Source organism: Python bivittatus, unplaced genomic scaffold, assembly GCF_059951505.1.
Source record: "Python bivittatus isolate LINGU-HERP-01145 unplaced genomic scaffold, Pbiv_v1 ctg000570_np1212, whole genome shotgun sequence".
In the NCBI taxonomy this organism is placed as follows: domain Eukaryota; kingdom Metazoa; phylum Chordata; class Lepidosauria; order Squamata; family Pythonidae; genus Python; species Python bivittatus.
In genome coordinates this window covers 2,887,725-2,959,813 of record NW_028277097.1, presented here as the reverse complement: position 1 = coordinate 2,959,813, position 72,089 = coordinate 2,887,725, and the positions used below count along the sequence as shown (strand labels likewise).

The 72,089-nt window shown below is 39.1% G+C and overlaps 1 protein-coding gene across 2 annotated transcripts; it reads right to left on the bottom strand.

Moving 5' to 3' along the window:
* Positions 1-22,318: 22,318 nt before the first annotated feature.
* LOC103051547 (chondroitin sulfate proteoglycan 4-like) lies at positions 22,319-59,666 on the bottom strand. Of its 2 annotated transcripts, XM_025171322.2 has the most exons (10): positions 59,254-59,665; positions 52,707-52,870; positions 47,607-51,170; positions 46,334-46,804; positions 45,861-46,037; positions 37,834-38,032; positions 35,056-35,187; positions 31,541-31,713; positions 30,005-30,188; positions 22,319-27,023 (listed from the first exon to the last, which is right to left on the bottom strand). In XM_025171322.2, exons 1-10 carry the CDS (start codon positions 59,327-59,329, stop codon positions 25,000-25,002), a joined length of 7,164 nt encoding a protein of 2,387 aa, XP_025027090.2. In that variant the 5' UTR covers positions 59,330-59,665; the 3' UTR covers positions 22,319-24,999. The 2 variants fall into 2 exon arrangements, with proteins under 2 accessions (XP_025027090.2, XP_088008787.1); XM_088152661.1 differs by lacking the exon at positions 46,334-46,804 and having other exon boundaries at positions 59,254-59,666.
* Between the last annotated feature and the right edge of the window lie 12,423 nt (positions 59,667-72,089).

Here is a 72,089-nt window from a genome sequence, read left to right as displayed (position 1 = left end):
TCTTTTGATCATGACCAGACTTATTTCAACATGACATTCTAGCTCCTTTGTTCCTTATTTTTGTGTTCAGTTTTCCAGTGGTTTTAATTCATCAGAAGACATTTGAGTCAGTATTATTACCAGCAATCTTAAATGTATTATCTCATTAAAACATCTCATGACAGTGTTTATTAAAGAAAAATGGGAAGCAGCTGCTTAATAAAGTGGTTTGGTTTCAAGCTAAAGACACGTACAGATGGGCATAATAACACAGCATTATTAATCACATGTTTAACATTTCTCTTTTACAGCAGGGTTCCTCAATCTTGGCAACTTTAAGACGGGTGGACTTCAACTCCCAGAATTCCCAGCCAGCCTTCCAAGGCTGGCTGGGAATTCTGGGAGTTGAAGTCCACCCGTCTTAAAGTTGCCAAGGTTGAGGAACCCTGTTTTACAGAATGCATTGCAGTGATGGCAGGTTAATAAAATGCAAGCACATTTTGTAATCTCATTCTTTAACTAAACAGATAACGGAAAATTATTGACTTGTGCTTCAGGTCTTTTGCTCATCCAGTTCAGTCTAGTGCTGTTTTCAAACATCTTTTCTGTGTTAGGATTAGTTCCAGAGGGGGGTTACTTTGCTCTTACACCACCAGCTGGAAAAGGAATTAAATCAATAATTCTGCATTGTATTAAAGACAGTATAATGCTAGCGGTCCTACCCTGGGTGTGTCTATTTAAAGCCATCCTGCGAAAATGAATGTAAGCATGTTTGTGCACCGAATTTGGCAAATATGGTCTCATCCCCATTTGAAATCAGTCCTATTATTCATTGTGTAATTTTCCTGGTTAGCCACTCTCCTTTAAATATCAACTTACCTTTTCACAAGCAGAGCAAATTCCCCTCTTGACATCTCCCCTCTTTGAATTTTCTACAGTATTTCACGAATGTAGCGCTATTCTGCTTTTGTGAAGAAATCAACCTTTTAAAGCATTACTTGGTGTGTGTACTGGATGTAGGTTTTTTTTTTTTTTAAAGAAAAAGCACAAAGCTTCTGTGAAAGGCCACTGTGGCAGAACTTGGTAACGATGATGCAACCAGGAAATGGGAGCCAAGGGCTGCAGAAAAGCAGGCGATCACACAAAAACACATCGATACCATATGAGCCCCTTCGCTTGCCAGATGCATTGCTGACGTTTTGCCAGCCTTCCCTGGCCCCCTAATCACATTTAAAGTGAGGAGAAAAAAAAGAATTCACAAAATGGCTTTTAAAAGATGGCAGAGCAATATGGAATGAAATTGTTTGGCACCAGGTGCTGCCTGAATTCTCTATAATAATCAAGGGAACGAAACATGTGTGTTTTAAAGGCGAGAAGGAAGGAGAAAAAAAGGGGTCGCTGGGGGGAGTCTGCCAGCAAAGGACAGCAAATTGTTTATTAAAATACTTGCAATAAAAAATTTCAGAGAAAAAAATGACTTAATACTACCAGCCCAAGACACACTATTACAAGTAGTCCTTGTTTAGCGATTGCCTTGTACAGTGACCATTCGCAGTTGCAATGGTGACGAAAAGTAACTTTGCAACCAATTCTTGTTATTATGACCTTTGCAGGTCTGTAAAGCAAAGGAAAGCTGAAGTAACGTCATAAGCAAAGCTGTGGTTTCACTTAGTGCCAGTCCCAATTGTGGCCACTAAATGAGAACTACCTGCATAGCTATTGTATCTTTGGGATTATCCCTGGAACTCTAAAGGATGGGAGGAATGGTAAGACAAGAGACGTGAGCTACTATGGTGGGGGGGGAGATGATTTTTGGATCCATAGAACAAAGTTCTATGAATGAAGTAGAGTAGCTGCATGATAAAAGCCAGAAGCACCCAAAAAGTGAAGCAAAGTAAGAGTGAGATTCCTGAGACAAAATGATTTAATTTTACCATATGCAGTGGTTATATCTGGTACAAGACCAAATAATTACAGTTAGTCCTTGTTTAGTGACCACACCTGGGACTGGTAACTCGGTTGTTAAGCAGTGGTCACCAAGTGAAACCATGGCTGTGCTTATGATCTTACTTCAGCTTTCCCTTGCTTTCCCTGCAAAGGTCATAAATATGAGGACTGGTCACAAAGTTACTTTTTCATCACCATCGTCACTGTATGAAGCAGTCTCTAAATGAGGACTAACTGTACTAAGCCAAACAAAAAAATAAATGAATCCCCTATACTGAAAATTAATGTCTGTAACAGAGTTTTCTATAGAAATATCTATACTAGTTGGAAGCCCCAGATAGAAAGAACTGAGATAGAGATATGTATGTTTTCTGTAAACCTGGCATTAGCTGAGTGTTACATGCTTCTCTTGTATATGTGAAAGTGCAAAAATGTAGCATACTTAATCATGAGAAAATGTGTAACACCAGAAACTGAATCACAGGTCAGAGAGATTTGTACAGTGGGATGAACCAAGGGAAACGCATCATTTCTTCAGAGGAATACAGCATTCTTTGGTTTTAGAGGATGTGATTCTCATTAATCATCAAGATGTGGTGTCACAAGCTAATGAAATACTTGTAAAACATGTATTTTGCATGTTTTCATTTTGCAAACTGAAGAACTTCAGTACCGAAATGTTTAATCAGGTAATTGAAGAAAAGACTGAAAACGGTGGTAAACCAATCATTGGTAATTTATATAAAGGTAACAGGCCATAAAGCTATAAAGGTTTATACTGAATTCAGCCAAACACTTGTGGCTGAATTTGTGCAGTTCAGAATTATGTTGGCCCCACCCAATCTGAAGATTTTTTTAAACAAGACATCAAAACATTTTTTTAAAAAATCAAGATTTTTGGCAAAAGATTGAAATGGTCATGTTTTCAGGGAAATGCTTTTTTTTAAACATTGAACACAGTAGTAAATAAGAACCTAAAGTTTCAGCAAGAGTGTGCAGAGAAAAAACCAGTTTGGAAATGCTACCAGAAATAAGCCATTGTGAAATCAGTTACAAAAAGATTTGCCCTCTAGAATACAGAACAGACTTCCTTTAACAATCTCCTCCTGCGTTGTGTTATAAAGATTACAGAGACAAATGCTACAACACTCTAAACAGACTCAAGAAGTGAGCAACAGTTCCTGTGCATGCTAGTCTCAGTAAGAAAACTGTTCAGTCTCCGCTTGTACCTGTTATTTATTTATTTATTTAATTTATTAAATTTGTCCCCCCGCCCATCTCCCCCCAATGGGGGACTCTGGGCAGCTCACATCACATTAAAACAATAAATAAATATACAATTTAAAAAATAAATATACAATTAAAAAAAATTCATTGTTTTGCAGCCTGAATTTGGTATGTCAACTCTTTTGTTTAAAAAAAAAATCTGATTTTTGCCTGTCACGTGTCCTCCAATGCACTCAGACAAGGGCCACATTTCAATAAAGCCCTAATCTATCCTATTTGCACAAAATGGTTTCAAAATCACTTCTTTCCTTGTTCTTTCTTTCTCCTTCATCCTGGTGAGCTGCTTGGATTAGGGATGAAATGTGGCTAAGTAAACAGTCTCAAGATCATGCCAAAAGTGGCTAGCAAAATGCCATCTCACCACATTACATGAATTACAAACCAGGAAGGCAAATCGGCCCCAGTCCCAAAGGGTTATTCTGCATTTTAGCGAGATGCAGATGGCGAAGCAAAGAAAGCCAAAGATTAAAACCAGTTGGCAGGAAAATCTCCTCTTAATGGTGGGGCTGTGCTCATCGCAAACGCCTTAGTGCCGCGCTAGTCAAAACACAGCAGTTTGCCGAACAAATGAAAGGGCTGAGGCGTGATTATCTTTGTTGCAGAGGAAGAGACTATACAAATAGATGTATTAGTTAATATGAGTCATATTTGTTATTATTGGATTTCTCTGTCCCAAGTCAGGAACCTTTTCTGGCTCCTGGCACACCGTCATGGATGTAGCACGCACCATGCCTCATACTGCCTGCAGTACCCAAATTGGGAGGCTCCACCTGGGAATCTTGCAAGGTCGGTAGGCAAGAAGAGGGGTGGGTGGCAGCAACCATTCCTGCTGACTGAGGCAAGCACCATTTTGGCAAGCCAAGGCTGTACTTCATAAAAAAAAGAAAGGTGAAAAGAAAGCAAAAGGAGAAAAGCATGGCCTGAAGGCCACGGTTAATCACAGCCAGGCTGTCCTGAAAATCCACCAGGCTGGGATTTCTGCAGTGCCTGGGGAGGCTGGCAGAGAGGCTTGGAGGTCTTTGGCTTTTTTGTGGTGTTAATGGCTCATGCCTGTATTTTGCTTTGCTTTGTTGCCAACATCTTCTGGGAACTCTGTTTTGCAGGGGTTTGCTGAAGGCATTTGAGGACTGCTTATGGCCTGTGGCCTGCAGATGGCCTGGTCATGCTTTGCTGTATTTTTAATAAGGGCCCCAGGGGTGTGGAGTACTCAGCTTCTAAGCTCAGAATGGATCTGTTCACTGCTGACATTCAGCTGAATACAACAGCCACATTCAAACAATACACTTAACCTGGTGGCTGAACCATCCCATTTTCTGGGTTTGCACCATGCACGAGGTCATGAGTGTCTGCAGCCACCTCCTGTTTTCATCAAAATGATGAAAGCAGCATTGTGGTGTCATGCTATAAGCTCCGCCCCTTTGGGGCATGCAGGTGATGTTACAAAGAAAATACAAAAGGGGTGGGGCTTACACTGCGATAATGTGACATTGCTTTCATTAGGCTAACTGATTTGACCTTCTTGCAGATGGTGCTGCATTACCAAATGTAAATGGACTTGCACAAGCTTTTTTGCAAACAAAACAGCTATTGGAGATTTGGGACTGGCCACTCTGTCGCTAACCAATGTGGTCATTAAATGAAACGTCCCATGACTGGGCTGACTGATGACATCAGTTCCTGCTGAGGTCATTCAGTGAATCACGGCAGGTTGTTAAGCTCAACATCATGTGACCACAACTTGCAACCTCCTGCTGCAATGGCCTCCCCATTGACTTTGCTTGTGGAAAGCTGGTTGGTGATCACGTGACTGCGAGACACTGCAACCATCGTAAATGCGTGCCAGCTGCCAAGCACCCGAATCACGATCACGTGGCCGTGGGGACACTGCGACAGCTGTAACTTTGAGGACCAATCATAAATCTCTTTTTTCAGCTCTATCGAAACTTTGGTCGCTGAACGAGCAGTTGGTAAGCAAGGACTACCTGTACACAGTTTAGTATGTGACCTGAATGCATTTCCTCTTCTAATCTGGTAAAGTTTGGTGTATGAGTGCTGCCAACAACTGAGAATAATTTTTATTTGGGATTGAGTGGATGGAGCTCTAATTAACATGCAAACATACATAAGCAACAGGTCTGAGTACAGCACACGCATTTAGCCACACAGAATAACAGAAAAAAAGGTGCACATAGGGGTTCCCTTACTGTTCCTTAATAGTACATCACTAGACCACATTCTCATGTATTGGTGATGGTAGTGTGTCACATTACAACATATCCAGAATATCTGTGGGCTCAACATTAAGACCAGAGACATTCTGGGAAAATTTAAGATACCATTCTCTGATAAAATAAAGCAAAAGAAACAAACAATTTCAGCATCCAAGTGACTGCCAGTATTTATCCCACCATATTCTATTACATGTACGTAGGATAATATTCAACTAACATGGATTACGATTGCCCCTGCAAGGAAAATTGCTTCTAGATAAAATGAGAAAGAAACCAAATTATCTAATACAGCTAATTGTTCTAATGAATTGTCATTAAATTCATTATTAATCTTTCATCCCTTGGCTTATACTTGACAAAAAAATAAGAAATATTAGAAATACTGAATCTGAGATCATTTTGTATCATAATAATACTTGTCAGTTAATACTGGGAACTGATCAGGCAGTTTTATCCCATGTGATATAGGATAGGATGTCGTTTCAATATTTTCTTGAACCTCCACAACTTCATTCTGGTTCACAAAAATATAACTACAACAGGAGAATTGCTGTTTTTACCAAAATAACCTTGTGCAAAACAGAAGCGGTTGTTGAAAATATAAAATAAAACAGGTGGCTTTTCAGCTGCTTCTCCTGGCTCTACAGATTAAAGTATAAGCATTGATTCTCTTTCATCAACTGCTTCCACATCAGCAGCTGAAAATTGTTATCTCGACACAAACTGAAATCAAAGCTTGTAAGAAGAAACAAAGCATCTCGCTTCGCTTAGCCATTCATATATATGATCAGGGTGCTTGGATCTTTCCTGGAGCTCCTTTTTAACCTCTGAAAGCTGCCATTATGAATAAGTAGAAAGAAAAGCATGTGTGAATGTGGATGTAGCTGGGAGCCTGTGACAGCAGTTCTGTGTCTGTCAGTCCTAATAAAGGCAACTCTGAACAATAAGATATAAGGACGGCAGAATTGCAACTCTGAGAGAGAGGAAACCCAAGCCAATTTGCAACTCAGATATTTTACGGCTAATGTGGAGATACAGCCAATGCTGTTACCACCGTACTGGGAGGGGGAGGAAAAGGGGGAGGGGAATTTCAGTGAACTGGACCAGCACAAAGGCCTTTGAATAACAATAAACCAGGATAGAGATGGGATCTCCCCCCTCCATTCCCAGTAAGCACTTCCAGACCAGAATTGCTCATTGACCTCAACAAAAGGGGAGTCGATAGTTGAGTCTGCACAGCAGACTCCAGCTTCACACAGCAGAAACGCCACAGCACTTGGAGTTTTGCAGAAAGATCCCAAGGGAGATGGTACTGACTAGGGTGAAATAACCCTGCCCCTGCCCTCCCCCCAGGTTTCCTGTTCTTATTCTACATTATATATCAAGAACAGTTCACTAGAAGAGCAGAGATGTATTCGTCTCACAGGCCACTAGCCACATGTGTAAGTCATTATTTCTTGGCACACCGGCCAGCAATTCAAATATTTGCTGATGTGGGCTCACACAGGATATTTTTCAAAAGGAAGGCTGGTGTGTACATAGATTTCCTATGCTGAATTTGCACTGATGTGGGCTCAGCCAGAGAAACAAGTTCCCTTCAAACATTTCATATATCTAGTTTTACTGAAAATCCTTTTCCTTCCCGCTCTCCATAGAAGAAATCAGACGATGAACTAAAGGGATAATACTTTATTAGCTTACATCATACTAAACTGCAGACTTTCTCTTACAGACAATGCTTTTATCTCAATATATTTAGTTTTCCGTCAAGACTTTACGATGCAGCTGCACACAAACCCTTTGGAATGGATTAGTGCCAACGGGAATTGCTGAATGTGTCAACAGCTTCACAGGAAGGAGGAAGGAGAAAATCCATAAACTGACTTAGCCACCATTACATTCTCCGTCCATATCCAATTTTAAAACCATTAAATGTATTTATTAAAAATCAGTGATGGATGAAGAAGTGACTGGGGACTTGGACGGGCCAGAGGCAGTCTTGAGGCCTTGTATTGTTCATTCATGCATTAATCTATTTCCAGAAATATATAAAAGTCTCTTCATTAAAGTCCCTTCATTCTCATCTGTGAATGGGATAAGTTCAGGTAAGTAATTTTGGTAATTTCTAGTGAAGACAACTTATTTTTTTAAGGTCCGATTTTTCTTCCTTTGAAAAGGTTTAAAGAATTAAAAGATAAAAGCATACATTTAATTTTAAAATCAGTCCAAGAGGCTGTAAAGGATTTGTCCCCCATTATATTTTAGGGCATGGAGCAACCCTCCTCAACCTGATATCCTTCAGGACTTTGGTTTCCAGAATTCTCATGTAGAATGAATGCTGGGGAATTCTAGAAATTTTTGTTGTAACACATCTGGAAGCCATTATGTTAGGGAAGACTGCCTAGGGCAATTACACTTCAATAACTGTTTTCAAGGACAAAAAGTTGCTTCACCTAGCCTTGGGCAAGATTTTGAAGACTCATGGCTACATTTAACACTTTAGGTGAAACTGCAAGCCACAGGGCACTTACGGCCAGAGCAGGAGGTTGGAGGGCATTTAGCTTGCCTTTGATATGGCTAGTTTAGAGCTTAAAACAAAATATGTTTTAAGATTTCCCAGCTCAGAGTGGCAGAAAATTATGCCATCTGTTGCAGCGTTCATGTCAGAGGAGGCTTTGAAGTTCACAGAAAGGGAGCTCAGAGGCTATATGCAGTTTTGGAGCCAGAGGTTTTAGAGCTTAAAAATCATGGCCCTTAGGGTCCTGAAAATACTGTGGACAGCAAAGAAAAACCAATGGATCATCAAACAAATCGACCCAAAGTTCGCACCTGAGGCACAAATGACCAGGCTCAAATCGACACATTATGTGAAGACCCAGCTCTCAGGAAAAGGCTCTAATGCTGGGAAAGGTGGAACGAAAGAGGAGAGGACGACCAGCAGCAAGATGGATGGACTCAGTGACAGTGGTGAGGAGTGCACCAATGGAACACTTGAAAGAACAGGTTAGGGATAGATTGACATAGAGAAAATCTATCTATGTGGTCACTAGGAGTTAAACATGACTTGATGGCACAAAATCAATCAATCAATCAATAGAGTAGGGGTGAGCAGACTTTTCCTGCTGAGGACCACTGGAGGAAGCTACTGGGATTAGGCAAGTGATGATGGAGTAAGTCATTGTATGATGAGGACAGAACCAAGAGTTGGTGGGATGATCCATTCTCTTCAGTACTTCCTTTTCTTTCTGTGAATCTCTTTTTTCCCACAGCAACTGATAGGAAGGAACAGATTACTTTTACTAATGATCTGATCTGATCATTTACAAAGATATTTTGAAATTAGGCTGAGGGCGATAGGTTATTCACCCTTTCTTTGAATCCTTTAGTTGGTACCGGACTTGAGAAAACCCCATTTTCCGTCATCTAGTGGTTCTCTGGACTTCTGCAGACCCAGTACTCCTATGCTGAAGAACTTTGCCCTTTTCAGTGAGTTACATAGATAACCTTTTTACTCAAGGACAGAACCTGTGTTGCCATCTACTTACCATCAAGAAATCACAAGACGAACAAGCTTGCCTGAATCATAGCTTCCTGTCTGCTACTTCATAGAACAAAAGAGAATAGAAATTAAGGCTATGCATGCTCAGAAAATGATTCAGAACTGCTCAGACTACATGCAAGTGCAAGCACTTCCTCATTAAAGCATCTGCATCTTTTTTTAAGACTTACATGGGAGCCTGAAAACAGATGAGACTGCTTTTATTAGTAGCAGAGAGGTATTGTGCTTGCACGAGATCTAAAGCAGTTCTTCCAAATTATTTTTGGAGGAAATACAGAATACACTTTGGTAATCACCAGTCTGATCCCAAATACAAAAATTGTATATTCAGCCATATCTATAGTCTGGAAATATAAAACTAAATAATATGGATGCAATTAATTTGCTGACTTAAAAAACATTCAAAAGTGACATTTTATCACTTTATTCTTGAAGTTCATTGATCTAGGTATCAAGGGGTCTCTCTCCTCCCACCCATCCCCACCCAAATAACTAAATGCATGTTTTGGTATCCCATTTTAGCACTTAATACTGCTTGCTTCCTGCTTTCGGTTAATATTTATGACATGTAAAATTGCTTCTAGGAATGAGCAACTCTGAAACCAAATAAAAGGGAACAGACCTGTTGAGGATGCAACTTAATTATTCATGATGGTAAAAACATGCACCTGCTCAAAACCCACCTAAAATAGTATTTAAATGTTAGCCCCTTGTCCAGAATAAAAAACTTTTTTTTCCTGTTCAACAATCGTTCTTTAGCAAGCTATTTTCCATCCTAGTCATAAATTCAAAAATGGCAAAGTGGGAAGCCAGAGGATTTCAACTAATATTCTTTAAGGAGACAGCAGCTTTGGCATGGGAAACCCAAACAAAGAAAAACCTTAGACAAGTTCTCGGAAAACCCTCTGGATACTAAGACAAACAATATTGTGAGTTCATACTGGTGGATGAAGGGATCTAAGTGGTAAGAGTAGGGCCAAGCCAATTGTTTCCTTCAACACTGTTGCAATAATACTGTGCAATCTTAAAACTGAAACTTATTGAGAATTGTTCGTCTTATTTTTAAATTGGTAAAATGGGGAGGGAGTGCTGAATCTTTTCTGGAGAGCTGAAATGAAAGCGTTTCAAACTCCTTGAACATTTATTTAAACATTACTTGACATTTTTCACATGAATGAGTTATAGTAGCTCCAGGATTTCTCAAGAAAAAAATCTGCATGCCATTCCATCTGACCCAGCTCCTCAGCGTTGCCTAACCTATGATTATAGCTTCTCTGTTACATTTCTTCCCATACCTGACAAAAACTTATTGTTTTCCCCCAGTTACACAGTCAGTTTGCAGGGCATCCAAAGATCTGGGCATCCCCCAACACTTTGTCCTTCCTGGAAGGCAGCCCTTCTGGGACTTGAAGTCCACTGAAATTATGTTTTTTCCACCTCAAACTCTGAGAAGAGTGCCTTCCCCAGTTCTCTCCAGCTGTGCAATCCTTGGCTTTATTTCCATCCTGAACTGGGTTAATTCAGCCTTGTGCTATAAGGGCATAGTGCTCTTCCAAAAGAGCTATAACATTGCAATTATTTTTCCTGACCCTTCTTCCCTTTCAAAAATTCACTGTAAATCATTCAAGTTCCAAGCACTCCTTTCCTCTTCTCTCCTGCTCAGCCAGGTTGCTCTGATTAAGAACGACTTACGTTGTGTTTCTAGCGGCGTAGGGGTGTGAGGGAAAGGAAATCACTAGCTTTATTTTTCTTCCATGGAAGTAACCTATATTATAGGCACATATCACCTCCTCATTTGCTTTCCAAGCCTATTTAAAAATGCTCTCTTTCAAAGAACTCAGCAACCTGCAGGACAAGGCGGGGAATCAGCCTTAGACCAATCCAGATCTATACTGTATTGGAATCCTCCCACTTGTCCTAATAAAACTTGGCAAGACACAGGTCAGCATGTTAACAGTTGGACAGACTGATCATGCCAAAAGTGTTTGCTGTTTTAGATTGAAGAGCCCTAGGCAAAATACCTTTCCCAGTCCAAGTTTTTCTCTGTCCTTGTCCCCCTCCCTTGAGACTTTCTCTTGTTCTGCCTTCCCCTTCCCCCTTTTCGCCAGATTGTTTCACATGTACCTTTTCTTTTTCTCTCTCTTTCTGAAACACAGTTTGTGCTGCAAAGCAAAACTCCAGCTTTGTTATGTCTTCAGAGAACTTCTCATAGAGTGAGGACAATGGCAGACAGCATATCAGGACCAAGACAGGACTTCATTAGATTGAGAAAAGAAGAAGCTGCTGCTCCAACTGGGATTCTGAAAGCCTGGGCTCCCAGAGTGACAGCCAACCATAGGATTCTCCATGATCTGTGAAAAGTCCTGCCTCCTCACATCATCATAGAAAGGCTATTAGAAAGGGGGGGGGGGCGGGAATCTCTCTGCCCTAATGTTCCTAAGGCATTATTGGAAGTTCTTCCAGTTGCTGGATTTCTTGTAGTTTTGTCCCTTTAATAAATCTTGCTAAAGAGAACCCTGTGAGGAACATGCTTGGAAAAAATCACTTTCAGTTTAGGCAACTGCCAAAGAGCCTGAATGACATGCTATGGAGCATGGAAGCTCAGACTTTGAAGCTGGGGCATGTTTGGAATTTTGAAAACGTATTAGAGGTGCTCTCCCAAAATATTGCCATGTTGGGTATGGCTAATCATAAAACAACCATATATCAAAAGGCCAAAAAAAAAAAAAAAAAAGCATTGGGCTATAGCCTTCTACTATTTATTTGCTCTGAGATGTGTGCACGGCCCAGAAGCATTGTTGGAAGTACAGGTTATGCCTGAGGCTGGTGAGATGCTTTATACCATGCCAACTTCCCTAGAAGAATATAAAAGAAATAAAATTAAGGCAGGGAGTTTGCCAAGCATCAAGGAATACGTCAGCAAGCATATGACCACCTTGGGTGCCACATGGAAGATCAAGATCATGGAAGATCTTTCTGCAAAAATTATTCCAGACACACATAGCTTGCCTTTCCCTGCATTTACCACAAGGAGAGCAATTAAAGGATGAAAGCGATCTTAGCATCAATACTATGTGGAGTTTGCGGGGAGGAGACACCCAAAGCAAAGGATGTGTTTTCTGTTCTCTATGATCCTCTTTCTCAGTTGCCCAAAGAACTTTGGCCAAGGGAAAAGGAAGTGAGGCCCACTTCTTTAAATAGATTATTGAGATAAAGGCATGCTGAAACTATCTATAGTTATATGTCAGAAACTCTCATATTTTCCCTGAAACATTGTCTCCATTGTTCATCAGATCTTAGTTTATAGAGGCAAAAAGAAAAAAGTGGAGATGATTTTTTTTTTGTAAATGTATGATGATGGTTCATTAATATTTTGTTTTGCTCTTTGCATTAATTGACTGACTAAAATATGCACCAAACTGACTAAGATTTGCAGCCCTGACCATTTTAAATGAGGCATATGGTTCAGATTATTGGTGTTGGGCCATAAAGGGGAATCTTGCAGAAAATTTCCAAAGGAAAAGGCAACTTTCTGCTAGAAACATATTCAGTGAATTCCAGTCAATCATGCAACCCTTTGCAAGATACCTGGTATAAAATATGTTTTATTAATGTTCCAAAGTATATCATTCAAAAAGAAATAATGGGTGAAGGATGGTGTGAGCAATTTGGGGTCCCATATTCTTGCAATTTGTTGTCCAATATTCTGTCCTTGTGAAACTCTTTTTAGAAAGTGTAAGATATCTTTTATTCTGCAACAATGTTTTATGCTGTTTTCCCAAGCTGTTTAACTTAAATGTCAATGAAATGTGGGTGGCAAAAACTCACATATTTCCGCCTGGTTCTGCCAGCTTGAATGGGAAAAATCTGCAGCACGCTAGCTTGACGTGGCTTTTTGGCAGAGAGGACCCAAAAGTTCCTGCAGAAGAGGTGGAAGACTACAGAAAAGGGCCGGGTTGGATCCAGCAGACTAATGGTCCATCTTGTCCCGCTATCCCCACCTTGGGCCCTCCATATATTTTGGACTACAAGTCATATCAAACTCAGTCAGCAAGACTAGGGATCAGGGATGTCTGCAGAATATGGTCAAAAAGTCAAGATGGCCACAAAGCTGTGATCAAAGTTCCCCCTGCTTTTGACGAGTGTTATGGCTTCCCCTCTTGATTTTTTTTGTTACCACACTCTGCAGACCGTTCTGCTAGGATGATATTATAAGTCAAAAATAGGGTCAATGGAAGACATTTTAATGCCTGAGGTATACTTTCCTTCTATGTATAAAAGCCAGCTTACTAACAGTTTACTCTTTCTTCAGTAGTGGAGATGCGATAGGGGAATCTTCTAATGAACTTGAAGAAATTCTGGGCAAGTCATGTGGATCCTTCCCACTACTTGATGCTGCCCTTCAACCTCTGCTAGCTAGGGTGACCACCTCAGAGACTAATGGTAGAATCAGCCCTCGGCAAAAATATCTAAAGTTGCCATTCCTCTTTTTCTTCAGACTGAGGTCCTCACCCAGGTCCTATCAGAAAGGTGCTATTATTGCAGCAATAGGTAGGCCTGAAAACTCCACACATGCCCCCTTGGACCCTAAAAGTGCACTCCTACACTATCTACTCACGTGTAAATATCATAGAGTTTATATGAAATATTTCAGATATATGAAATGCAAATGATTTTCTTTTCATTTTTAGATTGCAAGTTGTCAAGGATTTTAATTGTCTGGATTTGAAGTACTGTACACTGCACACACTGTGTACAATAGTTAAAATTATTATTTATTATTCAATTTATACGGGTGCCCATCTTGCAAAGTGGGTGGCTAACCCAATTAAAGCATCCATATAATAGCAAATAACAGAAATAGTGAAAGCACATAGAACATAGAAAAAAAACTGAAGAATGGCAACCAAGGGTAAACACATCATCCAGAACTTAACACCTTTCATGAGCTCAACTGCCTCCCAACCCCTATATCTGGGAGAACGGCCAGGTCTTAAGAGCTTTCTGGAAGACCAGCAAGAGTGGGGCCAATCTAATCTCAAGCGGAATGGAGTTCCAAAGCTGTAACCGAAAAGACATGCTTCCAGGCTTCTGACAGATAACACCTTTTTATTGACAGAACTGGTAGAAACAATTGTAAAAAGGAAATCCCTCAGACATCCCAGCCCCGTGCTACAAAGGGCTTTCTAGGGCACAACCAGCATCTTGAATTGTAGCCAGAAGCCTAAAATCCCACTGTGACTAGCAAGGTTTAAGAAGTCTAACTATACTCAGTATCACGGTCTTGGTTTGTTCTGTGATCATTATCAGTTACTCCTGTTCTCTCCACATGCCTCCATTTTGCCCAACTGGCAATTGGTATATATGCATTCTCTCAAATTAACATATTTTTTAAAAGCAACTACTTTTATTATCACAAGCTTGGAAGAACTTTCTACTTGCTCCTATTAATTAAGTCGATAATGGAAATGCTGATTTTTAAAAGCATGTAACTCGCCGTGAAGTATTTTTATTGTTAGTCAGATGGTTTCCTGGCTTTCAATGTGTTTATGAATCGTAGCCTCAGCTATGCTGGCTGTGAACGATTCCTGGAACTTGAGTGACTGAAATGAAGAGAGTCCATTTATGCAGTGAATTGTCATCTATGAGCAAGTCAGTTTATATAGTTTAAAAAGTAGATCAGAAGACAAAGGATTTTCATGACACTGCTACAACTCATTGATATATAAGCAGCAAGCAGGAATTTATCTTGAAAAATGTTGACAGTCTTACAAGGAAGTTTAATTCTGTTGCTTCTCCAAAAAAATAAAAGGACTTTGTATTTATCCAGGACTAAGTAATACAGAAAGTCCATACTGCCTGTCAGTCCTTGGAACCAATATTGTAATGTCTGTTGTCTTTTGTGCCTACAGTAAACTTTGATCCTGAGTATATGATGTTTTATTAGATAGCTATCTAGCACAGTGTTTCTCAACCATGGCTGTCTGGGGAATTCTGGGAGTTGAAGTCCACACATCTTAAAGTTCCCAAGGTTGAGAAACATTTCTCTAGCAAGTTCAATCAACATCAGCCAATGGCATTGTTGGACAACAGCCAGACAATTTAGCAGGGCCCATGCAATTATCCTGTCCTGGGCTGCCTTTTAAATATTTGAATTATACTCAAATCAGTACTGGCTAGTTCCAGGGGAAGCAACTATTGTAATTCCCCATTGTTTAGGAATGGGGAAGCATAGAGAAGCATGTTTGTTTCCCACAATGGTGTGGAGTGGGAATTTGGGGGGAAATTAAAATATCAGCTCCAACCACAGTCTGGTTTAACCGGCACTGATGGGAGCATTGCTGTGGCTACCACTGCCAAATAAGCCCACCGGGACTCAAGTGAATTTGTGGATTGGCTACCTACAAGTCTCTTTGCCACAGAGCTGATTGCTCACTGCAGTCCTAGCTTTAGAAATCAAGAGGTTGGAATTTATATTGACAACATATGTGACAAACATGTTAGCTGTATAATTCTACCCAAGCAGAAAAACAAGTAGAGAATGGTATTGTGAGGTTCTCTTGGTGTGTAAGAGTTTATGTAAAGAATGAACGAGGGGGACTCCAGCACGGTTGTCCTTTGCAATCAGGACATCTTATCTACGTTACAACATTGTGGATATATTTTATTGAAATATCTATATCCTGCTTTCTCATCCATAAAGATCTAGAAAGGAGCTAACAATAAGATAAAACTATGCTGTATCATTGAACAACAATAAAGCAAGTTGAAATACTACCAAGTTACAAAACATTAACAAATAATTAGTGTAAAGCATCCTTTTTCTAAGGGTCTGTGGGGAAAAATGTTTTCTACCTATTGCATAAAGGCTAGCAAATCTCCCCAGGTTGGATTTCCATTATTTTGAAACCTCTTTCAAGAGACATCTGTCTCAAGAGGCCAACCGTTATATTCCCAGCACTTTCCCCGTTCACCATTTATGACAAGCTGATTTGGGAATCAAGATGAAGAAATGCAAAATGTCATTCTGTCAAAACAAAGACAGCTTTAGATTTTACAGACCAACAAAGAAAAATTAAAAGCAGGATTGCTCCGTGCACCAGTGATTATACATGTAGCTTTTGTTTGAAGATGGTCTTTCATTGCAGTTTTCTGCAGCAACCATGTCAAATGTCTTTGCATATTGTACATACAGTATCTGATGTACAAACAACTGAGGACACTGACTCACCCAGTATAGTTATTTTTTCTTTAACAATTCATTAGGGTGGGCTGCCATGCTAGCTTGGCAATGACATGTGGTGGAAGAGGACTAGAAGTTCAGTGCAATGGCAGGGATACCAGAATGAAAACTATCTGCTGCCATGCTACAGTCTTGCTTTCGCTCACGTTATTACAGCTATTGGCAAAAGAAAAACTCCTACATAGGGGGAAAAAAACAATCCTACATGACGTATGTCATGTCTAGTTGGGCCTTTGGTTTATATTATCATAAAGCATGCAATGTGAGGTTGAGATGGTAAAGATCATGAAATAATTCCATTTGTTTTCAGTGAGAAACTGAATGCAAGTCTTAATGTCAATTCCCACCTTGATATCATAGACAATACCCTTATGTGGTAAACATAAATGAGATCTTTGTTGCTTAAAAATTCAGCACCCTTAAGATCTACATTTTGCATTTCTTCATAATCGGTACTTTTTGTGGTTGTGCTGCTCTTGTTCATCAACCCCTTTCTTAAGTTCCCACTGCTGACCTTAGCAGAAATGACATCATACTGGCCACAACCCAGAACCACAGAACAGCTCATATTTACTTTCCAGCCTTCTCTGCAGAGTCAACCTCTGCGCTATAAATGTAGCAGTGATTCTTTTATCAAGCATTGTGAAGAATGTGTGGGTTATCTGAGTCTGAAGAAGTTCAATTACACTGAGCAGAACTATGTGGGATGAGGGGAAGATCTTGAGAGTTGATGGTTATTACAAGGGAATGGGTATGTAGGGAAATTCTTTCACTCATGTTTATTATCCCATAGAAACCTTCCTGTGCATTCAGAACAATCATGCTTCATAGTCTGCTTTCCACTATGATTAGTGCTTCACTAACGATGAAGCATTAAACAGTTGCTAGAGAAGCTCTCTGTTTTGAGGGATTTGTGCTCAACTATTTGGAAGAGAAGGTTATTTCCTAAGCTGCTGCTAATTTAAAAAAATGTGTTTTGAGGCTATCATTTTTAGGCTGCAATATTCAGCCTAAAGTTTTCAGACTTAAATGTGCCATGTACATGATGTGTGAGTTTGTAAAAGGCAAACATTTCCTTGCCCCCATATCTATGAATTGCTCCCATCCTATAGACCCGATTGCTGATCTAAAATGTGGGCTGCTTTTGTCATAGCACTGGAAGCTGATTTGGCTGCTTTGAATATTCATGAGAAGTCTGTCCAGGGAGTATCTTTCCTGTCTTAGATCCATAGTTTTCATGGCTGTTGAGGCTATTTTGTACCTAGTGCGGCCTGTGAATACCCATGATCTGAATGACACAGACTCCTGCTATCATTCAGACATCAGTTCCCAGCATCAAACAAAGCCTAATTTACTTTGTTGTAAACTGAAGCCATGGGCATCTTCCCAAAAAGAGAATGGCTTTTCTGTGAATTGGAAGGGTGCCTCCTTCTCTTCATTGCACATTGACTGGAGATGGCAAAAGCTGCATCTGCTTTTGAGATGAAAAGGGATTTCCAGTGTGCAAATTGTTTCGATGGCTCAGTCTATCACATTACTCATGTATTCTGAGTAAGTGATCCTTAGATAAAGTATTTAAACAGAAGTCTTCAATTATGATAAGAAGTACAAACAAACTGATGTAACCTTGTAAGCTTGACATTGTGATTTTCAGGCTTTGTTCCTGGTGGAAGAGTTTAAACTGGAATATTTGAATCTTTAAAATGTTTTCAGTCATGTGGTCCTGACTGTGAGGCTTAGAGATTTGGGCTTCTGATGGAATATAATCACAGTACAGTGCCCTGCCCACTGACATGGAAGAAGTCCATGGACCTCCAGCAACTTACTTTGGAGATCCCTTGCACATGATTCCATTGTGTAAATAGTTACAGATGTAGATACATTAACAGCCACTGCCTGTTTCCTATCCATTTCATCAATCTACAAGAAAGAAATTGTAGACAGCTCATGATAGGAATGTTTGCAATAGTTGCAGTAACACAGAACGGGCAGGGTTTTTGCAATCACAGTGCATCCATTCCCCACTCTTGGAGGAATAGCTCTCTATTCCACCAGCCCATCCCCTATCTTCTAAACTAGTCTACTTTTCTCAGAAATGGTGGAGGATTCCATCTCAATGAAAATATTATCAATTACTAATCCTGTTGTTTCTGCAGGTAGAATGGTGTGGGAGCTCTCTTGTCCTTTGTTTCAGGCAGCAAAATGTTTTAATCCTCTCCCTGCTGTCAGTACAGATAGTCCTCAACTTATGACCATTACGGCTGTTGCAGCGCCCCCACGGTAGCATGATCAAAATTCGGGCACTTGGCATGACCGCAGGGGTGCTTCAACTTCCCCCCACCTATCTCGCCCCCATCTCTGCCTTTTTGACCACTGTGTACCCTGCCTTGTGGGGGCAGCAAGCAGCCCCAGAACCGCACAGCTCTGGGGCTGCTTGCCACGCAGCGGCTCAGGGGCTTCTTGGCGCACCACGGCTCTGGGGCTGCAAGACGCCCCTGAGCCACAAAGCAAAACCACAGCTGCCCCTGGAAGCCTCAGCCACCCCAGCCCGTCCCAGCAAGCGCCAGCAAGCCACAGCGCCTCAGAGGCCCCAGCAAGTGCCAGCAAGCATTTGTTCACCCAGCTGCCTTCTCTCCCAGTTCCCTCCACCAACCTTTCACCTTTTGTGCCCAGCCACCACCACCAAAGCAGAAGCACCTCACTGCCTTTGCTGTCTCCTTTTCAGATCCAACTTCTCCAGTGAACGTTTCCTGAACATGCCCCTGAGCCTTTGGAAAGCTACGCTGCCTTTGGAAAGCCTTCAGAAAGACAGCACAGCTTTCTGAAGGCTTTCCAATCGGGTGAAACCACTTCTACCTTCCCGATTGGCTGGCATTCTTATTTGTGCCGCGCTCCTGGGCCAGGCTGGGGAGCCACATGTGGGAAATGTTCACTGGAGAAGCTGGTCTGAAAAGGAGACAGCAAAGGCAGCGAGGCACTTCTGCTTTGGTGGTGGTAGCTGGGCACAAAAGGTGAAAGGTCAGTGCAGGGAACTGGGAAAGAAGGCAGCTGGGCGAACGAATGCTTGCTGGTGCTTGCTAGGGTGGCTGAGGCTTCCAGGGGTGGCTGTGGCTCAGTGGCTTCTTGCAGCCCCAGAGCCATGGTGTGCCAAGAAGCCCCTGAGCCGCAGCATGGAAAGGCAGGGTACACAGCGGTCAAAAGGGCAGAGATGCAGGGGAGATAAGCAGTTGGGGGAAGTTGGAGGCAATTCCTTACCTTACTGAGGCTTGGGACTGGGGGGAACCAAGCCCAAATGGCTTGGATTGGGTGGGTCTTCAGCTAATGACCGGTGAAATTTGGTTAACAATGGCAAGGGTATTGCCAGGATTGCCATCGCTAAGCGATGCTATCATGTGACATCTTGCTTTATGACCGCATCACTTAGCAATGGAAATTCCAGTCCCAATTGTGGTCGTAAGTCAAGGATTATCTGTAGACCACCCATGATTTAGTATAATCGTGGCTAAAAGACAGAAGTCCTGTTCAGCTTGTTTCTCAAAGAAGAATAATTGTTTTAATTATTTGCATGTTTCCCACCTTCTTCCTTCGTCTTCCCTTCCTTTTTTCTTAAGTGTTCATTGTCCCCCTTTTAAGATACAAGAAAAGAGAGTCTATAAGAGAGGAAGCCAGAAATTCTCAACTTTGTATTTCAGCTATCTACTGTCTGTAATTTCATGCCAGTCTGTAATTTCGTTCCATCAAATACTAATTGAAGGACATGTTATACATTGCACAACCACACACATACCTTATCTTGCAGCTTGAAAATGCTTATGCCATCTAACCGCTAACAAAGAAGTTTGAATGCTGACTCAGTGTCTGTGTAGACTCGCACAAAAAAAAAAGTTTTAAAAAGTTCAAATGCAACGGGACGATCATTTTAAATGGTGGTCTTGATTTCCAATAAGTTGATTCTTAACTGCCTGCACCTCCAAACAGTTCTTGGATTGTCTATCTTGTCTTGATTTTTTTTTTTTATTGCTTAAGATGATGCAAACCAAAAAATTCTCTCTCTAGATTTCTCCCAAATTTCAAAATGCATAATTATACACTCCCATAAAAACATGCCACTGGCTTTCCTGCACAGGCTGTAAATTCACAAGGATATTTCAGTAATTACTAAGCAAAATAAACAAAGATTGGGAGACAAGGCATATACAGTAAGTCAAAAGGAAACGGTTAACAGGGAAAGATAGAAAAAGTGTCACTATTTGAATGAACACGAGGGGGAAGAGGAGATGAAAGAGGGGGAAACAAGTTAGCTAGCAAAAGGGAACTAGTCTGATCTTAGGAAATCCACATTCTTCAGGTTCATCTGCAGGGTGGTAAAAAAAATAACTAATATGGAAATTTTAATTATACCTTATCTAAAGAGGTGCTTTCTTTTATTCACCCCAGACCTCCTTGCCTTTAGTTAAACTTCTCCAGTGCTGTGAGCAGCTTAGCTGTATTTTTCTATGGTGCATGATTTAATGTGCACCTATCGGGTCCTCCTTATTCACCCTCTCCTAAGAGTTTTCCCACAGAGGAAAGCTGCTTTAGTCCCAAAGCTTTTTAGTTGCCCTTTTTTGCATGTTTTTAGCACTGCAATATAACATTAAGCAGCTGAGAGCAGGACAGACATCATTTTGTGTCTATTCACGCACTGTGCGAATGGATTAGGGCATGTGCGCTGCCTCCAAACTTTGACCCAGTAACTGGTAAAGCCACGAAGGCTGGAAAAAAAAAAGTTGCTCACCCCTGTCCTGGATTTCCAGAACACTGAACTTGCTTTTGTTAACCTTTGATCTCCTCACACGTCTAATCTAATGGATAAGAGGAAATAAAGTGCTGTTAAGTATTTCCTTGACTATGAAAGAAGAAACAGCCAAGTGATTTTAAGGTTTGATGTAAGTAGTTTTTGCCAGTAAGGCTACCTCTGGGGCTGCAGTGATGATTCTGCCCCTAATGTTGCCTTGTCTGCTTGCCCCCACATTACAACTATGCATTGCCTTTTCTAACTTGGCCCAGCTAGGTGGGAAGACCTAACTGGCTTTGATCTCAAAAGCCAAGTCTGGTTGGATTTATTACTTGGAGAGGAGACCACCAGGAACTACCAGGGCCATAGGCTAGATTAAGAAGTAAAAAAAAAAAAAAAAAAATCCTGAAAGGAGGCAACGTGAGACTGCTTCAGTATTGTTCCCATGAAATTGCATAGATGTGCCCATGCACTCCATAGTTGAGTTCGTTTTTATTTTTCCCTCTCCAACCTGACACCATATTGGGTGGGGATTATGAGCATGGAAGTTCAGCAATCAGGACTCATTAGATTGTCTTACGCAGTAATTGCATATTTGTGAAATGTGTAAATCTGAGTAGATGCACGCTTAGAATATATACAAAGTGTTTTGGAGTAGTGTGGTATAAATGATGAATATTTAAGTACCTAATTCCAGGCATTTCCTTTAGTAATGTGTTTCTTTTATAAGACTTTTGAAAACACTCAAGAAACCCCAGTAAGCTCTACTCCAGGACTAAAAATTCCTTTCTTCCTGACCTGCATGAGACTTAAGTCTCTCAGACAATGTGAGGTCAAGGAAATAGCAGTTTAAACCTTTCAACTTACAAGCAAACAGCTTAATAAGCAGTTACTAATTTTTCCCCAAATATCTACAGTGAAATGCAGTAAAAGAACAAGGAAGAAGTTCACAAAATGGGGAAATGAATTAATATAGAAGAGAGAGAAAAAAAGCATTCACCACAAAACATTCCCCGTGAAGTGTTTTATGGCCGGGAGTCCCACAGACTACAGTGAAGGAAAGCTTTGTGGCGTAACTGAACTTCCTTGGCATTCGAGCAAGAATGGTGCATTTCATTTTCATCCTGACCTGAGTTTTGACGTATCTTTTTTTTTTTTGGTATGGACAAGTATGATGATAATATGCATTGACTAATTTCTAGTTAAGAAAAGTTAGGAATACTGGTGAAATGTTCAAGGAAGAATTATGCATTTTAAGATGCAAAGCTGTATTACACTTTAATTTGCAATCCAATCCAGTGCAGACTTACTCGCACATACAAGCCATTGAATTCAATAGAATGTATTTTCTCAAAGGATGCTTAACATTTTGAATTTACTGGTACATGGCACTTACGGAAATGATCTTTAATTGTATTTTAGCATTTACCGGCCCCTAAGTGGTAGATCCAATGTAAAGTTCTTCTTGTCCTTCTCTGATTCAGGAATAAAATGAGAAAATGGATTAGCAGTCTTCACAAACATGAAAAAGGAAACTGCCATGGATATCTGGCAGTGAAGGTACTTATCTTTCTTGAACATTCAGCTATATCAAGAAGCAATGTGAAGCAGTATGCTTCAGATATCAAACTCTAATGATGCATTTCTGCCATTTATTTTCTACACACCAACACAAATTGGAAAGTTAATAGCATCCACATAATTATATGTACACTTGTATTCAGGACTAAAAGAACTTTAAGTAAGCATGTCACTTCTGCACATACTGATACTAGTATTATGCCAGTTTTTATGTCATCCTTCTCCAATCTGGTTTTCACCTGCACTGAATCATAATTGGTGACCATGTTGGCTGGGAATGATAGCATAGTAGTTCAAAATGGAAGGAATCAGTTGGTTGCTCTTTACTGTAGATAGTCTAACAGATTACATTATTTAAATTAAGGAGAATCCTAATGTGATGACTCAGAAATGAGTTACAAGGAAGGAGCAAGAGAGAAAAAATGGCCCAACGATACAAATAATATGTTTTCCCCTTTGTACAAAAGGAAACTAAAACTACCTGTGCATACGTATGAACAATCTGAATTCAGAATATGCAATCTTAAAAATATAAAACTTGGAATTAGATTTTATTTATAACAGAACCAAATTCAGTTTGTACATTACAAAAAAGCTTTTAAAATAATTACTTAGCAATATTTTAAACAATGATTTGTTTAAAAATGTTATCACATAGACATTTCTCATGCTAGGTTAAAAAAAGGAAGGGGCATATCCACGCAGAGTAAAGCAATTTTGTCTTTCCATTCTTTTCATCTACTTCACTTTGCCCTCTTGAAATCAACGGAATCCAAATGTGCTTAACTTTGGTTAGATGGTCCCAATAACACAGAATACATTGCTATCATTTCAAAGCCCAGAGTTGTTCTCCACAACAATTTTTTGTGGCTCTTCTTTTTCTTTGTAAAATCTCCAGTGCAAGGACTGAGAACTATGCATCTTTGGACGATGATTTTTCAACTGCAAAGGGTTAATCTCTGAACTCAGAACTTCAATTGACAAAACAATTGGGTATCTAGAAACTATCTGCCTTTTTATATATTCTGGTATTTTGTTTATGAGAAGGTACATTTTTATGGATTGGGCTAGTTCCAGTCGCATATTTGAGCACTTTCTGAATCTATGATGCATTTTGTCATTGCCTGACATGACCACGGATGCCTCCTGAGGAGTCAATAAACCTGTTTCTGTTGGCTCCTCTTGTAGGTCCTCTATTTGAGAAGCTCTCCAAATTCAAATTCAGTTTATAAAGAACTGTAAGAACGAACAGTAGAGGCTCTGAAGAATTTACTACAGATCACAGCTTTTCCTACTAATGAGGTCTGTTGAATTTTATGTTATAGTAAGCTATTCTAAATATGGAAATATTATGTAAATCTCTTTCAGATGAAACACGTTGTTTCCATTATTGTGGTGATGTGTAAACAGCTCCCTATACAAAGGCAGTAGCAGACATTTGATGAGACATTTTTTCATGAAAAAACAGTGATAAAGTTAAAAGACAGAATTTCTGCTGAGGCTCTCCTATACCATCTGCTATTTCCAAACAACTATTTGTGCAGCTCAGGAAGAATTTCTGGCCCTGGCTTTATAATATACAAGAGGATATGATTCCCTAGACAAAACCATAAAGATAATTGGGCAGACTGGCTGGCAGCCACACAGATTTGCCATGAGGATGAGAGGTGAACACATATTTTAAAAATAACATACAGAAAAATATACAATCAATTTTTGATGGTTAAGAAGCATAAAAATGAAAATAAATTAATGTTCATATTAGCGTTAATTTTAGCAAACGTAGCATTCATATTCATATTACCAAAACCTATGCAATCTATTTCAATAACTCAATAGACTAAGGTTTTTTGTTTGTTTTTGGGGGGCTTCTTTTGCTTGGACAAAAGCAAAATACAAGTCTAAGTAGCAGAAGTTTGGTTTGTCTTAACATTTACCTTCAAACTATACAAGGGTTCAAATGATCTGGTAAAATTAGCAGTTTGCCCTTTATCTGAGAAAAAAAAGAACTAGAACTCCCAGTTTCTAGCCTGGTATCTTAACCACTACACCAAACTGTCTCTAAAAGAAATGTGTGTGCCTTTGAGTCAGTGTTGATTCCTGGCGACTACCTGGACAGTTTTCTTGGCAAGATTTCAGAAGTGACTTGCCCTTGCCTCCTTCCTAGGGCTGAGAGAGAGGGACTGGCCCAAGGTCACCCAGCTGGCTTCATGCCTAAGGTGGGACTAGAACTCATCACCTCCTGGTTTCTAGCCTGATCCCTTAACCACTACAGCAAACTGGCTCTCCACTATTGACTTGCCTTGATAATTAATTATACAACAACTAAGGAATTAAATAAGTGTCACTAAGAGCAGTACAAGGTTGAACATTCTTTAGCGGTTTCAATGGTAAATTATACCCAATACTGATTGCGTTTCAATGTTGGGTGGGTTTTTCGACAGTGTTGAATAATTTCTGGGTCAAGGTTGGACCAGGTGCTTTGCAGAAGACTTGCAGCTGAAGTAGCTGGTCCTGGATGAAGCTGCTCCTGCTGGAGGGACCTGAATGGGAAAGCAGTCGTTTTGTCTGTGCTTTTTAAGAGAGGTGTCACTGTGACAGTAGGTATTGTTGAACTCCTCTCTGGAGAAAAGCTTGAACTGTTGAGAGCTGCTGGTGGCTGTTCTAAAATAAGAGGTTTTGCCTTCTTTGATCTTTGGCACATTAGGAAGATACAAAGAGCAATGGCAATTATAATGAATAAAGCAGTCACAGAAGAAAGGGGTACAATGATGATCAACCAGTTCCTGCTATGCGATGTCTGAAGCCAAGTGCTTTCAGACTCTGTTTTTATTGTGGTCACAGCCCAAGCAGATCTGCCTCTAGCATTATCTTCATCAAACTGTATATCTTTCTGATACCCCCAATGATTTTGGTCATGCCTTGAAGTCTGTGCTGGTACATCTGTGGCATGCTTTGGGATAAATAGATATTCATTTTCTGTAACATAACTCTCTAAAATATCAGCACTACTTAAGAAAGGCACTTCTGGAGTAAACTTCTGGACCAGTGAAGGATCATGTTGCACTATGACAAAATGGAACTCACCAATGGCAGGCTGAACATTTTCTGCTCTAAGTATAAAGGTGAAGGAATCATTTAATACATCAACATTTGTCATATTAGCATGTGTTTCAAGGAAGATGACACCCCTGTCAATATCACTTTTTGTGAACAAAACTAGGCTCTTGCTTTCAGTGTCACTCAGTGACCTCCTTGCCAAACTTCCATAAACTGGTGGCATTATGACTTCAAACCTGGGGTTGCTTTTTGTCAAGTTGGCTAACTGTGTAACATCCAAATCACTTGCTTTGAGCTGGTAAGATATCCTGTTGGGAATGGTCATATTAAGGGCCATTTGCAAAAGAGGTTGTACTAAGATCTTCAGAACCTGTCCTGTTAGATTACTGTCTGAGGTGAACACTGCAAATTCTAACGTATCTCCTAAGGCAGTGAGGTCTGTCATACAGTACAGTAGTCTTGCTGCATATAAATCTCCTTGATAAAATGTAGTTACTGGTTCATTCTCAATCAGAAGATTCCCATATCTAAAAGGCTTTGTTACTTCAAATCTGATTTCAGGATTTTTCCCATTTGTTGTGGCTGAAAGGTGGACATTTGTAATAGCAACTCTGTTCTGTCCCTGGAGAACTACCACCTCTGTTAAGTTAATCAATGTGATGGATAGAGCTATCACATCAAGCCTAAAAAGTTTATACTGTGGGCGGTGTTGTCCATCAGTCACACTGAAATAGAAAACCCCTGAGAAAGGGCTCCCATCTTGTACAAACCAAATGCTACCATCATTAATATCAGCTTGTGTGAACTCTTTGATAGACTCATTCAACCGAGACCACAGTGCTAAATGACCATTTTGGGGATCAGTTATGATGGTGTATTTGATCTCTTCTGGTGAGTTATCTAAATCTTCAACATTTAGATTATTTTGTCCTAGAACTGTTCTATCTCCTTGTAAAACATTCAAACATAGCAGCTTTGACTTTAGTTTTGGAACTTGGTCATTCACTGGTAGAACAGTAATATTAAATGCCTCTTCTAAGAATTCAATATTGGGTTTCACAGCAGACTTGTTTTTCTGATTTAGCCACACAGCAAAGATAAAGTGATCAGTGAGTGATTCGGAGTCATCATGCACATAGATGATTCCAAATTTGTTAATGATATACTGGGAGAAATGGGGCTTGTCTCTAGTAATATTTCGTTCTCCAACAACAATTCTGCCATGCTGAGGCAATGCTACGACTTCATACCACACTTCAAATGTAGAATGCTGTGTCTGGGGTAATTTAGAGAGTAGGTTTGAGCCATCCAGCTTAGTTTTGTCAATTAAAACTTTGCCACCTTCCTGGACAACAGCACCTGCAAAAAAAGAGCATTTTTTCAATGTAAGATTTGGAGAGTTAACCTTAAGCATAACACTGTACTGAGATATCATACATCTCTCCTGGAATTCTAAGGGCAAGGCCTTCCGCTGGTATTTGTGAGCAATTCCAGTGGACAGAAAATGATACAGTACAATTTTTTTCTGAATACGTGCAGGATTAGTTCTGATAAATGTTGGGAAACAACCATTTAAATAGAAGGGGGAAAAAGCATATGTTTTACAATTGGCACAGAGAAGTTAGATGTGAAAGGAACACATGCAGAAACAGTCATGTAATACAACAGACAGACAGGTATTACCCTTCTCATTCCCATTGCAACAGAAAAGCAAATTGGGTAGATGAAAAATGGGAATGCAAATGCTGATACAATGCTGGCTGAACTAATTCAAGTATATAAAGCTGGGTTGGCCCCAGTACTGGCAACCCTTTTCACCCATGCAGACCAGGTAATGCAGATTCCAGAAGACTGAGAACAAACTATCATAGTCCCATTCTACAAACAAGGCAGAGAACGCATGCAGAGCATGACTTCGGGAATTCTTTCCAACCCCTTAATAGCAGCTCTATCTTGGATCATGTGATTGGAAAGGAGAAGAGAGGGAGGTTTAGAATAGAAGAGTCAGCATCCTTCTGAGCTGCAGCTCAACAGCCCCTCCCATAAAAATGCATTGGGAATTTTTTCCAAGATATTACTACCTGCACAGTCCCCTGCAGGGTCCAGCCCATTTTCACGCTCAATCTTTCTTTTCCTGGTTTTTGCCCTGCACCAAATTTGGCTGTGTTCCATTCAGTTTTGAGGGACTTATCCTCATGACAGGTGGACAGTGTTCTGAACCCTTTTACATAATTTCTTTTCAATACTGTATTTTACTGAGTAGGAAAGAATTGAAAGATGAGAAAACCGACCTCCATCACTCTAATTGTTTGCTAAATACAGGTAATCCCTGGGTTAAGAACTCCCAGTTTAAGGACAACCCACAGTTAAGAAAGGAACCTACTGTAGCAAAATTTGAGTTAAATACACAATGACTTGAGTTAAATACACAATGGTTCAAGTTCATTACACAATACTACTTATTCAGTATTATACAATTATACTGTTCTGGCTTATATACAAATTCAACTTAAGGACAGACCTTGGGAATAGAACTTGTTCTTAAACTGGGGACTACCTGAATATCAGTGCTTTTCTGATTTAGCTGAGAAATACTTGAGTAGCCTGCAAGAGACCATTTACATAATATCTGTGGAGTTAAAATCAGCTTTGAATTCTGTCTATAGAAAAGCTATGAAAAAAATCAGGCAGTCCTCCATGGTTGTTGCTATTAGTTATTGCTATTAATTAGCATATAACATGAAAATTCTTCAAGCCAAGTTAGATGGAACATCTATGTATGTTATTCAATCAGATCCCAATCTCCAAACCAGATTAAGCCAGGCCCCCTCTATTTAACTTTTTTATAAATGGTGAGAACGCCATCCCCCTACGTTAACGGATAAGCTGCTAACCATGTTCTTTTATGACAGTAAGGGCCATAGTGGAGAAAGTGTGTGTTCTCTAGCCCAGTAATCAAACTTCTTCAGGAAAAGAAGCAAGGTCACAGACCACCAAGAACCCAATGATAAAATCATTCTTTGGATAATCCTGACAGGTCTGAATAGTGCAGTTCAACCCTTCCCACTTATTGAGGGAAAAAGGTGTAATAATATATCACCAAAGTTATTCTGTTTACCAGAGAGGTTCAGGAGACGTAAATCCCAGAGATATGAGATGCCTTAAGAAAGCAAGTTAAAGCCGTTCTGCTCCAGCAAGCTTTTGGCCTGTAGCTTTGTTTAGCTGAGTTTTTTTTTTAATGTATTATATTTTGAATTAATGTACCCTGGCCAGAGTCTGAATGGTTTAGGGAAACCTAGCAATATTGTTAAAAAACAGTTAAGAAAGAAATATAAGTGGCATATAAATGGAATCCAAGTGAAGCAGATCAAGTTGTTTAAATCTTTGGGGTATCATATTTGATTCTTTTCTTTTAGATTTACCATAGAAAAAACACTAAAAACATAGCTCAACAAATGTTTTATGGTTCCCCTATGTATAAAGACTAGAGTTATTTAAGTGCCATTGAGCTGAGTGCAGCACTGGTGACTGTATGGATAAATACATTCACTCTCTCAATCTGCTTCCAATGATAATCCATAACTCTTCCAAGAATATACTATTAACCTTTTTGACCTGTCCATCAATCTTATTATGATTATAGGCCATTGTAAATTGTCCATGTTCTGTTTCAAACTGTTCCATGCACAATGAAGCAAGGATGTCATCCATTAAGGCCAGAATCCAGTTACAGGATTCAAATTACTTGCCTAAACTAAGACTTTCCAGTGTATCTCTAGCATTTCTAACTCTTCAGGGTGGTTTAATTCATGCTGGGAAAAAAAAGCAGTTGAAGAGGATATGTGCAAATGTGAGCCCTCTTCTCGGTCTTTGAGACCGAGACAGGGCTAAAGTTGCTGTTAAGGATGGATACTTTGGAAAAATAAGAGCATAACTCCTTATTGCCTTAAAAGAAGGCTGGGTTTACCACCAACCTATTATTTATTTTGTCTCCTATAGCACAATTCAATGCTTTACCCTACTTGGCCTACTGGAAGGGTAGTATCCCTATTATCAATGCATATGCCTCTCCGTGTTAGGGGAAGTTGAATCAGTGGGTCATATACTACTTTGATGCTTATTCTGCATCATATTCAATTTACATAGCTCCTTTTATATGAAATCCAGGAGAAAGAACACAGAAAGTACACATTACGTATCTTTTATCAGACCAAAATATGGAAGGCATCAATAATGTTGATAAGATTTCTCCAAAGTATATAACTCTGAGATAATTCCATGAAGCCTAACTTGAGCTTCTGTGAAGAAGATCAGCTAATTCGTGATTCCACATAACTTACCTGTGTTTGTAAGTAGCTGACTGCTCTGATCATGTGCTCTAATTTCATAGGATATATTAATATGGAACACCTGAGGTCCCAGAGCAGCTGGTGGAGAAGAGACAGTAAATGTAAAATAATCTTGCATGTTCCAGTCAACTGATTGCTTGTTTGAATGCTCATAGATGATCAATCCTTCATCCACCTATACAGAGAAAGAATGCTGAACTTGCTGGCAATGAGAACAGTTTCAAATACATTTTTAGTAAGAATGAATTGTTTCATACTTTAACCAAACCTCAGGGTTAAAACCTGTAATCCTGTACAAGTGTTGTAGGAACTCCAGAACCACAAACACCTTAATTTTGTGAGTAATTGTAAGATTACAATTACCTTGTAACAGATTTAGAAACTCACTGATCTACAGAGGTGTGTGCTTATAGAGCTCAGAGATTAATTCAAAACTAATCACAATAAAAACACCTTTATTTTAGAATTGCCAGTCATATTCATGGTTAGAGAGGGCAAAAATCTGAGAAAGAATGTTTTTGAGTTTTAGAGGATGCAAAATTGGGCGTGCAAAGCAATTTTTTCATTGCATCTTCTAGGAATAGATGGGGAGGTGTTGTCCCCATAGGAAATTATGTTGGAAGTGTGACTTGTGTTATCTTTGCTTTAAAAACTAAGGAGGGATTGGGATTGCACTTACACACACACACACACACACACACAAGATGGCCAAAGGGTCTCTTCCATCTTCATTTCATCTTGAAAATGTTTGTAAGTTTATAATCTTGGGCTCTTTGCCAAAAAGTTTTTTTTCTCTTCTCCAGCACTTCCTGGAGTGACCATGTGATCATGCAATATTGTGTGATCAACATTCAGCCCAGGAAGTACTGAGGAAGGGAATAATGCAACAGCACAAATTATTATCAGTATGAGATAAGTAGCTGAGTGGCTTGACAAACACCATCTAGGCTGCAATCTTAGGCATGTACTGTACCTGAAATTGAAAAGAGTAGACTTTTCTTCTAAACAATTGTATTTCATATTTTCTACAATACTGTATTACTGTTGTATGCTATTATACATACTGTACTGTAAACCAATGGATGGAAGTGGTATGTAAATGTCATAAATGAAAACATCTGGGATAGTGCTCCTAATGAATATTTAGTAGAAACAAACTATTTTGTACAGACTTATTGATATAGATCTCACAATTACATTACACTTCATTTCCTATTTATAAATGTGGATCACAACAAATATATGTTGCGTTCCTAAATCGCTGGTGCAGATAAATTCCTCCTTAATCTTTCACTCCCTTTTCCTAAAGTTTAATCAATGTTGATAGTAGCCAAACCCACTCTATAGTATGTTTAGCAGAATGTTCACAATACTGTGTTCAATTACCGACTATTTTGAAAGCTAAAAGAAATATCTCCACAAACATTTTCATATTCCACCCAAATACAATCCTAAAAAAGATTAGGCAATTAAGAAAGATTTGTAACAAAGGCACACTGCCAGTGCCTTTAATAAATGGACACTTACCATAGTTTGTGTAAAACTTGAAATATCCTGTATGTTATTTTCAGAGAATATACGGATGAGTCTTCCAAATTGGGGGGAATTTACAATTGTAAAAACAATTGTTCGGTTTTCTATCTCAACCACATCATTGGTGACAGCTTTCAGATTGCGGGATGTAATTGGTTTCCTGGAACCTGAATAATTATAATAATAGTGCAGAAGGGTAATAATACTGTCAATACAGTTTATGATCTCCAATCCTAAACTCTGCCCTCGAGCAATTCATTCATTCAGAAGCAGTGCAATCCTCTAAACCTTCACCTAAAGGTAGTTTCAACCAAATGTATAATTTTAAATGAAGGATTGCATGCCTAAACATTATCCTGTACAGAAAGCTCTTTGCACCCAGACATCTAGCATGCCAGAGAGAAAAAACAGCTGTCTGTGTGTGTGTGTGTGCGTGTGTGTGTATGTATGCACACGTGCCCTAGCTTTCCATTCAATTCCCTCATTTATACTTCATGGCCTGGGGATCACACAGGCTGCCAGCATTCCTTTTGTGATCCCCAGAGCCTCCCTAGGGTAGGTGGAACTGTTTTTGGTATTCTGGACAATGGGGGGGATGGATTAATGGGTGCCTTAACTTTTTCTGATGCTTAAGGCATCCATTTACTGAATAAAACACCTAAAATTCTCTTCCAAAACAGGGCTGGTCTCTCCACTTTGAGTGTGGATACTGATAAAGTATACAAATTCTAGCCCAGGCCTCAAGTTGACAGAGGTTGTGCCCTACAGTTTGAAGTGGTATAATATGCAGTTTCTGCACATTTGACCCAGCTCTTTATGACTGTTCAAAACAAGCTCTCCATTCTTTTACAAAGATCAACCAGGCCAAAGTTTAAAGGAATTAGATCAACAGGAGGGTTTTTAAGCAACGTACTTACATTCTTTCACTGAATGCAAAGGCCTGAAATCAGACATGATCTAAAATCAAATAACAACACAGTTCTAACAAAATATGAGCCATAATGCATAATGATGTATGCTGCTAACAATGACATTCATATTTATTTGGATAAAAAGTAAATGTTCTTTGTTGCTGTATCATATGCTCAGCAGGTGGCCATAATGGAATGGATCAAAAAGGTCAACAAGGAACTCATCCAAGCTTAGAGAAAAGACAGTACAAACAAAGAAGGTCAAAGAAAACAATTTCCTAACAAGGACAACATTTGGCAAGAATTTAAAAAACGAACTAGCAAATTATTGCATTGTCTACAAATGCTAGTCAGTTATCTTTGTTTTCATATGGAGAATGGTGGAACAGGCATAGCCGACTTCTCCAATCAGAGGGTTTCTGAACTTCTGGCTAGGAATTGTTGCAGTGCCAGCAACAGTGTTGGCTGACTGGTCCAACATTTATCTATTTATTTTTAATTGGATGTCTTTATTTTACAGACTTTTAGGCCACTTCAATCAATATTGTGGCATACAATAAAACAATAATAACCAACAGAACTCAAATACTGTACAATGATATTATAGATAACATTACAAGACCATAAAGGCTACATTCTCACTGCATTACTATTCACCTTCAGGTCACGCATCCTTCATTCCCCTGTCTCAAGTGCTGCTTGAAACTATTATAAGTTTATAATAGTTTCCAAATGTCAACAATATGGATACCAATTTTATATCTGGAGGTAAGGAATTCCAGAGGAGGAGGAAGTTTTTGCAGAAAATCCATGCCTCCATCCTCTTCTGTATTTCCTGGGGATGGGGGAGGGATTCTGTTTGAAGTAAGCCACATAACCCAGCCCCAAGCTGTGAAAGACTTTAAAGCAGCATCTTGAATTGCACCCGGAAATGAACTGGCAGTCAATGCAGCTCCTATAGTATTGGTGCTAAATAGCTATCTTGAATAGTCCTGGATTGCTCCATGGGCAGCTTTATTTTCCAGATGGTCTTCAATGGTGTTCCATCTATAGCATATTACAGTAATCCAACTGTAAGTTAATAAGGGCATGAGTGACTGTTGCCAATGTTTCTACTCTAGGAAAGGCCACGAGGGGCACACCAGCCAAAAGTGGGCAAAGGGTCTCCTGGCCACAGTCTTCACTTCAGAAGTGCACTTCAGAAGTGCATACCTGTCAGACCCTCTAGGTAGACCAGACCAGACCAGACCAGACCAGACCAGACCAGACCAGACCAGACCAGACCATCAACTCCACAGGAAGACCAGAACTACTTTATTGATATGGTCTATAATCTTGCAAGTCTAATTGTGCTGTACTTCTCCTCCCTTCCCAGTGAATTAGGGAGATGTTGCCTGACCTGCTTCCAAATATTATCTTGTATCCTGGGCACTGAAGAATGTTTCAGACCTCTTTGTCTGGGTAACAGCTCTTGCATATTTTTTCAAAGTCATCTCCCTTACTCTCTACACCAGAGTTTTCTCAGTGTGAGTAAGCCCATCAAGAGTTAAAGTTGGCATTGTTCCAAATTCAACTGGCTTCTGGATCAGAAGCCATTCTGTCTTGATTGAGTTAAGTCTCAATCTGTTGCTTCCCATTCAGATCCGTATAGCCTCTCTTATTAGAGTATCCTAGGGCTCCACCTCTCTTCCCCACCTTCATTGACTAGAACCTTCTGCTGGTGAAGGAGAGTCAGCAAAGTCCAGCTTTTTCTTGCCAACATCACTTCTGTCTTGTCTGGATTTAATTTCAGCTTGTTCCCTCTCTCATCCAGTCCATTAATGCCTTTAAGCAATATTCAAGGGTTCTGGTCATCTAGTCAGATTAATCATAAATTCTTATTCAGTGACTTTGGGCCGATCACTTTCTCTTAATTTAAACTCATAAACATGTTATGAGAAGAAAAGGAAGGAAACTACACATGCCAGCCTGAGTAAGATAAGCATGCAATAATAAACAAATTGCAAGGTAGATGTCAGAAAATTATGTATGACAGAATGTTTTAACATTTTAAAACACCCTTTAAAAATACCAGTTTTCCTTAGTTCTTGAACATGAATGTCAACCTTGGGGAAAATGTTGGCATAAAGGAACATGACTCGGCCTTTAAAAATGTACCAGACATAGCTTGCTTATAATTATTTTCACTTCCTGTGAACATTCTTATAAAAGAATATGCCTCAAGCAATCTCTGTGGCCAAATGTCACTTTTGGTCCTCAAAAGCATTATGCCATGTGTCAAACAGGAAGCACAAATCACAATTTGTCACTCCAGGACTAAATTCCCAAACACTTTTTTTTTCCAGCATACCTCCACTGCTGAAACTCATAGTATGGTTTCCCACCAGTTTCAGTGAGGAAACAACATAAAATAGGCTTCACATAATTAAAAAAAAATAAGCAGTACAGAAATGGTGCCCAGTCCTGACTTAGGATCAAGTTGGATAAAACTGCATTTTGGAATTCCTGTCACCTTTTAGTTTTTCAAAAAGAATGAACTGAATATTGACCAATCATCCTATTCTTTAGCTTAGTTTATTCCAATGAAATTAAGAATACCTGGAAAGATTTCTAATCCGTTATTATTTTCAAGGCGAATAACCAAATTTCGAGCTGTGACACTGAAAATCTGACGAGGTGCAAAGTTTATACCATCTGTAATCTGAAAACTGAAGCCTCCAGACATTGGTCCTAGAGGAAAACAGGGATATGTTTATAGAACAACAACAACAATTAAGAAACATGTAACAATTAGCATGCAACAAAATAAGTAGATTTAATTAAATTTAAACAGAAGTGATTAGGATTTCAATGTAGTCTTTCTCGTACTGACAACCAACTTTGGGTCAATGAATTCTTTCTGAGAGTGGATTCAAATAAATATTGTTCCTGTTCAACAGCAATATTTTCTTTTTTTTCAAATAATTCTATTAAGAATTATAAATGAAAAGAATAAAAGCCAATACAGGCTACAAAAAATACAAACAGAAAAATACAAAAGAAAAGAAAAAAGTGTGAAAAAGAAAAAATAGAAAAAGGAAAATAAAGAAGTAACTTCCCCCTTCATCCCAGCAAGTAAAGACAATCTTAATAGCTTATCACTATTTCTAAATACAACATTATCTCCCTTCACATAATCTCCAATCTCATCTATTGAATAAAAAAAAAAAATCCAAATCCAAATGCTTCGTCAGTCGTTCTTTGTCAGCAAATGCCCAGTAAGGGCAAAGAGATGTAACTATTTTTCTCTTTTAGCCCTGGTCGAATAAGCCAACCTTGTATTCCTTCCCTGTGTTTTTAAAAATATCTTTTAACCCCTTAAAAAAAAAGTCCCAGAGTTGGTTTTCTGCTCAGTGTTCCAAGCCAAAAATCTTTCAGAATTTAGCAGATTTCTTTTGTATAGCCAGTAAAAAAAAAAATGATCCAAGTGAGATTCCTGGTATCTATACATCTCCTTTTGGGAATACATCCATCATTTCCATTTGTGTGCCCATATCCTTCTCCATATTTTTCTCATTACTTGTTACATTTAAGTCCCCCTTCAAAGTAATTTCCAAATCATCTGTTGCCACTTGTTCTTGTTCTGAAATTTCATTACAACATGTTCTGTCAATCTTGTCAAGAAATTTATCTATTTTGTCCAAAAGCTTGGCTGACAAATATTCCCAAGTTTGTATTATAGATTTCTGTTCCATTTTCTTCATCCTTTAGCTCCCTCTAGTATCCAACCTTAAAAGTCCCCTTATCATGAAAAAATTCAAAACAACCGCCATTTTTCCCATGGGAAAATTTCTTCTAGTTAGTTCAAAACTCTCTGTGGACTTTTAAAACTATAATTCCATCTGAGCCCTTAATCCATTGTTAAACTTTCTAAAGCCCATATTCTGAACACCCTTTTGCTGTTTAATCCAAAAAGTAATATTTTTCAAAAGCTTTTAAAAATCATATTTAAAAATTCTTTCTCTAACGAGCTCACCTAGTGAATACAATATAATTTGCTGTTCCAAAGGGTCTTAATCCTTTTAAGGCAGCAGGAAAAAAAAACAAATCCAAAGTAGTTAAGAAGTGAGCCTTGGTCAAGCTTACTGTCCTTTCAAAGGCTACGTTAATTCCCAGCCACTCAATCCATAGGCAAACCACAAAATGACTATTCCTATGGTTTACTCATGAGTAGCTGCTGTGCAGAGTCACATGGGCTATCTCAAAGATCTCTCTTTAATCTGGAGAGCATTTTGGCCACCAGGATCCTGCATCCCTCACAATCTCCATTGTAATACTGTCCCACTGCAAAAAGGGACATTTATTTCACCACGGCTCTCAACCGGAAGTCTGAACAGCAATATTTTCAAACAATACAGCCTGGTATCTGTATGGATTTGGGAAATCTACAACTGTGCTGTCCACTGGGATTAACAATTCAGTTGATTGTGGTTCAATATTGAAATTTGACTGCATTTGTTTCTTGCATTCAGACAATGTTTCAGAGACCCAGGTGGATCCCACAGAAAAGTAATAGAAAATGTCAACAAACACTGGCAGTTTGGAAATGGTGGCTTGATTTTATGGCCGCAGTGTTCCCTAAGTGTGGTTCGCTGTTTGCATTTATTATTCACCACAATTATCCTTCTGGAGTTGCTACCCTTGCATGCCTGTGTGTGTGCATATGCAAATATTGTGCAGGGAGAAAATATATTCTAGTATTAACCATAGCTCTTACTTGTACTCCCTTCAGTTCATTCGTAACTTGGTAGGAAAAAAAATGCTTGTGCATATTTCTTATCTTGGTGTTTATCTGTCCTGTTCCTGAGTTTCTGGTATGTACTAGAAATCTATTTGTTTTATTGAGAGTGGTAAGGCTAAGCATATGTAGGAAAGATTTTAGGCTATATTAAGTCATTTGACTTAGATTAATGAATATGTATTTCTCTTAGAGTATCTTCCCTCTCATCCCATCCACAAAAAAAGTCTTGGGAGAATCCGCTCTGTATAACAGCCATGGTGTGCAATGGAAGGGAAATTTTTTTACATGCCTTTGTGTTTCTGCCCCCACCCAAAGCTCAATCCGAGCCTAAACTCTGCTTTCATAAAACCTAAGTTTTATGAAGTCTGTTTTCAGAACATAAAACATAAAAGGATTCACCTTGCAGCTAATAGTAGTTTCATATGTTAAGTCATGGACTTACCACAAATGCCATTCAAATCAGTCTCTGTACAACTGATTTTTTAAAGCACAAAATATGTAGTTCTCATGTTGTGTTTGACTCTTAACGGGCATTTTTAATACAACCAAAAACATCATTAACTTTGGCATGAAATTCCATCAACAGTGCAAAATACCTCTGTGGACGAATACTACTTGTCCTTCTTCAATATGAGCTTGGGTAAAATTAAGGATACTCTTGTTTGGAGAAGACTTGAGTGCCAAGTGGCCATTGTTGGGAGGAGAAACAGAATACAATAATTCTGCAGGAGAGGAATCTTTATCTTCTGCCAAGAGTTCATTCGTTGTTATTTCAGTGACTGATCCTACCCAGACCTTAAAGAAAAAGAAGAAAAGAGAAATATTACTCAAGTTGATTCTGGCTTTGTTGTTAAAATATATAGTTTTGTAAACAAAGCTGGTTGATAAAGCAGCTGGGCTTTGCTGATATATTTTTTTAAATAATTTTTACTGAAGAAGTTTTTCAACAGAATTACAAACAGTACAACATTTTAATTAAAGAAGAATAAAGAAAAATAATAAGTGAAAAAGAAATACTATATAGAGAAAGAAAAGAAAAGAAGCTTTGCTGATATATTTCTTGAGGATTTGCTGTAGGTTGGGATACACAACATGGGACCCACTGGATGTTTTGGACTATAAGCATTTCCTTGCTGACTCTAGGTCTTGGGAACTCATGTCTAAAACACAGAGGGACAAACAGTTATCTGCCCTGCAGCTAATCAACAAGAGTTTATGACTCTAGTAACAACAATAGTATCCAACTAAATTAGGTTGCTGAAATAAAGCAAGCTTGCAGCAACAATGACTGGGCCTTTGTGTGAAAGGCTCATGAGCATAGTTCAGTTCTGCAACATACAATAAAACCCTGGTCTCAGAGGCACCTGGTTCTTTGATGTTAAGTTTGGATCTGGCTGTGGTTAGTACATCAGTGGGTAATTTAAAAAAAAAAAAATCTGACAAGACTGAAGCCTACTCATCCTACTGTAGCATTTAAAATCATTTCGAAAGACTTCAAATAAATATCAAACCGCATCCTGCACGAATTCATATCTAAAGAAACAAGGCACAGAATTGTATAGCCCGTGAGCATACAAATATTAATGAAGGCATATGAGATCACTGAAATAGCTTTGTTGTCTCAGTACCTGTCTCAATAGTATCAGTACTTCATTCTGCTTTGAACTACAGATGGATCTATAATTAAAACAAATGGGGAAATAACTGGGCTAAACTGATGTCAACACTTAACTGCATCTTGCTGACTGACTCAAAAGAGAGACAGACGCCAGGCTAAAAGAATTTGGAAGGGTGCCCAAAGTCATAATATCTTGGACATCCTACTGCAACTTTCAGATAGCCACAGGATACATAGTAAGCATGCACACACACTTATGCTAAAACAACTCTGTTAAGTTTCCAAGTCTGCTGTTTTTGCTGTAACAGAAATTTTCCTCTGTATCTGAATTTCAGTGTAATTCTGCAAGGTCTTCTTCCCTATTCCCATGTTTAGGTCATTTATTTACAAATTTATAGACACTTCAAATTGGGTTAGATCTGAATGCATATGCATTAAGCCTGTCTAATTTTCTGTATTTCCTGATACTAGTTTGTCAGCTGGAACAAATTTCTGGAAAAATTTAGGTGACAGCTAAAAGTTCTGTTTCTTTCCAATATATGCTTTATGCATAAGTCTATGTCTCATGCCCCCAACATCACTTGTCTGGATCCCCAAAGAACTTGGTTTAAGCATAAATATTCACACATACAAGGTATGGGTATATATCTAAAAGCATGATTAATTGCTTATGATGATAGACTGAGAAAATTAGTAAAAGATATGAGGATGATGAAAAATTCTGAATGTGGGATAGATTATTTTTTGATAATGTCAAAGAGTGCACCTTGGGGAAAAGAAGAATGTGGAAGCAAAGGAAAGAAGTGCAAAAACAAGAGTGAAAAAAGAATGACTGCAAGTAGGGAAAGTATGAGAAAAAAAGATTAATCTCCCAACAGACTGAGTAGAAAGAAGATGTGGAGGCTATGTGGAATAAAGTAAAAAAAAAAAAAAATTACAGAAGTTCATATATGGGTATGGAGTTAAGCCATTAGAACCTATGGAAAAGAATGCTTGGTGAAATAATGAAGTAAAACAGGCTGCAAATGAGGAAAAAACATATAAGCAAATTATTCATGTAAAGAGTGAGGATGTATATAAAGAGAGGTAATTGAAAGAATGTAGTGAAAGGAAACAAGGATTTAAGATTTTAAGAAGCAGAAAAAAGGGCAGACCATTTTGATGACAATAAAAATGGTTTTAAAAGTCAGTGAATGGGGCTAAACAAGGAGTCTCCAGAAAAGTGAATGGAATTAAAAATAAAACTGATCAAATGGTTTGGGATGAAACTGAAGAGAATACTGTAAGAAGTATTTTAGTGATCTGTTTGTGAATGACAGTGGTATGTCAAGGAGTGGACGTAAAACAAATAAGATAAATGTTAGTGTCCAAGAAAAAAACTGATGAACAGGAAGTTGTAGATGCTATGAGAATGTTGAAAAACGATAAAGGTGGAGATGTAAATGGTGTCACTGGAGAATGTTACAATAGGAGTATGACTTCTTCAATGTATATAGGATGGCTGTGCTAGACAATTGGAAGAATTTTATTACTGTTTTCCTCTATGAATGGAAAGATAGTAAAAATGAATGCAAAAACTACCAGAGGATTAGTTTGTTAAGTACAACTAGGAAAGTATTGGGTGGAATTGTGGTCAAAAGGGGACAAAGAGCCAAATTTGAGAAGTACAGTATGGCTTTATGTTGGACAGGGAGTATGTCAACCAGATTTTTGCTCTACAGCAGGTTGTTGAGAAATACATATTTGTGAGAAATGAAGTTTATTATATATTTGTTGATTTACAGAAATGTATGCTAAAGAGAATAGGCTTGAATAACGGAATGTTTGTGCAAATATGGAGTTCAATTGTGATAACAGTGAAATGTGTGTACCTTCACAGAATGTTGATTACAGATGAGGAAATGTATGTAGACATTTTAAGATATGTAAACAATGGTAGAAAGGTGATGGGTTGTAGGTGGCTTGAGATGAGGAATAAAGGTTTGAAGAAGAAGCAAAAATGGCTGTGTAAAGAGTATACTTCTGCCCACTTTGTTATATGGAAGTGAGAGTTTGATATCTCAGGAAAAACATAAAAGTAAATTGCATTGCAAACAGGGTACTTAAGTGTATGTGGTAAAACATGAAAAGATGGTGTCATGAATGAATGGGTGCTGAATGAATGTGGACTGAATACAAAAGTGAATGAAACAAATATTTGTATGAAACAAATACATTGCAAGAACAAGGACTGTAATGCAAAACAAATATATGAAGGGAGAGTAATGGGTCAAGGGAAGCCTGAAAAAGTCATAGCTAGATGGAGCTGATGATATTCCTCTAAAATGAAATAGTCAGAACTTTAAAGAGCAAAAGGCAATATATGAATGTAGTGGGAAAAGGATGATTTGCAAGGACAGAAATATATGGAGAGTTATAGTGAAAGGTTTTGGTGTAAACTAGATTTACCTATATTTCCTTTTCTTTCCTTATCTCCTGGCTTTAATTTCTTTGACTATTTCTCATCCCTTTGCACCATGCTGCTTGCCTCAAAAGGTGATAATATAATGGGTATCCATGCCTGTATGTATGATTAATCAACTAAACATTACTAGATTGATTATGAATAGAAAAGATAGGAGAGAAAGAGGTATTCTAAGCCTACCCTAGTGGTTTGATGGCTATATTATAAATCATTTAGTATCAAGTTATAACCAAAAATGCTTTTTAAAATGCTGTCCATGATGGAGCCTTGTGACAGAATGAGATTACGAATTGAGAAGCACAAATCAAATCCCATTTTAGCCTTTTTTTGGATTCTGAACATTTTTTTTAATGAGAACATACACTGTAGTAGAAAATGAATGAAGCATACAACTGCAGAAAAATAACCTGTTGCCAGTTATCAAGTTCATAAGAACCACTGATGGAATTGAACCAAGGTCCTGTAGACTGCATATGGCAGTTTGCCTCTTCCTTGGCAGTCATACTACTCAGACAGATGCGAAGGGAGGGGTAACCTAGCAACAGCAATACAGAGTAGTCAGGGAACATGGTTGATTCTATACACACTTGTTTCTTAGAAAGTTGACTCATGTGCTAGGTTTTTATAATTGTAAAAATATTTCATCTAACATTTAGAAAGAAAACTTTTTTTCAGGCTTCATTCTGCTATTGAAAGTTTTGAAAAAAGCCAAGCCAAATGATATCTAAGGCTGTATTTGCTAAAGGAAAATGGATATTTAATAACACCATTTGGTTACTTAAGTGTGTGTTTAGGGTAAGATATTAAAGTATACAGAAACTCACAAAACAAAGTTCATTATAAGTTGTGCAATACTGACTCATGACAGCAAGACAATTGTTGAACGTAGTATAAAATGGTCCTAGAAAGATTTAAAATAACTATGAATGGAGCTCCCCCAAGTCCTATTGCAGGCCAAAATATTTCTGTGTTTTCTTGGATTCAGCCTATTTCCCATCACACACCTCGGCAGGAACTCATACTTAAAAGATAAATGAAATTATTTGCTTGACTGCTTGGGAAGAACAGTCCTATCCACTGGGTGATAGAAGACATGCCTCCAACCCATCCACAGGCCTTTTGATTTGATTAGTACACAGGAAATCCTTCTTCATTTCCTCTCACATTGCAATTACTGGGAGAGAAATATCAAGTCCAAGGCTATTACAATTCTGAGCCAATTTTGTGAGGATGGTAGGAAAATGACTGGGTTTAAAATCCTAGTGTTCATCATCACCCCAAAACACAAAGATGCAGAACAATCTGTTGTTGTTAATTTATGGTCAAAGACCAAAAACAAACAATCTGTTTTACTCCATCACACCCTCATCCCAACAACAGAGACACAGTATTGAAACATCTACACCAGCAAAGTTATCCATAGGCATATCAGTAGTCCTCCAGTAACTTAGATTTCATTCTGCTGGCAGAATTGTCTTGGGATATGAAGGAATATCCCAAGTTCTCATGGCCCTTTGGCACAATGAAGTGCCTTCCAGTTCTGCTGGGGTTCCCCTATGAATCCTAGCCAATACAGTCATACTAGGACACTAAGCTGGGGAAGGTCATCCATGTATGTATCACTTTGCTCATGAATGTGCTAAGTGAATGCGCTAAAAAAAACTTTAATGGTTACATTTGATCAATTGAAGGCATCTTAGCATAACACAATGCACAGAAACTGAAAGGAAGCTGCAACACAAAGAGATGGAAAGTTTAAGAATCCATTTTAAGTTTTTCAATACTGATCAGAGCCATGAAAAAAATGACATATACATGTTCTAAACAAAATTAAATTATAAATCAAAATAATTATATCTGTGCAACCCATCTGACAACATTCAACAATGTTTTAAAGGACAAAAATAGTCATAATGCTAGAATACTGCATTTTTTTTTCTCATCCTCAAAGAAGGCTGCCTCTGGAAGAAATGAGTCATGCTTTGGTCCCACCAAAATCAAGATCTGAGATGACTAAATCCCAATTGCGATGACTAACTTCATCCCAGCCCAGGCCATAAACTTTCTGAAAATGATGGTGATGTAAAGGATACTCCCCCATCCCCAAGCTTCAGTTATGTTGATCCACTTGAGTACATATGCTTAGGGTATCACCTGAGTCTTTCAGAATAAACACAAATTATGCAGCCATGCTCTTTGATGGATCAATGCAATATCATGTAAATGTAACTTCAGTGCATTGTTTCAACAGATGAATTGAGGAGATACAAACTGGATTGAAAAAAACATTACCACCTTCAGGACTTCAGAAGCTGATAATCAAGTAAAAGCAAAAAAAAAAAAAATTACTAGCGCATACAAGTATACCTTATATAATGAATCCTTACAAAATAAAAACAGAGCTTACTTTGCCAACAGAAGATCTCAGGAAGCAGCTTGGAAAAGAAAAAAATGATTTAGCATCACCAAAATACTGAAAATACTCATAATGTATGCTATCCTAGCTATCTTTATAATGTATGATCTACTTTAAGAACACATTTTATTTTCATTTACTATTATCCTAATTTTGTCTCACATATTCTGTATTATTTCAGGATTTTCCTTGATGAGATTTGAGAAACACCAAATATTTGGCCAAGATATATACACTTTTCATTTAGCTTTTTCATTTCATACTTCCATTTTCAAATATTAATATTAGCAAATCAACAGTTCTGAGATTTTTTTTCCCTTTTGCGCATATTTCTAAGGACCACACTCTGGTTTTCAATAATAAAAAGAGTACAATACTTAATAAGGGTTGTTTTTGATAAACAGGGAAACGTCCATAAAATTGAAAACAGATCCCCCCCTTCTGGTTATACTGCAGTACTTATACTTAAAATTTAATGCCATCTAAAAAGAAAGCCAGGCGCTTTTTGCTAATTTTAAAATTTGGGGTAAAGGAGGATAGCTTTACTAAGAAACTAAAATCAAAATACAAAATACAAATCACACATATATCATCTCCCAAGAGATAACTAATGTTATTAAATCTGTGATTGAAAGAACTTGGATAATTATTCCCTAACAGTTCGATGCCTAAGCATATCTTTTGAAAAGTAACGCTCTCATTTCAAAATACCTACCACCAGGTAAGTAGATATAAAAAGAAAAAGTCAATGAGAATTTGTCTCACCAACCCCTCAAAAAATCACCACTGAACTAGTTAGTCCTATAAACTGTGAAAAGGAATGTAATGACCTCCTCATATTGTTCTCCATTAAGACCCAACTAGTATGACTAATGGATATTGGGAGTCTGGATGAGTCATAGGTTCCCTGCCCCACTTCAAGATATTAAAAAGCAGTCAGTACAGTTTGGAAAGAACTCCAAAGGAAAGCTATAGACATTGTAAATGGATTAGAAGACAAATCCTATGAAAATCAGGAGGAAAAAACAGCAGTGGAAAAACGAACAAAGAAAATAGCTCTAAGGACTTTGCAATTTTAAAAAAGGGGGGGGAGAAGAATTTTTACTTACTAATTGATGTACAAGTTTAGTTACTGAGATTTAGCTGTAGGTGTGCAGGTGATGTGTAGGTGACATATCAGTGTGGGAATCTGCTCCAATTCCATTTGTATCTTCTTATTCAAAACCCATTCAAGGAGACCATTTGATTGAAAAGTCATTTGCAAGGCTGACAAGCTCTAAATGGGCTTAATAAGCCAAACCCATGCTTATTGTGTGCACCTGAGATTTTTTTAGGGAGGTGATGAATTAATTACAGTTCAAGGGGCAATTTGTGAATATAGTAAGGGGATACAATATTCCCAGGTACACTTTAACTGAAAATCAACTCTCGATCATTCCAGTGTGGAAGTGAAGAAATAATACCGCCCCTTTGCAATGTACTTATTCAAATTAATAATTCCTCTTCCTTTAGCCTGTTATCAATGTATGTTAAATCAAGACCAACTATGCGCTAGCAATGACAATAGCATAGATTTGGGATGTAGGCATTAAAAATAAACCAAGTACACAAGAACCTGCATAGTTGTCTGGCTTGTCTTTTCCCCTGCCCCCAGGATTTCTTTTAAATTCAGCAGCAGTAAAAGACAAAAACTGCCTAGGTCTTTTAAACACTGGCTTAACCTCCAGAACAGCGGTTCTCAAAGAGTGGTCTGTATGGACCCCTGGGGGTTCCCAAGAACCTTTCAGCAGGTATTTAAACTCAAATAAATAAATATTTTAAATGTTCTCAGTTTCCACTTCTAATATATTAAATATTGATAGATATAACCCACATAAACTCAATCATTTTTAAGAATGTAAAGGAATCCTGAGACCAAAATGTTTGAGAACCACTGCTCTAGAAGATCAATGCCTATTCATATAGGATAGATAACCCAGAGACAAGTACTATTTTTCATATACATGAGATACATCTAGTAAAGTGTTGATTACCTTTGTATTTCTATTTGCACTTCACCGGTTATAAACAGAAGACACTCATGCATAACCAGTTAAATATTTATCTGGAATTCCTCAGGACATACCCGGAGTATTGTGTTTCTCTTTATGATGGGAGCTTCATCATTTACTGGTGTAATAGTCACAAATATGATCTGAGACAAGCTTTGCTTCCACAGTTGTGTACAGTTTGCAACAATGGTAAAATTGTCAAGCAGCCATTCACTGTCATCATGAACATAGAAGATCAATCCTTGTTCTATCTGAAATAGGAAAGTCACAAAATTAAAAATGCATCCGGTTTAAAAATTAAACCATAAGGATTCAATCACTCCAGTTGTTGAACTAGCGTTATTTAATCTCAGCACATTTTGTCTTTGTATTACTTGCTAAATTATGCACAACAGTGGGGGCTGTACAGCTTTCTAAAAATAGGGAGGTTCTTGAAGTCTGAAGTCTAATAATAGGGAAGTTTATGAACTCCTGATTGCTCTGTGATACATGATTTAAAATCTAATTATAAAATTAAAAAGCAGAATTGTATTTAGAGCAACTTTACCTGTTTTCTAGTAAATTTAGTCAATGCCACTCCAAGAAAGTGAGAGTTTGCAATTCGCCCATATTTTGGTGGCTCAACTAGACCAAAGTCACAATTAACTCCTGCAAAGTTGCTATTAGGAATTTTTAGAATATCTTCATCCAGGACTTTTGAACCCCCTTCAGCAACTGTGAAGTTATGTACTTCTAATGGGATCAGCTTTGGGATGATGTCTACAGCCACTTCTATTCCACTGACTGCCTGGATGCCATTGGTCACATCCAAGGAAAAGTGGTCTTGGAGTTGGTTGGAGATGGTCTGTATGTACTGGATAATGCCATCATTGATGTCTTGCTGAGTAAAAGACACAAGCGGATTTTCTTCTGTTCCAAGATACCTTTCTTCTGATGTAAGCTTCCAGAGATACCCATAGACGGGAGGTGATCTTACTTTGAATTCTATCTCTGATGGCAAGCTGTTTTCATGCACAGCCTTAAAAAGTATATGCACAGTTCATTAATGACAAAAAGATGAGCATCGCTTTTTCTATATACAGCTTTTTATATTTAATCTTTAATAACAACAGTACTGAATATTCATTTATCTATGGCACAGATGGTTTATCTGTGCCCCTACAGGCACAGATGGCTGCCAAACTCTCTATCTGTCTGTCTTTTTTGCATGTCCCACCTCACTTTCTATGACCCAACTGCCAAAAATTGGCAGCACGGCTTCTTGTCATTTTGAGATGGGAAGCACACAAAAACTTTACTGTTAAATAATTTTTTTCAAATAAGTTTAAAAGAGTTCTTGGTGCTCTCTGAACTTGGTTGTTTGCTTGCAGACGCTTTATTACCCAACTAGGTAACATCATCAGTGCATGTGAGTGTGGATTTTGCTGCCTGTTTCCTCCTTGAAGGTTCCTTGATTAGAGTATTGTTTGCTGCCTGTTTGATCACAAACAGAAGCATTTTAATTTTAGTGTCTTGATTATTAATTAATATATTTATATATTGCTTATGTTGGAGAATCTCAAAATAGCTTTCAATAAAATCACAATAAAATAAATAATAAACAATATTTAAAACAATATAAAGTAATATTCATTATAGTAAAACATATTTATTAAAAAGGTTGAAGGAAATTCAACCTTCCAACAGATGTTCTTCCTACATTCAGAGTTGAAAGGCTTGGATGAAGAGATTTACTGAAATCTTTTACTGAAATCAAGGAAGCAAAAAATCAAAAAATATTTAAAACATATACTATAAATTACTAGATAACTTCATCTTACCAGCAATTTTCCATTACTGATTTGAACAGGTTTTCCTTCTTCAACCAAAAGGCTGTGGTTATGTATAATCACTGGTGGACGCTGATGACTTTCCAAATATATGTGAACGCTCATTTCAGCATCCAATCGGAGGCCTTTAGCGTAAACAGTAAAGTTCAATGTGTCAATCAAATTGTTACTATCATCATGTCTATAAATCACATGTTCCATTTTGAGATCATGCTGAGTGAAAGTGGCCAGTGCTGAATTATTAACAAAGACTTGTCCATACTTTGAGGAGAAAAACATCTCAAATCTAATTTCATGATCACTTCTAATATCTTGGTTTGTGACAGCACTCAAATTAGTGGTGGTAATAACTCCTTCTTTTCCTTTTTGGATCAATAATCCTGTATTGTTTTCTAGAAAGACATAAGGCTCAGAAGCACTTACTTCTAGCAATGATGACGTATAATGTTTTCCATCAGTTACAAATAGCACAAAACGACCATAAGTTGCTCCTTGATGAACAAAGAGGACTTGCTTTTGCATAAGATCCTCTTGCTTGAACTGATATAGTCTATGAGATGTTTCATTGACAAGAACCAGGTCTCCATTAGGAATGCCACGCCTAGTATATAACAACTGATTATCATCAAAATCTGTATCAGGATCATGGTAGCAAAGATCATCCAAAGTCAACAGTTTCCTTCCATTTTTAACAACATGAAATACCTTATCCACTACCCGTACTGGTTTTTCATCATTTTTCAGGTGGATAGAAATATTAAATTTGATGTCTACTGATGAATGGAGTTCTGTTTCTAAAACCTCTTCTCCAAATTTTGTGGCAGTTGCAGTGATATGAATTTCATCATACAGTGTCTCTGAGTCATCATGTATATACATAAGACGGTCTCCATATATATCCTGATTTGTGAAACTACTAAGATTGCTGTTACTTTCTGGGGAATCAGAAAAATTAATAAGCATTAACTTCCCATGCTGAGGACTTTTTGTAACTTTATACTCAAAAGTCTTATTACTGAAGGTCTGCACAAATAATTCTGATTTTGTTATCAGTGATCCTTCACCTTCAGTAACAGTAAGGCCATTGTTTATCAAAACAATGTTTTGTAGGTCTGTTTTGATGTTGATTTTGAAATCATAGATATTTGATACCACATATTGTGTACTAATGAAGAATCTAAATGAATCCAGATTTTCTTCATGGGGCTTACTGAATAACTGATACTCTACTTTATATTCAGAAATATTCTGTTGGCTGAAGCTTGAATTTATTTGCAGTGGGACATTATCAAGCAGAATTCTTCCTTTCTCAGGTAAGGACTGCAGCTTGTAATGAAATTCATTTTCTGACATATCTATCTGTGGTATCACAGCAAGAAGATTATTAGAATTAAGATACTCTCTCTTGGATTTATCAATAACCAATGGTGCATATTTCAGTAAACTGTAAGTCAACCATTTCACTCTAACAGCAAACAGAAACTCTTTGCTTATATTGCTACCAATGATAATTTTAAATTTAAAATATTCGTGGACATTATCTTGCTGAATTGCTTTGAAGGTAGAAACATACCTCACACGACCACGTTCAATGGATCGTTGAGAAAAAGAATTTGTTTTTTTCCATTCTCCACCAGTATGCCTTCTCTGAATTTCTCCATAAAAGGGTTCTTCTGTGATTTCATATCTTATGTCCAGCTCTTGTTGAAAAGCATTTATTTCTGTGGCCAAATGGCTAAGTGTTATCAACACTGCGGTGCCTTGTACCACATCAATTCCAGTATTGTTGACCAATTTATATTCTAAGGGCACAGCCATGACACGCAACACAACTGTGTTGCTTACTTTCTCCCCATCGCTTGCTCGCAGAACAATCCTGGAATTTCGAACTCCAGTGTGAACAAAGAAAACATTACCATGTTGTAAATCCTCATAGGAAAAGGTACTAATTGTTTTCCCAGGAGCCTGGGAATTTTCTAGAAATCCTGCCTCTGCATTTGAATTTCCAAGGACTGTAATACTAAGATCTGTAGCACTTGTGTCACTGTCCACAATATTTACAGAATCTATACTCAGGCATTTCTTGGAGTGTTCTAAGAGAAGAAATAAGTTTCCATTTGGAAGTATGAGTTCTGGAGCATCATTTATTGGCCTTACTGTAATAGTAAACATATATTCCTCTTTTCCTTGGAGATACGGAGGCATCTTTTTTTTACTGCTTGTAAAAACAGAGAAAGTGAAATAATCATAGCTTTCTTCAGAACCATCATGGACATATAAAACTCTGCCTTGCCACAAATCTAGCATAGTAAATGTGGAGTCTTCTTGCTCTGATATAACATTCAACCTCAAGTGCCCATGAGAAGGGGGCTGTTTAATTCTAAAAAGAATTTGTGATTGACGAATCCCCAGTGTTTTGAAGTCCACACTGACTTTAATGTGCTTAGATCCAAGAAGTGTTTGCCCACCTTCTGGCACAATCAAGTCGTTGACAAACAAAAAATGTTCATGACTTTCTTTCCTAAGCAGTTTGGGAGCAACAATACCAACAACAGAAATGGGAGAGGCTATTCCCACAGCTTGCTGTTCTGGTGCAAAATTAGGGTTCATATGAAAAGCATTCTCTGTTGTGCATCCTACTGAAATATCCTTAGTCACCAGAACATTTTTCAAGGATTTTTTTTTTGAACCAATTATCAAATCTTTTAAGCAGCCCTTGAAAGATCCCCCTTGTCCATATCTCCCAGAAACTGAAGTTAACCCTTGTTTCAGCACTTCTGCACGGAGTGCATCATTTATTCCACCTACATATAAGGCCCCCTTAAGAACAGGAAGCTTACTATGTGAAGGCAGTAAACTTTTCACAGTTTTCTTTTCTAGCGTGAGTTCAACATGTTTTATGGAAAATTTCAGTCTGACAATGTGCCATTGGTTATCATTGACAGGACTAAGAGAAAAAAGTTCAATTCTATTTTTACCCATTCTAATGTGAGCTTTAATGAGACCGTTTTCAATTTCCATTGCGACAAAGTCTCCTACAGAACCTGAACTATAGAGCAGTAAGCCCCTCTGAGCTATAGTTTGAATTGCATATTCCAAGATGCCTTCTGCTTGGACATTCCAAAGAGGAAATGAAACGTAAGATTTGGAACTAAAGAAATTTATGGGTTCTTCTCCCCCTGCAAAAAATTCACTGCTGCAGCTCAGTGACACTTCATGAATGTTTTTATTCCTTGGAGAAGATCTCAGGGACCTTAAGATATCATGGTTGTTAAATATCACATCATTTATACATCCTCGGAAATTAATTTGTGTATCATTAAGATAGCAGACATCAAGGGCACTTCTCCCACCAATATAGAGACCATATTCAATGTTTAGTTCAAATACTGGAAAACCAGGCACTTTTGCACTCGTTTTATCATTTTTATCAATCACTAGAGTAATATTTTCTCTTTCATTATGAATTTCAAGAAGATGCCATTCTAAATCATCAAGCTGGGAGTGTAACTGAGAACAAAGGATCTGTTCATTTGTGCCAAGGTTGAGCCTCACCTGCAAGAGAAGATTCAGTTTGAATCATCCAAAGAAAACAATGAAAAATGTTAACAATAAAAATATTCAAAATAATTATATATACATTTTTTTCAACCAAAATATTTGGGAATAGGGAAAACTTAAAATACAACTCTGAATGCAGAATAAACTATTATTTCCATTTCATCTGAACTCAAAAAAGTGGTATGTTAATTCAAACAGGCTGGGATCAAACCAGTTTGAGGACATAATTTACTAATTAACCCAAGCTATATTCAAACATAAAGCTACACCAGGATTTTAAATCATGGTTTGTTGAATAAATAGCAATTTTCATATATAATAGTTTTATATCCTTCATATATAATATTATATCCTGTATTATTACTATATAATAGTAAACCATAATAGCAAGGTTCATACATCGAACTAAACCAAACATAACAAACAAAATGATTTTGCAGTAGGCAAAATGATCAGATCCAGCATCATATATAAGCCAGTTGGGTAACCAGTACAACAACCTCCGAGTTCAGGTGTGATTATAAATTCTAGTTTGTTCAAAACCTAAGTGGAAGGCTTGCAATCTCTTTTGGAAAACATGGAGGAAAAGCATGTGTAAACAAAGCATGCAAATGAGTAGGATGCATGTAATCCTGAGATTCAAAGGATCAAATTCTTGTCAATCAGCATCATAATTCAGCATTTTGTATTAACGGGGCATTGTGTATGAACTTGAACTGTCATAAGTACTTTATAAAAACATAGCAAGATGAGATGTAAATATTTAATGTCAGTAAATACTTTAAATCATGATGTATCCAGGTTTTAATCCCAGATCACTCATTCTAAAACTCTACTAATTGTAGTCTGAACAATGCTGTTTATTACTTATAAATGTATTAATATGGTACCACCTGTTTGCATGATTCTTTAGAGTTGTGATTTTAGCTATATGAACCAGTACCAGGAGACTGAAATTAGCGGATTACATTTTTGCCCGTACAAAAAAAGACATACTTTACAAATGCTAAGGGCATGCTAGCATCTGGATATTTACTAGGTGAAATCCACAGTGTGAAAACTATTGCCATTGTTAAAGCAAGCCTGCTCATAAGACACAGTAAGACTGTTCTACAAAGCAGGGCTACTACATTGCTTAACATCTACATCCAGATGGAATCACGTTACATCAGCCTTCCTCAACCTAGTGCCCTCCCCACTTCCAGATACCCTAGTAACTTATTTGCTTTGAATGCAGTTCAAGGTCCTGATTTCAACCCATAAAGTTCTAAAGGATTCTAGATCAAAATACCTGAAAGAATGCTATTTCCTATACCAGCCAGTTTTGCATAGTTAAATCTTTCTTACTTAGTGTTATGCATGAACTCAACTAGTTGTGGTTTATTCATAGCATGGTTAAACAAAACGTGGGTTACATAAAGTATAAAATATATTTTAGCTGTTAAGAATGAGAGAAAGATTCTGTCTCTTTGGGGATAGGAAAAATGATCAGATCCAGCATAAATTACCTGTGTATATTTATAATCTTACCTGTATTTTTCCAGAAATTAATTCCACCAAAAAATAATTTTCCTTTCCAGAAGCAAGAAAAAGCAATCCATCAGGTCTACTTGTCTGAAAACGTAATCTCAGTGATATTTCAGACAGTGTTTCAGCAACCTTTAACTGTATGTAGCTTTCACCATAAAATGATGCTAAAAAGCAAAGGAAGTTATTGTATACTTAATGATACAAAACAGTTTACCAACTTTATATAAATAAAATATTTGGTCACAGAGGCAACCACAGAAAACATATTCTGTCTCATATGAGGTTCTTACTTTGGCCACCTGGATTTGCTCTTATTCTACAATTCAAAGTCTTGTGAATGAGATCCCTTGGTTTACTGAGGAGCCCCAGGAGATGAAGCATCAGAAGACATGTCTGAAGCACCTTTGGAGGAAGACTAGAAGTGAGTCTGATCAGACACAGGTGAGGGCCTATACCAGGGATTACCTTGTAGTGATAAGAGTGGCAAAACATAAATATTTTTCCACCCTTACTGCGTCTGTCAATAGCCATCCAGCAGCCTTTTTAGGATAACCCAGTCCCTATTGAACAGGGAGAGTCCAGGATCATCTACAGGGCCTTTGTGAGGAATATGCAGTCTATCTGGAGGATAAAGTCGCTCAGATCTGGTGACTTGGACTCCAACTGGATAGGTCTAGCCAAGGTGCCTTAAACCTGGTACTAACCAAATTCAGCCCTGCTTACCTTTTTTCTGAGATCAGCCAAAAGTAGCTAGCTGCTGCCAAACAGCTGGGTCGTTTTAGCACTAAAAATGGTCACACCACCCCAAACTCACCTAAATCCCCCCCAAAGACCAAATAGGTTCTCCCCATTAGGCTCATTTAACCTGATGATAACATTTGTATCTATGTGGTTTACAAATATTTTTTAAAAGTATAGATCTAAGCCCCCTGCAAAAAAAAAAAAGGTTGCCTGCCCAACTTAACCCATTGCTTGCATTCTGAAATAAAATAATTTTCAACTCTTCTGAACGTGAACATCAGTTCTCAGATTCTATGAGACTGTAGAAAAGACTAAAAGAGAAGTTGTGGAGTATTTGGGGGGAAAGCGGCAGTGTTGGCAATGACACTATATATCTGAAAACTTATTTATGACAAAGCTTTACCCTGAAAACAAAAGAAAATGGTAGACAAACATTTTCTGTGCTTATCAAAACAAGATTTTAGGAATGATAAAATCCTTTGACATGAGAACTCAAATATGCAAAGAAAGAAAAAAAGTCTTGATCTTCCTGGAAAATGCATAATGACACACTGTATTTCATGTAAGAAAGGGGTCATCAGCTGAAGATTGCAGTTTTTGTACTGCCATTGCCCAATTGAGTTCCACCCAAAGTAAATGTTTTGTGTGCATAGTTTTATTTGTTCTGAATTGCATACATTTAATGATGCCATTTTCTCAAAATTCCAAATATCCACATTGGCCCAGAAGACTTGGAGACCATTGCCATAAAGCCCCAGTGCCATGGGGCTACCCTTGAAAAATATCCAGAAGCTACAGCTTGTTCAAAATGCAGCTGCATGGATGATATTAGGTGCCCCTGGGATGGCACATGTAACACCTTTGCTGAGGGAGCTGCATTGGGTGCCAGTTTGCTTCCGGGCCCAATTCAAGGTGTTGGTTATCACCTTTAAAGGCCTATGTGGCACGGGTCCAGGTTACCTGAGGGACCGTCTCATCCCCATTACATCAACCCATCCCACCCGGTCAGGCAGAGAGGGCATGTTGCAGATCCCGTCAGCAAGGGAATGTCAGTTGGCGGGGCCCAGAAAGAGAGCCTTCTCTGCCATTGCCCCTGCCTTTTGGAATATTCTCCCCACAGAGGCGCGGCAGGCCCCTACCCTCCCGGCTTTCCAAAAAGATTTAAAGACCTGGCTCTGTCAGTGTGCATGGGGTGATATGGGCTCTACCCGCCCCTGGGCGTGGTTAGCCCCTGATGATGGTCCCTGGGATTATTTGCCAATTTTCTAGCTTCTTGGAATTTATTTTTAGGATTGCTTTTATGTTGTATTTTAATGAATTTTTATCTTGTTGTAAACTGCCCAGAGTCATTTCCTGAGATAGGCGGTGACAAATTTGATGAATAAATAAGTAAGTAAGTAAGTAAGTAAGTAAGTAAATAAGTAAATAAATAAATAAATAAATAAATAAATAACCCTTTCTCTACCCAAGTGAGCTTTTCTGAAACATCTTAAACCCCGCTGGATTTAGAAGCTGCCTGGTGCTCTGTTACAGTTGTCAAGAATGCTAAAAATGCAAAAGGAATATAGACAAAGCTTTGTAGAATTTAAATGCTCGCTAACCTTGCTAGTGCTTGAAAAACAATCAGATGAAGTGATTTGAGTTCAAACGTCACACCAAGCTAAGGAAGCTCTGTGGCCACCTGTGGCTTCCAAATCTCTTTTTGCAGTCCCTAAACGTTGATGATTTGCCACCATTTTGATGCTGGAAACACACAACAAATACAATTGTTTTCCAAAAACTAGGGGAGAGGAGTGAAAATTCCAGCCCTAGCTGTGTGTGTGACATAGCCCTGCTCACTTTCTTTTACTACTTCCCACTGCAGCTTTTAGCTCCACCAAAACTGTTAACTGCAGCTCCTGATCACCAAAGTCACAATGTGTGAAACTGTGGCTGGCTGAATAAACCATGATCAGCTGGGTCCATAAACACACCAAGCTCTAAGGCTTGTTTTACAAACTACATATTGGCTTAGTGGATATGTTAATTCAATCAGCATGACATGGAGCTGTTCATAACAGAACAGGACAAAAATCTTGGACTCATAGAAGATAGCTCAGTCAAGGAAACTTAATATGAGCCAGCTGTGAAAAAGAGGCATTCCATGCTAGGGATCATTAGGAAATGAAAGTGAAAATGCCAACATTGCAAGGTCCTTACAAATATATGGCCACGTCCACATCTGGATTACCATGCAGAATTCTGCTCATAACATTTGAAAAAGGATATAATAGAGCCAGAAAAAGTGCAAAAAGGGGCAACCAAAATGATCCGTGGTCTTCAATGCCTTCTCTATGAGAAAAGAATAGAGCATTTTGGCTTGGAAAGCTGATGGAAGGGGAACGTGATTGAGGTGTATAAACGTGCACGGACTGGAGAAAGTGGACTGGAGAAATTTTTCTCCTCTTTCTAAATTCTAGAACTAGAAATCATCCAATGAAGTGGATTGTAAGAAATTTAGAACAGACAAAATAAAACATTTCTTCACACATAAGTAACCTGTGACATCCATTTCAAGATGTGTGATGGTCACTAACTTGGAAGGCTGTAAAAGAAAGAGGAAAAATTCATGGAGGGCCAATCTCTCAAGGGGTATTAATCTTGAGACACAATGCTACTGCCCAATTAAGGGCAGCACACCTCCAAATGCCAGTTGCAGGGAACAGTGGTAGGAGAGGGATCTGACTGGTTTCCTTCTTTGCAAGTGCTCCAGAGGCATCTGGTTGGGCCTGGTAAGAAACAAAATGCTGGATAAAGACGGGTCCAGGCCTGATCCAACAGGGCTCTTGTTATGCAGGCCTACCCATTCACTCTACAGAACTTTGCAGTTACACGCTGATCAGTTTTCCTAGGACCGGCTCCTATACGCAACTCCACAGTGCTTTGCTCTTGTTTAAACTCAGGAAATTCTAAAAAGCAGATCTGGAATGTGTTTAGGGATGGGCAGGAGAAAAGCCTGTCAACAGATATATGGTGAAAATAATTCCAGCATATTACAGGCGTGTAGTCATAAGTCAGGCACAAGGAGAATAATCCAAATCTTATTACAGTCAAGTGAAAAAAAAACGATCATTGATTTTCATGGTTCTGGTTTGTTTCCAGAATCGTCTGAAGAAGTATGATTTGAAAACACACTTGCATAACATAAACACTAATTTACATTCTGCAGTTCATCTTCAGAAGTGGTAATAAATTTTCTGTCCTCTACAGAACAACAGTTTTGAGTCATGCCTTTAATATTGTAAAGTTTAACATGATTTAATTTAGACTCTAACTCAGAAATCTGTTCTTATAATGCAATTTTCCCTGAATGAAGAACTGCAATGGCCTACAAACCAGTTCAGACACAGCAACTGGCTGTAAACAGGTATCAGACTTTTCTACAGATCTTGCAGCAACCCTCACCCCAAGTCTTACATACATATCAATCACATAATTCCTTTTGGGGGTAAGTGATGTTATTGCTTGTTGTACGCCACCCAGAGTCACGTTTTGTGAGATGGGCAGCCATGTAAATTTGATCAAAATAAATAAATCACCAATCAACCCAGAGTTCTCACTAGAGGCATATATAACCAGGTTCGAATTATCCTACTTCAGACACATTATGCAAAATCCTAGCTCTCTAGAAAAGGCTCTCATGCTGGGAAATGTGAAAGGAAAGAGGAGAAAAGGATGACCAGTAATGAGGTGGATAGACTCAGTTAAAGCAGCAATGGGGGCACCTTGGGAAGACCTGAAAGACCAGGTTAGGGGCAGATCATCATGGAGAAATTCTATCTATGGGGTTGCTAAGCGTCGACACTGACTTAATGGCACGTGATCAATCAATGTTATGAGAAGCACAGAAGAGGAATAAGAAATAGAAGCCAAAGAAATTAATGATATCAGAAAAGGAAATATAGCTAAATCTAGCTGACATCAACAGCACTCACTGCACTTCTCCACTAGAGGTATGCAGTTATTTGGATCTGAAGACAGCAAAACTGCTTCAAAGCCAGCACTGGCCCCTTCTCTGGACCTTAAAGAAGCCATGTCTTTTTCTGGGCTCACATGGTACCTGGGTGGGCTCAGGAAATTACATGTTTACTTTGCTTTGCAATTCCCAACATTTTCAGCAATGGTGATGCTGGCTAGGGAATTCTGGGTATTTATTTTATTTATAAGATTTGTATGGCCACCCATCTTAAAACACAACTCTGGGCAGCTGACAACAACAGTAAACTCCCCAAACTATAAAAATCCATAAAACTTAACTCAGAACCTGGTGCTTCAGTCATTCCCTGGGGATGCTACAACAGCCACTCTACCCCAGCACCTGAATTAAAACCCAGGTCTTGATGGCCTCCCAAAAGGCTAAAAGGGTGGGGGCCTGCCAAATCATCAGGAGGGAGTCCATAAGGTGGGGGCAGCCATGGAAAAGGCACACTTCTGAAGTCCCCCTAGCTGGCAAGATTTCAGGGAAGGTACCTGGAGCGTGCCTACCCTGTCCGATCTGGTAGGATGGGCAGATACTCTCAGGGAGAGGTGGTCCCCCAGATAACCTAGTCCATCCCATAGAGGGGTTTAAAGGTAATGACCAGTATCTTGAATTGCACCTGGAAGTTATCTGGGAGCCAGTGCAGTTCGTGCAACAGAGGTGTAACCTGGACAAACCTAGGAGCACCCAACACTGTGCGCGCCGCTGCATTCTGGACCAGTTGTAGCTTTTGGATGGTCTTCAAGGGTAGCCTCATGTAAAGCACATGGCAATAATCCAAAAGGGAGGTGACTAAAGCATGAGTGACTGTGAGCTATCTTAAAGGTCACACACCTTGAAGTCACCAAGGTGGGGAAATACAGCCCAACAGACAAGAATGGGCATTCTGTGACCCCCACATACCGCTGAATTATAATTCCTCACAACTGGTTCTGCTAAATAAGGACACTGGAAGCATTAAAGACCAAGGTTTGTGGTTATTGGAAGATAACATATATATTTGTAACTAGGTCAACATATTGATCTAAGCCACGTTTGTCTGGTTTTGGTTTAGCATGTTGTGCGAGTGAAGCCATTCTGATTTCCAAACCATGATTTAGGCTTAGGAGGCTGTTTCACACCACACATTTGCCCATAGTTGACTTACTCTGGCTTGCTCAATCCAATATCCTGGATTCTCACAAGCTGCTGAATCATAAACCAAGGATTCAGCCCAGCTCACTAGAGTAAAGTGGAGTTATTTTCGGGCTCAGCAGGTGGTGCAAAATGCCCTCTGATGATTCAATATGCCAGGATGCATGCTTAGCACAACGTGTAAATTCAGGCTCTGCAGATGTGCACTCATCTGGTCAGTAATTTAATGGCTTATGCTGGCATCAGTGCAAAGAACCAGTAGGGTTCCCCTCCCCTTTCAGATTTTGTTGGTTGATCCATGAAGGGCCCCTCCCGCCGGCCCTTCAGCTCCCCGCAGGACGGCTTTCCTTCTGCCTCTGCGCTCGCCCGGCCTGCCTTCCCCTCCTCCGCTCCCAGCGCCTGCTGCCGGCGCACAGGTGGGGCCGCGCACTCCAGCCGCCCAAAGCCGCGCCCGGGCGCCAACCCTGCCCGTCTGGCCTCTCCTTTGCAGAGGCAGCCGGCCCTGCAGGAAGAGCCCAGCGGGGGGAGAGCCGAGGACATATCCCGGGGCTCTGCAGGGCCCAGCGACCTCTTCGTGCCCGTCTGCAGGTATCCGCTGCGCCTCCCATCGCGGCGCGCCCGCTCACCCGCCCGCAGACGGAGGTCGAGTCTTACCTGCGAGCGCCTCTCGACATGTGGCGAGCAGCAGCAGGAGCAGCAAGAAGCTGCTTGAACGCCAGCCGGGGGCCATGCCGTCTTCTCCCCGGGGATCGGAGGGCAGGCCACCGGCGGCCCCGGGGAACAGAGGCCGCTCGCAGGGCCGGGGCGGCGGGGCTCCGCCCGCCAGCAGCTGGTGCCCCTGCTGGCGCGCTCGCAGATCGGGTCAGGTTACACGGAGGGGCGAGGAAGGGGGAGAGCCAGCCAGGAATGGCTTTCGGGCTGGGAGGCCGGTCCTCCGGGTCTCCTCATTCTGGCTGCTGCGGCTGCCGATCCGGAGAAGCTGCGGGCGCATTTTGGCGCGCTTTCAGCGGTCAGACCAGGGCAGGCCCGAGGCGCTCGACCGCCTGAGGCAGAGCCGCAAACGGCGTCCACCAACACAGCTGTATATGATCAATAATAATGACAGAAGTGCATATCTGAGGCCACAGGGCAGCATGTCGCCTCCCTCAGGGGCGCACCTCCCCATCAGACCTTTTCAAAGTGCTTCCCAAACGGTAAGTATTCAAAGTAAGAGAAAGGAAATCAATTTTCCTACCCCGCCTGTTATCTTCACAACACTCTTGTGAGGTAGGCCACAATGAGAGCTACAGTCAGCCCTCGGCCAAGTGGGGATATGAATCCGTGGGTTGCTGTGACATACATTCCAAAATGAAACCGGAAAGCATCTTTCCCCATTTTTGTGATAAAAGTAAAGCAAATACAACTATATTTGTAGGCTGCATCTGCAGCCAGAAGCAGACTTCTTATTCTGCTTAAGATCCAGACTCATGTCTGAAGTGAGTTAATTGGTCCCTGAAGTTATACAACCAGAAGAGATTTTAGACCAGTGTTTCTCAACCTTGGCAACTTGGAGATGTGTGGACTTCAACTCCCAGAATTCCCCAGCCAGCCTTGCTGGCTGGGGAATTCTGGGAGTTGAAGTCCACACATCTCCAAGTTGCCAAGGTTGAGAAACACTGGCTTAGACCATCAGCTGCTGCAGTTGCTGGAGAAAAGATTTAGATTTACTAGCAGCTTTCTGCGCAGATGCAATGGGCTGCCAGTGTGTTCTGACTTTCAACGGTGCATCCGTAGCAAGTTAACAACAGTGATGTTAAGTGATTGCTTTTGATAGGGATGGTTCTGGATAGAGGCTTTTAGAGCTGTTGGTCAAAAAGCACTGTATCGCTCATCAAAACTATATCTGGAAATACCTTGACTCCTGCCATTTGTGAAGCTTCTCTCTACAGTTGGAGACAGTGCGGGTTATGTTTATAAATGAGAGAGACAGTGTAACAGAAGAAAGGGGAAGAGCCCCTAACGTTGAGCCCACCACCTTATGACTTCATAGTCACATCTTCGGTGTTTTCTTGACAGCAATGCAGAAGTGGTTTCCTCTGTTTCCTCAACTTCCCAATCTAACTTTCAGCCTTAGGATTTCCAGGCTGTCTCGCATCCAAGTATTAACCAGGCATGACCTTCCTTAGCTTTTGAGGATCATCCAAGATCAGCTAGAATGGCTCCTGTTATAGACATACCTGCAGACCATAAATGTAAATCTGAGAAGGACCACTCTAGAAGGTACCAGTTTGGGGACAACTTGTATGTGTATGTGTGTATATACACATATACCCCGTTCACATGCATACATATACTGGTCCCCAAACTAGTATCCTCTAGAATGGTTCTTGCTGGCTGAGAATTCTGAGAATTGTAGCCTAACATACTTTGGAGGGTGTTAGGTTGAGAAAGGCTGTTGTATGCAGTGTATGCTCAGTGGGGTGGATAGTTTGGTATAATTGAGCCTTGGGATTTGATTAAGAAAACCAGGCAAAGAAAACCCCCCACTGATCTAGTCCTATCTCCTGATTAGTAGAAAACCTGCAAGAGAGTTTGAAACAAAAGCTGTTTGGCAAGGTACTCTCTGTTCTCTGCTTAAATGCATTAAGTAAAAGAAAGTCCAAGATCTCCTAAGGTAGTCAGTTCTAATATTCATTCACACATTTAATATATTTGTCTCCAAGTGGTTTTCAGCAGAACAATTACTTTTCAATAATACAATAACTTAAAAACCAATATAAAAATAACAGTCATTTTAAAAAGTGGGAAAGACAAAAGAAACTGTTATAAATTTGATACATATATACATACATACATACATACATACAGGGAAGGCATACAGGTGAGAGATCTAAGATACATTACAGTAGGAGCTTCATTAGTAAAAGAAAGGTAGATATACTGTACTGTAAATTGCTAACAGACATCAATATTGGCAGGATAATAATAATTATGCATCTTTGAACACCTATGCTCAATTCACAAATCATAGTAAAGTCAAATATGTTTGTGAACTTGTGAATCCAGACATTGTGTTTATAAACCAGGTTTAATGGATTAGGATATTATGTGAACATAGCCTGTTCAACAGGGTAAACAACTCATACTCACATAATACACTGAGGTCTGTCTCACACAAACTCAACATCAGACCCAACAAGCCTATCTTCATACCCTGAAGGATCAAGGTCACCTTGTGCAGAATGTTGAGCATGAGTTATGTAAGTTGCAGCTATTCCATCAGTTGTATGCAGGTGAAACCCGTTCATGATGGTTAAGTCAGAGTAATAACGGCATTCTGATTTACATTATTCAGATAATGTAACCTTATCACCTTAAACATTGCGCCCTAGAATCCCTAGCCCTTGGTTGGGGTGGCTAGATATCATGGGATTTGATGCCCAACATAGCTGGAAGGCATCTGGTGTGGCAGACTGCTTTCTGTACACTTCTCTAAGAATATTATTGTATGTTAGGACCTACTTAAAATTAATTGTGACTTCAACCTGCAGATCATCCCAGAATTCTCAGCAGTGATTGGGCTGCCTGGTGGAATTCTGGAAATTTAAACCCACAGTGCCCAGTCTAAAAATTGCCCAGGTTGGGAAAACTGCTCAAGAATGTAGTATTGTAGGAAGTTTTATGTGGAACGAGAGATTGAGACAAATGGAATTCCATTCCATTTCTCTCTTCCTCCAACTGGAGCTTCTCCGTATCAGTTCTTTCTGCAAATGGAAGGAGGATTCAATCTCTGGCCCACTTATGACAGCATGCTTTGCCAGCTAAAACTTGTAATAAGACTTTGTATGTAATACTTAATTACACGATGTTGAATCAGGTTGATAGTGTGAAGCATTCTACAGAAACATTTGTTAGCATAATATCTCATTTGTGTGTGAGACTCTGCAGTCAGAGATGGAGTTTTAAGGCTTAATAGGAAAATTGCACCCAGACTTCCATTTTTAAACAATTGATTCTCATGGGAAGATAATGTTGAGAGTACAGGTGACAAATGTTTCATGTACTTGCAATGTATCTAAAATGTGACTTTAAAATACAAGGGATTGTATCTAAAAATTTTATTCAATTGCTAGGGAGATTCTCAAATGGAGCTCTACTTAGAATACTCTCATTTTGAGAAAGGGGGAAAATCATTTTAATTAAATCACACATTCTCTGCATTACCTGGAAGTTATCTCTTCTATTATTCCAGAGGATTTCCCCCATCATTCAGAGCAATTTTGCAGGAACCATGGCATTTGGAGATTATTTGAAATTGCCTTCTTTCCCATTCAGTCAGTGGAAAAGTTGGGCTTAGTTTAATGACCCCATGCTCAAAGGAAGCCTTTTGGGGAAGGTTTTTGCTGAATGTGAGTCAGGGTCAACTAACATTTTCCTCCTCCTCAGTGAATTACTACTAATTAGTTTTCACAGCTCACTTGCTACCTCTGACACTCTTCTGAGTTTAGAAATTGGCCTTGTCAATAATTACACAAATCTTAGAAAAACTTCATGATGATATACATGTTCCCGCTGCAAATTGTATGAGTCTGTATGGATCAAAAAATAAAATACACTTAATAAAAGAGAGCAATGTGACCACTGGAGGGCAATGTAAGGCTGAAGACAAAGAGGACATCAGCTATAAAAAGCAAAATTAGCATATGTTATTTATTAGAACAAATCCAAAATTCAAATTAGGATAACACTATGCTGTTTTAAAAATATATGACACCTGTGTGCATCCTTAACAGCATCCTTGCCATGATTAAATTTCAGTATACTGCTTTGTTTATAAATGCACAAACACCAATGAATGTATGTGCAGTTGTGTTCATCCCAATTTACCGAAAGTGTAGCGAGGAAGACTTTTTAAAAAAATAATTTTAACAATTATCAAATACAGCAAACGATTAATAAAACACAAATATCTAGTTAAAATATACCATTATAATAAATACAAGCAATAAGGAAAATGTAGTAAATATAAGGAATATATTACTAATCCTAACTCCTTAATCACATAATATATACCAGTGTTTCTCAACCTTGGCATCTTTAAGATGCATGAACTCCAACTCCAACTCCAGCATGCTGACTGGGGAATTCTGGGAGTTGAAGTCCACGCATCTTAAAGTTGCCAAGGTTAAGAAACACTGGTTTATACTAATCCAATACTACGTATCATTACATTATTTATATGAATACTCCTCTGCTTATGAATCTCCATGTCACACCATTCCTTTGTAATTACAATGAAAGATGCCCAACAATTTCTAAAAAAAAATGCAATCTGGGTATTTCCCCTTAAATTGATAAATTTCTCAATTTATTTTCCAAAGTTCTCCCATCCTCTCTTATAGAGAAGACACTTTAATACCTTTCATTTTAAACTTCCTTTTATCCTTATTTTATTACTATTATTATGCCATTGAGGTTTTAGTTCCACAGCAGGGGGCAGCACATGGCCAACTCTGGTGATCCAAGGCAAACAGGGTCAGCCCTGATTAGAATTGGAAAATAAGGCCCGTAGGAAACCTCAGAGTAGTAGGCAAGACTGGGAAGTTGAGAAAACATCTCAGGAAAGAGCATTAGCAATATTTTCCATATCGCTGTTAAGAAAAGTACACGGGCTTGTCTATGCAATCATTGGAAGTCAAGCATGACTCAAGGAAATGTCTTTTGCTTTTCCAGGTTTACCCTACAGCTTTATCACTTGGTCTTCCTTCTTTCACCTATATATTCCAATCAGTAGGTTTCTGAGCACAATTCAAGATGCTGTAAAGCCCTATATATTACAAGGCCTGAGGTATCTTGGGGACCACCTTTCCCCAGTAATTTCCGCCCGGTCTACCCAGGCAACTGAGGACCACCTTCTGAGGGTTCCCACCTAGCAGGGAATCACTTGCCCCCTGAAGTCCATTAGGCTCCCATTCCTCACACCACCCACTTTAGTCCATTCGCAGTATTTGCAGATTAGGCAGGTGGGCATAAAGACAAATATGCAAACCTCCAAGAAAGTGAACAACGAAAGCCACAGATGAAGAATGTTTTTTTTCTCTCTTTTGAAAGCAGTCTTGCCACCGGGAAGGAGAAATAATCTTGCTCCGACAAGGACAGCTTGTTCTCAGCACAGGAATTGCAATGATTTGGTGAAGAAAAATCTTCCCTTTGCATAACTTTTAAGGATTATTTGGGAAAAGGAAAGGTTTCAACATAAAAAAAAAACTATCAAATATTTTATGTAATATTCTAAAACAAAGTATTTTGTAACGCATTTTTTCTTGGGGGCAGGATGGGAAAGGGTGCCTTTTTTTTTTTTTCCCTGATGTATTCTGAGTTTTTTTTCCTGGTCATCACATTTCTCCTTTAAAGTAAATGCATGGGCTAGTCATAACAAAGTTTATTATTTATTCATTACATCAGTTAATATAGCCACCCATCTCACAACTGCAAGGCTGAGCAGCACACACGGGATTAAATCCAAACCAAAACAAAAACAATAATGAACGAATGGGGGCTGTGATAGGGAGAGAGAAAGGGAGAGATCTTGATTTCTAAGTTAGTTGTCTTCAGTGGAGTTTATGGATGGGGTCAAATAAGTCAAACTGTCAGTTTTGGCAGCGCAATCAATGCCCCTCCTCATTGTATGTGTGTCGGTGTTGTATGCACGTGAAAAGGAGTGGGACTTCAACTGCATTTCTACCACTATCATAACTCTTTTACTCTCCCATCCCCACCTGCTGTTTTCCTTGCCTGTTCATTTTAGTATATTTTCCTAATACAGAAAGAAAGATAGATTTGTTTCTCTTCCAAATGAATCATAGTGGCTTTACGAAGCATGTTCTCAGATTAATCATTGTGCCTCGTGTTTAAAACAATACTGAAGTTTGCATGAAATGGTATTGTGGCTGTTTAGGAGGCTCATTGTGGCAAATTTTCTGCTGGAATATTTCTGACAGACTCATATAGAAACATGAGGTTTTTAAGGCTTACAACACTTTCAGGTTCTCACATCATCTTCACTGTTATTTTTGTTTCAAGCTTGTCTCCAATAGGAAATATCAAAGCTAATAGCTGTTTTTTCCTGAATTGAACAGGTTTTTATTTCATTATAACAAGCGTTTCGCTTTCATTTAATTAAAGTAGGCATTTCTGTTTCATCCTATTCAAAGTGTTTTTTATTACAATAAATAAATTGTACTTACCAGAAAATTGCTCAAAGAATAAACAAACTTACTTGGAAAGGAAACATAGTCTTGTGAATTGGATTATCTCAATGATTTTATTAAATTATCTTTTCTCTGTAATTTTGTTTCTTGTCACTAAACATTCTAGTGAATAGACTTGATAGATGCAGTGGTGTCTCCAAGCTAATTTTTAATTACCACTGGATAGAGCAGTGCTTAGAATTAGTTCAAACCCACAGGGAAAAACTGTAGATCAGGAGTAGTGCACATGGTATACAGGTAAAAGTTATCAGTTTCAGTCCTGACACTTTTAGGCAGGGCAGTGTGGCATAGTTGTTCAGGTGTTAGTTTTTAATCCACTCACAGCCATGGAAGTTCACTGGGTGACTTTGAAGCAGTCATTTTCTCTCACCCCAACCTACCCTTGGCCACAGCTGTCACTGTCATGACCTCCAGATTATGAACCAATTCAGAATGATGGAGTGCAAGCATGTCCTGAACCAAAGATGGCACATCCCCTCTATTAGATAGTCTCTGAACCCAGAGCCATTCCATCTTGCTGAGGCTGAATCTGTTCTTCAACATCCAGACTTTTATATCCTCAAGGTGCTGGGACAGCATCTTGACTACTCTTCCTGCTCGGCCCATAGTTGAGATATACAACAGAGTATAATCTGCATGTTGATGATACCTGACCCCCATGTCAACAAATGACTTCCCCCAGTGGTTTCATGTAGTTAGGATGGGAGGAGAAATAGTAGACCCTAGTGACATTATGCAACAGAAGGCCTCAGGAATCAATCTCTCGTTCCTCACTATCATTGACTGGTACCTACCTTGGAGGAAGGAGGAGAATCACTGCAAAATAGTGCCCCTTCCTCCACTGGAGATGGTTGAGAAGGATACCACATATTGAAGGCAGCTGAGAAATCAGGAAGGACCAGGAGAGACAATTGCCTATCCTGATCCTGTCACAGTTCATCTACAAAGGACTATTAATGGAGTCTTAGTATTATAACCCAACCTGAAGCCTGACCAAAAAAGTTTCCTCCAAGGTTATTAGAAGGGCTATAGTAACACAATCTTGAAAGTCTGAATGGCTTCTCTCCTCCCTCACTTTATCTTCATGTGAATTAGGGTAGGGCCTGAGATGTTTTCTCAAGTTAGTTGCTTGGAATGGACTTAAGCCGTGCTTGTCTGATCATTGCCTTTGTAACGGATCTTCCCACTGTCCTTCAAGGCCATTCTTTATTCCCACTAACAAGTCCCAAAAGCTCCTGTTCACTTCCTCAGATCGAATAGGCTCAAAGTCACTCCCAGTTGACATCTCAGGATGAGGCCTCCTTCGCTGGACTTGCCCAATGACATCTAAAAGAATTGAAGTGATTTTATCCTCCAGATGCACTGTAAACACACCACAACTTCTCACAGATGTTCTTCTGGCCCGTTGCTTCCCCAAGGTTCAGGGTCACTTTAGAAAAGGACATTGGTGAGCAGCCTAAAGTTTTAGAAGGGTATATGGCTGAGTAAAATATATATGAAGATACAAAGAGTATTTATCTATATATATCAAGCTTCTCTTCTAGCCAGTAGCAGAGAATTCTGTACAGAACCTAATCCCTTTTTTGTGGCAGTAGCAATCCCTGAAAGGATAATATGTGAATATGTGATAACATGCTAAAAGCAGGCTGAGCTCAAGATCATGAGCAGCAGCCAAAGACAGAAGAGCCACAAGCAAGTACTGAGTCAAAATCAAACAATTAGATTTCAAAAGATGGAATCAGAATTTCATCTGTTTGGAATTGCTTTTTGGAGGTGAGACAAGGCATGGCTTAGCAGTCTTGCTAAGAAAGAGACACTAACCAGAAGCATCAACAATCTTGCTAAGACAGAGAAACTAATAAAAAATAGGCTGGTCTTCTGTCCTTTCTGTTTGGTTCCAGACTGAGCAATCACTCCAGCAAGTTGCCACAGTTTAATGATGGGGCTGCAATTCGAACAATGCTCAGGGAAGATGAAATACTGCCTAGGAGCAAGGACGCAGTGCCAGCAGTTCCAGTGTGGGTTAAAACTGAAAATTCAAGGATCTGGAGCCAAAGATCCATAAAATCCAGCCAAGAGTCATAGCTGTAAGGGGCAAGAAGCAGAGCTGGAAGTCAGGTCCAAGAAAAGGGAGTGATACAGCAGCAGAGAAACAAGTGGTCTATATTAGTCTAAAATTCAAATGCCAAAGAATTCCACAAGCCCATCCAAGTCATAAAGCTTAAAGTCTGAGAGCAGAGCAAGGATACAAAAATGCAGGTCCAATGTTGTAGAATTGTTTCCTAAAGAGACCAAGGTCATGGTAGCTCCTCCTATGTAACCTCAGCTGTGGGCATGGCTCAGTTAGGGGTCATCCCAAGTATATGAGCAGATTGCCTTGACTCTATCCATCAAATGTGATGGTGCCTTCTGGGGCTAGGTGGCCTACCAGGATTTGGCCCCTTACTGTCTGAGTTTTCCCTCACCAGCCGTGCTCATTGTCTCCCTGGTCTCCCTTGTGTGCTTCAGGTGATTGATTGGCTGCTGGCTCTGAGGCTTACAGCTTGTTGGCTCAAGAGGAGACTGTAGGTTTCCCAGAACACTCGATGAACAGCGATAACTCTGGTGATATTAATAGTCTATTAAGGTAGCATTCACCATACTGTTGCCCTACATTTTACCCATACGTGACTCATCATAGCTGCATGTGCACGTGCATCATGTGCCTCAGCCAATGGCAACATCTAGCTGATTTGGCTGTTCTTAGAGGCTAAATAGGATTGGGCCTGGTTAGTATTTGAAGGGGGGGTATCCCAGGGTTATTGGCTAGGTAGGGAAATTAAAAAAAATTAGGAAGGCAATGTCAAACCACTTTCATAATACAGGCAGTCCCCAGGTTAAGAATGTCCGACTTACGGACAACTTGTACTTATGAACAGGCTGCCTATTACTAAAACGTTGGACGGCATTCTCCTTCCTCAAGCCAATGAACCACTGAAGCCTCGCAATGTTTTCAGGAACTGCTGAAGCTGCACATTTTTGATATACAGCGTGTTTTCAGCAGTTTTCAGTGGTTCATGAAAACATTGCGTGGCTTCAGTGGTTTATCAGTTTGAGGAAGGAGAACGTCGTCTGCCACTTTTAGTGATAGGCAGCCTGTTCATAAGTACAAGTTCCAACTTACATACAAATTTGAATTAAAGACAGAATTAGGAACGGATTTCGTTCTTAACTCGGGGACTGCCTGTACTGCTGAGGAAATTGCATGAATGCAATTCCCAGGAGTTGAACTTGACTTAAGAGCATCTTTACCTTTTAGTCTGAAAGCTACATTGTGTAAGCAAACAGAGCTGCACATACATCCAAAGGATATGAACATACCATAAGGATGAAGAACGTTGGAAATTTGAATGGCAGATTTGATGAACAATTATGAATTTCCACAAATCTTACTGGAACATGATTCCATGACCTTTATATTAGCTTGCTCCTCCAGATGTCTTAGAACTGCAATTCTAAGAATTTCCAGCTAAAACATGATTTGAGGTTACCAGGTTGGGGATTTATTCAAAGTCTTGATGTTAAAGGAAGCTTTGTATTAAGACTGTACTAAGGGCCTTTTTAGTTTCCTGTCACCTCTGGCAGGGAGCTTAGAGATTTCCTCTGACATTTGAACATTTCTGTATTTGTTGTACCAAATCCAGATGTTCATACATAGCCAATGTTCACAGTGCATCCATGGCAAAGAAGATTTGGAAGCATGATGAGAAGTTCAAGGGACACTCAGCACTATTTTAAACAATGATTCTTTGGAAGCAAAGCATTAGTTCAGATAGGTAAGAAAATATAAATATGCTTTGAAAAATAATTTGAAATCTCTTCAGAGAATCTTTGTTGTACGTTTTTCAAAAATTGACACTTGGCATTTCTTTTCATAGTGCTTCAATAGTGACTTAGAAGGTGGAGTGGTAGAATTCACTCTGGAATTTTTAATTATTTAATTATTATTTATTGTTTGTTTTTACAAAACTTATGAATTAAACCACTGCCCTGACTTGAACTTTGCTTTAAAATTTGACAGGCCAAAATGAAGATGCTAGGTTTTTTTTTCCTTTTGCAAATTATGTTTTTCCCAGACTTCTTTTACAAAGGCTGAATTGTTCTAAACGGCTTTTACATAACTGCTTGCCTGATTATCTCCAAAATATTTTGGGAGAGAAGCTGGATAAAGTGGTGGTACAAGATGCCACAGATATTTTAATGCTTTTTTTTTTTGTACAGAGACTTTGTGGGAGCAAAACGAAACAGCAAATATGTTTGAACTTGTCTTTAATTAGTACACTGATTAAAGCAAATTTTCTCTGCTCATTGCTGAAGATCTCCATCATTTTTGCTAGGCTTTCCCAACCTACTGTGATCCAGATGTGTTGATTTGAATCCCATAATGTCCAGACAGATTGTGACCATGTTTCCTGACGATTATGGGAGTTGAAATCCAACACATCTGGCAGAGAAGAGCCTATGGAAGGCTGTTTATGAAGGTGAAAAAGGTCTCGTTTAAGTTGAACTCAACTCCCAGTGATGTGGTTGTATCATTTTCTTGACAGCAATGCAGAAGGGATTCAACTTTGCCTTCTTCTGTGATGTTTTTCAACTTCCCACTTTAACTACAGTTCTAATATTCCCTGGAAGTCTTAGATCCAAGTGCTAATCAGGCAAGATCTTGCCTAACTTTCAAGGCCAGTCAAGGTTGGATGGCCATATGTCATGCCCAAAGCACAAACACAAAAACCTTAGTGGTATGAAGAAGTAGGCCTGATTGTAGTATTTTTTTTAATGGCTTCTACTCTATACTTTATATTTGAAGAAAACTGTTAGTTGCCCAGAGTCATGCATATGAGATAGGCAGCCATATCAATTTATTAAATAAACAAGTCACTAAAGCTGTACTAATACTTTCACAATTGAGCTGAAGAGTGATATTGTTAGATAATTTGTAAAAGAGGGGGAAAGTTTAGCACCTTCAGCCATGGAGCCCTTTCAACTGAAAAGCACACATTACTGTACAGTATGATGTACAACTAGAGTACATGGCTAGTTGAACAAAGACATCTTCCACTGTCAATTCTAAAATCTTCCAGTGAATACACTCCTGAGGTCAAATATGAGATAAGCTCACAGAGCTTCTAAGTTCAAAACTTGCCAATCAAAGCCCCATTCCTAATACTGAACGTGTGGTAGGTACCAATAGAAGATAATATACGTAGCTCAGGGTTGAACTGTGGCATCCTTGGGGTTCTCTGAGCCTGGTTGTTTTCTTGCAGATGTTTCATTACCCATCTAGGTAACTGAAGCACTTCACTGCTAGCACTGAAGATGTTACCTAGATGGGTAACAAAACGTCTTCAAGAAAACAACCAAACTCAGAGAACCCCAAGGACTCCACATGTGATAAGTGCCAGTATGATTGCAGACAAAATGGCACCATCTGCACACCAGAGGGAGGCATCGGCCAGTTGAACAGAACCACAAGACTTGCAGAAGCCCCAAAATCACTAAGGGGGAAAAGGCAAAACCAAAAGGCCAACATGGAATGGCATTGCTCAGCAACCCCAGAGTAAAGTGACAGAAAAGAAAAGGAGAATATGGGATGGGGCACAATGGAATGCAGTGTTGGAAGTGAGTGGTTGTCCAGAGCTCTCCTGTTAGGAAATGCTTGAAGACCCACTTGAGAGCTATTTATTCCAACTTCTGCCCTAAAGGCCATTATAAGCATTTGCCCTTTTTATAGCATTTTCTTTGGCAGCCAAGCCACAAGATTCCCACATTGCATCGCACAAAAACACAAGCAAAGAAGGAGGACAAGATGCTTCTTTTTTTGTAGATTCCAAGCAAATACGGTAAACATCTTGAGAGGAATGTTGCAATCTTACTCTGAACTGTTTGTGCTTGGTGCAGCAGAAGAAATGCATACAAGAAGTCGACTGACTTCTATTTTGCAGTTTATTCTCATCTGAAGGTTCGGGCTTTGTACGACCGATCTTTCTGTTCGGGTGCGTGTCCTGCTATCTAGTCAATATGCTGATGGGTTACAACCTGTTTTCAGCAGCTGACCCAGACATAACATCAGTGTTTCCTGATTAGATTGATACGGGTTTCTGTTATTTGCTTTTTTTGCACCCTGAGAAACAATTCTTTTTTGTTGTTGTACGGTAAACAGCATTACAAGGCCCATATTAAATCATAATTATTTACTGGGCT

Bases quoted from the DNA above. Each gene is read 5' to 3' on its own strand.
- LOC103051547 (XM_025171322.2), bottom strand. From the start codon at position 59,329: ATGGCCCCCGGCTGGCGTTCAAGCAGCTTCTTGCTGCTCCTGCTGCTG. The intron at 51,171-52,706 runs GTAAGATTATAA...CTTCTCTTGCAG, and splicing joins TAATTTCTGGAAAAATACAG to GTGAGGCTCAACCTTGGCAC. The intron at 27,024-30,004 runs GTAAGTTATGTG...CTTTTTTTGCAG, and splicing joins TCAGCTACTTACAAACACAG to GTGCTGTTGTCCAGGAAGGT.